The 72,089-nt window shown below is 41.5% G+C and overlaps 1 protein-coding gene across 1 annotated transcript; it reads right to left on the reverse strand.

Moving 5' to 3' along the window:
• Window positions 1–2,446: 2,446 nt before the first annotated feature.
• On the reverse strand, window positions 2,447–55,427 carry LOC124596190 (nucleoside diphosphate kinase homolog 5-like). The gene is made up of 3 exons (XM_047135235.1): window positions 55,176–55,427; window positions 21,716–22,028; window positions 2,447–2,646 (listed from the first exon to the last, which is right to left on the reverse strand). The coding sequence occupies exons 1-3, from the start codon at window positions 55,425–55,427 to the stop codon at window positions 2,447–2,449; spliced, it is 765 nt and encodes a 254-aa protein (XP_046991191.1).
• Window positions 55,428–72,089: the final 16,662 nt, after the last annotated feature.

The following is a 72,089-nucleotide window of genomic DNA, read 5'->3' on the forward strand; positions in this document are numbered from 1 at the left end:
ATCTCACCGGCTGTTTGCCCACTGCAACTCCTGGAATTGCTGTTGCATCTCTGCACCTCCATCACATCTGGCGCTGAGGCTGAATTGACTTTCAAGCTTGTTCCTGTGTCGTGTCCCCGTCGAGCTCCAGACAGCACCTCTCTCACCACCAGGTATGTCTGCCGCAGCTCTGGAAGCTGTGCTCTAGCCCCAGAAACACTGTATTCACAAGTGTTAAACTCTCCATAGTCTTTGCTGCTGTGAGTGCCGGGACTGGATTGAGTTCCACGTCATGTTTCCACGAAGTGTTTACAGTGAGTCTCCACGAACATTTTGTTTAGTTTTTCCCACAGTTAATGAGCCTCATTTATTTGCATATGAACTCAGTGTTATGAACATTATATCTTCACCAACACTTCATTTCTTATCCTTTGTAGCAGTTAATCAGAGTTTGATTGTGTGTCAGTGTTCCCGGGCCAACATCTGTACACTTGATCTGAAGCCACTCATTACTACAGACAGTTCCTGCACAGTGCTGCTGGGCACTGCTGTTCTAGCAGGCCATGTGGGAATGCACCCACATGTGCCCCACAAGCTGCTCATGATGACACACACCACTGTCTTCATGCTCACATTGATGTCATGCATCGCCGCAACCACACTTCCGCTGTCATCACAAACGCTTGAGTTTGGCAGCCTCTGACAGCTGTACAGCAAATTCAGATAACACAGTCAACAGGCTGACATTCATCCATGCATGACCCCGCACAAAAGTACCATTAGGCCAAAGCCCAGCAACAATGCTATGCTGAGAGGCATGCAGAACACAAAGAGACAGACCAGTGTGAGCTATCCACTGTTACTCAGTGGACATCTGCATCATTCTGCGATCTCACCAGCCACAGTTCACGTGGGTTGAGCATTATGCGTTCCCCACTGTTGCAGATACAAATCGGACAGCTGCCACTCATTTGCCATGTTTCTCATGGCCACAAGTTAAGTGGCATCCACAAGACAAGAGAACATTTGCATGCTCATCTAGACAAGCATCCATTGTCTCCCATCTCCATGAGTCTGGTCTGCATACTCAATCCCTGAGGAATGTATTCCCTCTATGATCAGTGATCAAGCCGTTTGCCATGCTCATGTGATTGCTGACACAGGCATTTCCAGTTTATTTATAATAACTTTTTGGGTATTATATTGGTGTGAATAAATGTGTTTTGCATAGCCATGTGTGTTCAGTTACTGTCACCATTGCCTACAGGTTGGACCTAGTGCAGGGGCTCGGCAGTAGGCTGGCCGACAGTACAACAGTTCTGAAAGCAGCAAAGAACCCCGTGTTGCTCACTTCAGTATTCTGGGAATATGCTATTGCTATAGCTCGCAAAGCCTTCTATTCCATTTAGCTGTCACAAAATTGGCATATCCTATAGGATGGGGTAGTGGGAAGGAGTGAGTGGGGGAGGGGGCAGAGAGGATTAATGACCCATCTGAAACCATGGGTGATCACTGTATACAGGAAGTGTCACTATCACACTAATTGTGGAAACTGAGTTCTGTGGGCTTTCAGGTGTCGTTAACAGTCACAAATTCTCTGAAGATGGCTGAAGTTATCACCGCAGTTATGACCATTACATCAGTGGCGGTGAGTTCTTAAAAGAGGGGAGAAATGTAGGTACACTGCTGTCTCTCAAAAAATGTGCCAGTTGCTACAGAAATTACAATGGTGGTTGTCCAGTCTTATGTGATCATTCCTCCACATTTGTCACAGCGTGCACCATGGAATGGATGTCCACAGCACAAACTATGTCTTTGTGACCAAAGGTTGAGATGAATGGCTAACCATGAATGGATTACTGCCATTTTTGTAATGTTAGTCACATGTATCCCTGTTTCAATGATTATCATGCTATCCTGTGTTTACTAATAAGATGGTCCATGCTGTGCTGTTGATCTAATCATGTATAAACTTGGCACTGTATGGTTTTCATATGTTGAATATCTCCTCAGTGAATCTGAATGTTGAAAAATACACTGCTGACATCTAACACTTTGCCACTACATGTTGACTGGTCCCCTGTACCCATTAGGTTACTTGGATCCCACCCAGAACATTCCATTACCATAAAAAGCCATATCAGTTTCTGTTAATTGCTTCTAAAGCCTCCATTATTGTCTATGAAGACTTTTCATCCAGATTTGGATTGTACTCAAGTAAAACAGCAGATTGTCTCCATAGCTCAGTGGTCAGCATGCTTTGCTGCTATAAGTTTTGACTTGTAAGTAAAACAGCACCTAACACTATGTATTGTGAACTATCTTGTGTAATTATTATTTTATTGATTACAGAACAGAGCTGATGCATTTGCTATATTGTTATCCTTCACATCACATTCACAGAAAAAAAATTTTCTTACGTCTTGTTTTAGATTGCAAGAAGATATTTATTAAATTACATTGTGGTTTAGGTTGGTAAGTTAGACAAGATTTCATTTGTTTTGGGTCTGTTGGGATTATGCGTGAGCAGCCAATCTGCAAGCCATATCACAGGATCTACAGGTTTCACTTTGCAAACAGCAGTCAATCCTTCAACCAAAGTAGGGTTTACTTTTTCTGCCAAGTAGAATGTTGGATGGTGTCCTTTCAGTGTAGATTCCAACATCACTGTAAAGAGGAAGCAACTGAAATAAGTATATGGTAAGTATGTAAACATGTGCATTAGATTAGAGATTAGATTAGATTAATACTTTTTCCATAGATCATGAATACAACACTTTGTAATGATGTGGCACATGTCAAATATTAACAACACTATTAAATTTACATCTGAGTTTTCTAAGGTTGATAAAGTCTATGTTTTTGATGATCACTTAAATGCACAGTCATACATATCAATCATCTATATGCAGACAGTAGCCTATATACCATAATCTTGTAAAAGTTGTTTGAATATAAATGCAATTTACTTTTGGTAATACTCTGTATTATTCAACTTTCTATCAGCACAATATCTTAGACCAAAATTATCAGTATTAACTGTATACTGATTGTTATGTAATATATATAATACTAACCCAGAAGTACCTAAAGTAACTTATATTACAACCACACCATACACTCAGTAGGCAGAAAACCCGTATTGTCTTTGCAGTCAATGGAAAGTAGAGTCAGTACTAAAGCATCAATAGTTGCAGAAACTTATTAAGAATTTCAGTATGTATATTACTTCTATAGGTATTAAAAACACAGAATCTAAGTTGCATATTTCCATTCACTAATAAGTTACAGAATATGTTTAGAGGAAATCAGCTTATAGCTTAATTTGCATTGTTTTATGTAATATATTTTCTGATTGAAAAGTATGGCAATGTGCTGGCCAGTTATATTATTTTATTTTAAACAATAAGCTACCTTTATTTTTATTTTACTTTATTTTATTGCTTGCAGTGATTTATACTTAACAATTTTTCAGTCTCTCTCTCTCTCTCTCTCTCTCTCTCTCTCTCTCTCTCTCTCTCTCTCTCTTTCTGATATTAAACAATGAGAAATTCTTCTCTGGAGTACTGTGAATAGTAAATAGTGATTTATACACTTATTAATCATCTTATATGGGTACAGGAGACACTACAAAAAATTAGCAGTGTAGTTTGTTTGTAGTTAATGAGATGAAGCATTATTCTACAGTTAATAATTTATATCCTCATAACAAACATTTATATTTTCATAATAGGTTGATCAGTGACATCCTGCTTAAATTTTGTTTGTCATTCATGATCTGTTCCAACAAGTAATAACACTTCTGTTTCTAGAATATTAGCAAGCTTCTTGACAAAATAGATCATGGGTGAATGGCTGGATCTCTGTGTCAATGGACACAGTATTTTGGCAAATGACCACATTGCCGTCATCAAATATGCCAAAAAATTAAATGACTAGGAACTGGCACCAGGCATGGGCCTCATACAGAATGCCAGGTAGGAGAGAGGAGATATAATTCTGGTGCCAATTCCTAGGAATTCAGTTCATCGGTGCACTTTATGATGGTAATGTGGTCATTTGCCAAAATATTGTTCCCAATGGACACGGACTTCCAGCCAATCAACCATGAACTATTTCTTAACTAATTATGCCAGGAGAAACTGAAGAAACACATCACGTACCCCTACAGGGAGAAGATGTATCACAGCATGAAAAGATTTGATAAGCTGCACCACTGGAAAAGCCATCTGCTGACTTCCTTTGGACTCATTATAAGATGCTATGAAATTTGACAAGGTAATGCATCACATCAACTTGGTGGCAGCCAGAAGAATGCAGAAATGTGCCAGTGTAGCCATGTTACAGGAGAGAGTATGCCTTGAGTATGCCTCACTCTTCAGGAAGAGGGGCAGCAGCCTTTTCAGTAGTTGCAGGGGCAACAGTCTGGATGATTGACTGATCTGGCCTTGTAACTAACCAAAACGGCCTTGCTATGCTGGTACTCCGAACGGCTGAAAGCAAGGGGAAACTACAGCCGTAATTTTTCCTGAGGGCATGCAGCTTTACTGTATGGTTAAATGATGATGGCGTCCTCTTGGGTAAAATATTCCGGAGGTAAAATAGCCCCCCATTCGGATCTCTGGGCAGGGACTACTCAGGAGGACATCGTTCTCAGGAGAAAGAAAACTGGTGTTCTACGGATCGGAGCGTGGAATGTCAGATCCCTTAATCGGGCAAGTAGGTTAGAAAATTTAAAAAGGGAAATGAATAGGTTAAAGTTAGATATAGTGGGAATTAGTGAAGTTCGGTGGCAGGAGGAACAAGACTTTTGGTCAGGCGAATACAGGATCGTAAATACAAAATCAAATAGTGGTAATGCAGGAGTAGCTTTAATAATGAATAGGAAAATAGGAGTGAGGGTAAGCTACTACAAACAGCATAGTGAACGCATTATTGTGGCCAAGATAGACACGAAGCCCACACCTACTACAGTAGTACAAGTTTATATGCCAACTAGCTCTGCAGATGACAAAGAAATTGAAGAAATGTATGATGAAATCAAAGAAATTATTCAGATAGTGAAGGGAGACGAAAATTTAATAGTGATGGGTGACTGGAATTCGGTAGTAGGAAAAGGGAGAGAAGGAAATGTAGTAGGTGAATATGGCTTGGGGCTAATAAATGAAAGAGGAAGCCGCTTGGTAGAATTTTGCACAGAGCACAACTTAATCATTTATTTATTTATTTATTTATTCTTTGCCCATGGACTCCAGCTGAAAATCCAGCTGAGAGTATTGGGTGTGTCATACAATATCCTATTAACATCAAACTTGATTTCAATATATATATAAATGAAACAAATGATTAAACAGAAATAGTCCATAATCATACAATGTTTCACATTATATGTACACACAAATAAAAAAAAAACATACAGAAATGATAATTTTTACAAGTACATTTCAGTAATGATGTATTTAAACACCATCTTAGTATTCACTCAAACTGTATATACATTTCTCTGTGAGATATAGTTTCAAATGATTTTTAAAACATTTTAGATCTGTTTCTTTTTTAACGATTTTGGGGAGTTTATTAAAAAACCTCTTGCCTGCTTCTTCTGGGGCAGTCATAGACAGTTTTAGATTTCTCTTTATCATGTAGTAATTTTCATTTCCTCTTGTACCGTGTTTGTGTACATCTTTATTTAGGAGGTGTTTATCACTTGACCTTACCACCATTATGCTTTGGTATATATACAGTGAATATACTGTCATAATATTATAGTGTACAAAAGCTTGCCTACAGGTCTGTCTTGGTGGTATTTTTGCAGTGCATCTCACTGCCCTTTTCTGAATTGTGAATATTCTTTTTAGGTAGCCAGCTTGTGCATTTCCCCATATATGAACTGAATAAGACAAATGTGGGAAGACAAGTCCATAATACATTGATCTGAGGACTTTATGATCCACAGTCTTAGCTGTTTTATGCATAGCTAACACTTGGTTCAAGAATCATGAAAGAAGGTTGTATACATGGAAGAACCCTGGAGATACTGACAGGTTTCAGATAGATTATATAATGGTAAGACAGATATTTATGAACCAGGTATTAAATTGTAAGACATTTCCAGGGGCAGACGTGGACTCTGACCACAATCTATTGCTTATGAACTGTAGATTAAAACTGAAGAAACTGCAAAAAGGTGGGAATTTAAGGAGATGGGACCTGGATAAACTGACTAAACCAGAGGTTATACAGAGTTTCAGGGAGAGCATAAGGGAACAATTGACAGGAATGTGGGAAAGAAATACAGTAGAAGAAGAATGGGTAGCTTTGAGGGATGAAGTAGAGAAGGCAGCAGAGGACCAAGTAGGTAAAAAGACAAGGGCTAGTAGAACTCCTTGGGTAACAGAAGAAATATTGAATTTAATTGATGAAAGGAGAAAATATAAAAATGCAGTAAATGAAGCAGGCAAAAAGGAATACGAACCTCTCAAAAATGAGATTGACAGGAAGTGCAAAATGGCTAAGCAGGGATGGCTAGAGGACAAATGTAAGGATGTAGAGGCTTATCTCACTAGGAGTAAGATAGATACTGCCTAGAGGAAAATTAAAGAGACCTTTGGAGAAAAGAGAACCACTTGTATGAGTATCAAGAGCTAAGATGGCAACCCAGTTCTAAGCAAAGAAGGGAAAGCAGAAAGGTGGAAGGAGTATATAGAGGGTCTAAACAAGGGCGATGAACTTGAGGACAATATCATGGAAATGGAAGAGGATGTAGATGAAGATGAAATGGGAAATATGATACTGCGTGAAGAGTTTGACAGAGCACTGAAAGTTCTGAGTCGAAACAAGGCCCTGGGAGTAGACAACTTTGCATTAGAACTATTGACGGTCTTGGGAGAGCCAGTCCTGACAAAACTCTAGCATCTGGTGAGGAAGACATATGAGACAGGCGAAATACCCTCAGACTTCAAGAAGAATATAATAATTCCAATCCCAAAGAAAGCAGGTGTTGACAGATGTGAAAATTACCGAACAATCAGTTTAATAAGCCACAGCTGCAAAATACTAATGCGAATTCTTTACAGACGAATGGAAAAACTAGTAGAAGCCAACCTTGGGGAAGATCAGTTTGGATTCTGTAGAAATATTGGAACACGTGAGGCAATACTGACCCTACGACTTATCTTAGAAGCTAGATTAAGGAAAGGCAAATCTACATTTCTAGCATTTGCAGACTTAGAGAAAGTGTTTGACAATGTTGACTGTAATACTCTCTTTCAAATTCTGAAGATGGCAGGGGTAAAATACAGGGAGTGAAAGGCTATTTACAATTTGTAGAGAAACTAGATGGCAGTTATAAGAGTCGAGGGACATGAAAGTGAAGCAGTGGTTGGGAAGGGAGTGAGACAGGGTTGTAGCCTATCCCCGATGTTATTCAATCTTTATATTGAGCAAGCAGTGAAGGAAACAAAAGAAAAATTCAGAGTAGGTATTAAAATTCATGGAGAAGAAGTAAAAACTTTGAGGTTTGCCGATGACATTGTAATTCTGTCAGAGACAGCAAAGGTACTTGGAAGAGCAGTTGAACGGAATGGATAGTGTTTTGAAAGAAGGATATAAGATGAACATCAACAAAAGCAAAATGAGGATAATGGAATGTAGTCGAATTAAATTGGGTGATGCTGAGGGAATTAGATTAGAAAATGAGACACTTAAAGTAGTAAAGGAGTTTTGCTATTTGGGGAGCAAAATAACTGATGATGGTCGAAGTAGAGAGGATAGCCAGCCGGAGTGGCCGTGCGGTTCTAGGCGCTACAGTCCGGAGCCGAGCGACCGCTACGGTCGCAGGTTCGAATCCTGCCTCGGGCATGGATGTGTGTGATGTCCTTAGGTTAGTTAGGTTTAATTAGTTCTAAGTTCTAGGCGACTGATGACCTCAGAAGTTAAGTCGCATAGTGCTCAGAGCCATTTGAACCATTTTTTAGAGAGGATATAAAATGTAGACTGGCAATGGCAAGGAAAGCATTTCTGAAGAAGAGAAATTTATTAACATCGAGTATAGATTTAAGTGTCAGAAAGTCGTTTCTGAGAGTATTTGTATGGAGTGTAGCCATGTATGGAAGTGAAACATGGACGATAAATAGTTTGGACAAGAAGAGAATAGAAGCTTTCAAAATGTGGTGCTACAGAAGAATGCTGAAGATTAGATGGGTAGATCACATAACTAATGAGGAGGTATTGAATAGGATTGGAGAGAAGACAGGTTTGTGGGACAACTTGACTAGAAGAAGGGATCGGTTGGTAGGACATGTTCTGAGGCATCAAGGGATCACCAATTTAGTATTGGAGGGCAGCGTGGAAGGTAAAAATCGTAGAGGGAGACCAAGAGATGAATACACTAAGCAGATTCAGAAGTATGTAGGTTGCAGTAGGTACTGAGAGATGAAGAAGCTTGCGCAGGATAGAGTAGCATGGAGAGCTGCATCAAACCAGTCTCAGGACTGAAGACCACAACAACAACAACAACAACAACAACATGCCTTACTCTCTGGTGCCTGGATTTGACCATTAAAGGGCCACTGAAATAACATCTACAGCTGGCCGACCAGTTCAGTTCCTGGACATGGGAATAGAGTGATGGTGTCACCTGGGACACAGAAGAATCCATATGAAGGAAGGTAACTAGACATCAAACATCAAAACCTGAGTGTGTATCAGAAAGAATACCTCTTGATGCTGCCTGAAAGGCCATCATAAGTTTCATGGCCAAGCTACTGGATAGGGGTCATGGTTTCATTCCCTGGTATACCAACATATTCCCACGCTAAGTACCTGATGTTGAAAAATGTCCACGTCATATTCCCAGCTTCATGGATATTGCTGTCTTAACAACTGTAGGGTTGGTGATTCTGACATCCTTATGAGTGTCAATGTTGTCTCTTTTCATCAGAATGCCTTTGCAAATTTGACAGAGACATACTTTTCAGACAGGTCTTGACATTGACATACTTTCTTTTCAATGGTGGTTACTACTAGCGGACAGAAGGCGTAGCTGTGGGGAGTCCACCTTCACCTTTTGTCACCAACATGTATGTGGAACACTTCAAGGAGGAAGCCCTAAGAAACCAAATGGAAGAGATCAGCGGAATGATTTTCTTAAGCATCTTAGTTTCATACAACAGAACATCAACCTATAACAGAAGCTGGAGATGTTGAAGTGTTTCTTTTTCTGGATGTCCTGGTAAAAAGAAAAGAAGAGCTGACAGCATGTTGGGCCACAGCATGTATTGTAAGAGCTGCCACCACCAGGCACAGAGAAGCAGCATTCTCAAAACACTGGTACACAGAGCTTGCACCCTCGCTGACAATGAGAGCCTCAACCCAGAACTGGAACATACGAGGAAAATGTTCCGAGAAAAGTGCTGCCCTTTATTCCATTTCATGGTGCACTATCCAGGGAGACTGGATGCATTCTTTGGAAAGTGGAAACTGTCTTCTCTACACCATATAAAACACAGGCACTATTTGATAGAAATTCAGGGTCTATTAGATCGCCTGCCAGTGAGGCCTGACTTGCACTGGCCAAACTGAGCATACTGTCAAAGATCATTGCTGAGAACACCAATGGCACATCAGGCCGCATCAGCCTAACAGGTCAGCAGCTGCAGAACATTGCCTTCCAGAATCACACTGGAGAGATTATGACCATACGAAGGTTCTGACACAGATGTCTAACTTCTGTGACTATGTAACTAAAAAATTTATTGAGATTTAAGCAAGGGAGCCACTGATTGCTACATACTTAGTAAGGTCTTGAAATCCAAAATAAGTCTGGGTAAGAAGAAGAAGAAGAAGAACAAGAAAGAGATATCCTACAATGAGCTGACCTCAGGGATAGGCAGAGCCACAGCAGAGATGCTACCAGCATGTATCCCTAGGCATGAACCCCAGATGAAATGATTTGGTGGCTGGAAGAAGGGAGGAGACATTGGACATATGCTCGTACCTGGGTGCAGACCTCATGCTGAATGCCAGGTAGGAAGGTGGAGATATAAACCCAGCATCAGCTCTTAGGCATCCAGTTGGTCAGAGCACCTGATGATGGCAATGTGGTCATTTGCTGAAATATTGTACCTGTTGGACACTGACATCCACCCATTCACTTGAGATTTATTTCATTACGAATTATTCAGGAGAAGCTGAAGAATAACAGTTAGCTTCTTATGTGGTGGACCAAGCTTCATGTTCAGAATGGCCTTATCTTTAAGTCTATTAGTTAGTTATTTGCATGTTCCAGGACTTGTAATTGCAACCCCTCACCATTATATGGAATGAGTCCCTTTTACAATTGAAGTACAGCCTCTCAGTGAAAAATATTACAGACTGCTGACCATTTGCATTAGCATTTAAATGTGTGTTATTTTTTTTTTTTTACATGCATAGATGTGATTTAAGTTTTTGTTTGAAGTTGATTTTATTATCCACTAAATTCTTAAATACTATACATCACTCGGTAGGTGGTCAAAGATTTTTTATGGCTGAATGTTTTACTTCTTTCTGTGCCAACTATGGCTCAGTGGTGTACAGTGTAAATAATTTCTCCTTCTTCTTCTCCTTTTCCTTCTCCTTCTCCTTTCTTCATTATGCCCAATTAAAGAGCACATGTGAACTTGTTACCTTGGTCTGACAGTTTCCTTTTACTCTTGTCATCCCAAAATCTCTTCATGATATCTCTTTGTTGTTTCTCGATTTCCACTGTTTTCCATGATCCTTCTCTGTGAATGTGTGATTTGCAACTAGGATTCCAAAGGCTTTACACAATCTAATGGTATCTCGTGTGGCATTCATTTCTCCCAAGTCCTACATAATTGCTTCTAATCAAGTAATTTTCACCTATTATAAAATTTATTATATTACATAGGTTTTTAGTTAATCTAGTGTTGTCCATTCGGCAGCTGCAACCATAGAACTCCACAAATCTTTTATATATTGCATCAGTGAACTTATCTACTGTTGTCTATATGTCTGTAGTTTTTCTTTTAACCCACATGCCATTTATATTAATAGAGGCCATATTTTTTCTGAGAATTTTGCACTCTTCCTTTTCAACTTCATAAAATTTTGAGTGGCCTCCTAGAGATGTAGTTTCTGAAACATATAATGCTTCATGCAATACAACTGTGTCCTAATGCTGAAGTTTCACATTATGAGACATTACTTATTTATCACAGTAATTCCATATTATGCTGTATGCTTTCTAGAATTTAATGGCTCTTTCTAAATTGGGGATTTTCTGATGTTTTAATGCAATTTGTCCATTAAATGAGTCTTCTTATGTGATATTTGAAGGCCTGTCTTTGATGGTATCTTGTGTAACTCCTCTATGGCATAATTTGTTTCAGCATTAGTCTTAGTGAAGATAACTAGGCTTGATTGTAGTACTTGCATCATCAGCATAGAGAAGTATTTCTGCTTCTTGTCTACATGATAGAAAATTATTTATATATAACAAGAACCCATTATCAATCCTAGTGGTACACCTGAAGTCATTTTTCCTCACTCTGAAGATACTATTTCATTGTGTACACTTTCTGAGTTATTTAATGCAACACTCTGCATCCTTTTAGTCAGGCAGGATGAAAACCAATGTCCATAAGGTCTCTGATACTTTAAAATATAAGTGGTGTATTATGATTCTCGCATGCATAAATTTTTCCAGTACCTCCAAGGAGGAGTTAAGTAGTGAGACTGGTTGGTAATCATTAATATCTGTCGTACTATCTTTTCTGTAAAGGGGTTATATGTTGCGTATGTGAGTGGATACTGTAGTAAACCTATAATACACGAGACCAGTCCAAGTAATGCAAATATGGCTTTATTCATGAAGCACTCAACAATAATGGAAAACAAACTTCTGTGGATCCTCAAGTAGCAAGATACAGTACACTAATGTGAACGGCACCCTGAAAGGACATACAAGAGAAGTCAGTCAGCACTGCTCTTGCACATACATGTATGAGGCACTGGCAGATGGCATGGTGAAGACCTTGCTCTGTGCATGCCTCCCGCAGGTGGCCTCCAGTGGCCGGCGCAAGCTGATACAGTCGGTGGCCAATTCAAACACACATGCACGACAAAACCACACTCAGTGCACTCATAATCAGATGCACTAATCGCAGGATGTAAAAAAATACATTGCATATATATGAAGAAGGGATTTTAGCACTTTGCCTGAGACATTTTCAACTCCATGACTCGTTTTGGTTCTGAGGGAGTTAATTGCATTCTTAATTTCTTTCTCAGAACATGAGGCGATTGTAATTGTCCTTATGTATGAGGCACTATTTTCTGCATATGTTTTATTGTTCTATTCCTTGAACTGTCCATGCCAGTTTTCTGAGCTGATTCAAGGAAGTGATTATTACATACCTGACTTCTTTCATTTATTATTTGTCTGTTTTCCTTCATTACAAAAGTCAGCACATTTCTTAACTACTTCTCTGTTTTTTATTTATTTTTTTCCTACGATCACTTTCCTTCACACTGCAACCAAGATTTTTGATCACTTATCCAGTAATATAAAATGTCTGATAGCAACGTAAAATTTGAAAACAAACTGAGAAAGTTTCTCTTTGATAATTCCCTCTCTTCCATAGAAGAGTTTGTTACAATGTAGTGTGTAAAAGTTAGTGGGCAGGAATTAATAACTTTGTCTGTCTTTTGTTTAAGGAATAAAAAATAAACACTTGTAAATGATCAGCATGTACACTCCTGGAAATGGAAAAAAGAACACATTGACACCGGTGTGTCAGACCCACCATACTTGCTCCGGACACTGCGAGAGGGCTGTACAAGCAATGATCACACGCACGGCACAGCGGACACACCAGGAACCGCGGTGTTGGCCGTCGAATGGCGCTAGCTGCGCAGCATTTGTGCACCGCCGCCGTCAGTGTCAGCCAGTTTGCCGTGACATACGGAGCTCCATCGCAGTCTTTAACACTGGTAGCATGCCGCGACAGCGTGGACGTGAACCGTATGTGCAGTTGACGGACTTTGAGCGAGGGCGTATAGTGGGCATGCCGGAGGCCGGGTGGACGTACCGCCGAATTGCTCAACACGTGGGGCGTGAGGTCTCCACAGTACATCGATGTTGTCGCCAGTGGTCGGCGGAAGGTGCACGTGCCCGTCGACCTGGGACCGGACCGCAGCGATGCACGGATCCACGCCAAGACCGTAGGATCCTACGCAGTGCCGTAGGGGACCGCACCGCCACTTCCCAGCAAATTAGGGACACTGTTGCTCCTGGGGTATCGGCAAGGACCATTCGCAACCGTCTCCATCAAGCTGGGCTACGGTCCCGCACACCGTTAGGCCGTCTTCCGCTCACGCCCCAACATCGTGCAGCCCGCCTCCAGTGGTGTCGCGACAGGCGTGAATGGAGGGACGAATGGAGACGTGTCGTCTTCAGCGATGAGAGTCGCTTCTGCCTTGGTGCCAATGATGGTCGTATGCGTGTTTGGCGCCGTGCAGGTGAGCGCCACAATCAGGACTGCATACGACAGAGGCACACAGGGCCAACACCGGGCTTCATGGTGTGGGGAGCGATCTCCTACACTGGCCGTACACCACTGGTGATCGTCGAGGGGACACTGAATAGTGCACGGTACTTCCAAACCGTCATCGAACCCATCGTTCTACCATTCCTAGACCGGCAAGGGAACTTGCTGTTCCAACAGGACAATGCACGTCCGCATGTATCCCGTGCCACCCAACGTGCTCTAGAAGGTGTAAGTCAACTACCCTGGCCAGCAAGATCTCCGGATCTGTCCCCCATTGAGCATGTTTGGGACCGGATGAAGCGTCATCTCACGCGGTCTGCACGTCCAGCACGAACGCTGGTCCAACTGAGGCGCCAGGTGGAAATGGCATGGCAAACCGTTCCACAGGACTACATCCAGCATCTCTACGATCGTCTCCATGGGAGAATAGCAGCCTGCATTGCTGCGAAAGGTGGATATACACTGTACTAGTGCCGACATTGTGCATGCTCTGTTGCCTGTGTCTATGTGCCTGTGGTTCTGTCAGTGTGATCATGTGATGTATCTGACGCCAGGACTGTGTCAATAAAGTTTCCCCTTCCTGGGACAATGAATTCACGGTGTTCTTATTTCAATTTGCAGGAGTGTAGTTACATTATTATGAAATGAGCTTTCAGCCACTACCAGAGACTGTGATCTTTATGTATGAATTGCACTTGTGTGTGTGTGTGTGTGTGTGTGTGTGTGTGTGTGTGTGTGTGTGTGTGTGTGTTTTGTCTGCTTTCAATGAATGACGGCCTTGTTGGCCGAAAACTCACTTTCTGACAGTCTTTTTGTTGTGCCTATCTGGATTTTCCATTGTTTGATCAGCATGTAGCCATATTTACAAAATAATTTGTGATGTCAGTATAAAAAGATTCATTCCACATCATTACGAATCATCATGCATAAGTTCTGTGGAACACGAAACTGACTAACTACAGTACCATATTTTTTGTAATGTGAAATAATAACAATTTCATTTTTGTTGCACATGGTACTTTGATTTCTTGTAATCAAAGGATTCTTTAATGAGTTATTAGTTCCACACTGTTTTCTTGTGAGAGCAGCTGCTAAACATTGATAGAAACCCATTTATAAATACATCAAATTCATTAATTACTCTTAACTGTTTCTTTAACATCACTTCATTGCAATCAGATAAACTGTTTAATATAGCTGGTTATGCCTCGTTGTCAGAGAGCCTGTTCCCTACTGAATATACATCCATACAATCTACATCTACATCTACATCCATACTCCACAAGACACCGAACGGTGTGTGGCGGAGGGTACCTTGAGTACCTCTATCGGTTCTCCCTTCTACTCCAGTCTCATATTGATCATGGAAAGAAAGATTGTTGGTATGCCTCTGTGTGGGCTCTAATCTCTCTGATTTTATCCTCATGGTCTCTTCGCGAGATATACGCAGGAGAGAGCAATATACTGCTTGACTCCTTGGTGAAGATATGTTCTCAAAACTCCAACAAAAGCCCGTACCAAGCTACTGAGCGTCTCTCTTGCAGAGCCTTTCACTGGAGTTTATCTATCATCTCCGTAAGGCTTTCATGATTACTAAATGATCCTGTAACAAAGAGCACTGTTCTCCGTTGGATCTTCTCTATCTCTTCTATCAACCCTATCTGGTACGGATCCCACACCAGAGAGCAATATTCAAGCAGTGGGCGAACAAGTGTACTGTAACCTACGTCCTTTGTTTTTGGACTGTATTTCCTTAGGATTCTTCCAATAAATCTCAGTCTGGCATCTATCTGCATTACCGACAATTAATTTTATATGGCCACTCCATTTTAAATAACTCCTAATACCTACTCCCATATAATTTGTGGAATTAACTGCTTCCAGTTGATGACCTGCTATATTGTAGCCAAATGATAAAAGATCTTTCTTTCTATGTATTCGCAGCACATTAAACTTGTCTACATTGAGATTCAATTGCCATTCCCTGCACTGTGCGTCAGTTCGTTGCAGATCCTCCTGCATTTCAGTACAATTTTCCATTGTTACAACCTCTTGATATACTACAGCACCATCCACAAAAAGCCTCAGTGAACTTCCGATGTTATCCACAAGGTCATTTATACAGGGTGTTACAAAAAGGTACGGCCAAACTTTCAGGAAACATTCCTCACACATAAAGAAAGAAAGTATGTTATGTGGACATGTGTCTGGAAGTGCTTACTTTCCATGTTAGAGCTCATTTTATTACTTCTCTGCAAATCACATTAATCATGGAATGGAAACGCATAGCAACAGAACGTACCAGCGTGACTTCAAACACTTTGTTACAGAAAATATTTAAAATGTCCTCCGTTAGTGAGGATACATGCATCCACCCTCCGTCGCATGGAATCCCTGATGCGCTGATGCAGCCCTGGAGAATGGCGTATTGTATCACAGCCATTCACAATACGAGCACGAAGAGTCTCTACATTTGGTACCAGGGTTGCGTAGACAAGAGCTTTCAAATGCCCCCATAAATGAAAGTCAAGAAGGTTGTGGTCAGGAGAGCGTGGAGGCCATGGAATTGGTCTGCCTCTACCAATCCATCGGTCACCGAATCTGTTGTTGAGAAGCGTACGAACACTTTGACTGAAATGTGCAGGAGCTCCATCGTGCATGAACCACATGTTGTGTCGTACTTGTAAAAGCACATGTTCTAGCAGTACAGGTAGAGTATCCCATATGAAATCATGATAACGTGCTCCATTGAGCGTAGGTGGAAGAACATGGGGCCCAATCAAGACATCACCAACAATGCCTGCCCAAACGTTCACAGAAAATCTGTGTTGATGACGTGATTGCACAATTGCGTGCAGATTCTCGTCAGCCCACACACGTTGATTGTGAAAATTTTCAGTTTGATTGCGTTAGAATGAAGTCTCATCCTTAAAGAGAACATTTGCACTGAAATGAGGATTGACACATTGTTGGATGAACCATTCGCAGGAGTGTACCCGTGGAGGCCCATCAGCTGCTGATAGTGCCTGCACATGCTGTACATGGTACGGAAACAACTGGTTCTCCTGTAGCACTCTGCATACAGTGATGTGGTCAATGTTACCTTGTACAGCAGCAACTTCTCTGATGCTGACATTAGGGTTATTGTCAACTGCACGAAGAATTGCCTCGTGCATTGCAGGTGTCCTCGTCTTTCTAGGTCTTCCCCAGTCGCGAGTCATAGCCTGGAAAGTTCTGTGCTCCCTAAGACGCCGATCAATTGCTTCGAATGTCTTCCTGTCGGGACACCTTCATTCTGGAAATCTGTCTTGATACAAACCTACCGTGCCAAGCTATTGCCCCGTGCTAATCCATACATCAAATGGGCATCTGCCAACTCCGCATTTGTAAACATTGCACTGACTGCAAAACCACGTTCGTGATAAACACTAACCTGTTGATGCTACGTACTGATGTGCTTGATGCTAGTACTGTAGAGCAATGAGTCGCATGTCAACACAAGCACCAAAGTCAACATTACCCTCCTTCAATTGGGCCAACTGGCGGAGAATCGAGGAAGTACAGTACATACTGACGAAACTAAAATGAGCTCTAACATGGAAATTAAGCGTTTCCGGACACATGTCCACATAACATCTTTTCTTTATTTGTGTGTGAGGAATGTTTCCTGAAAGTTTGGCCGTACTTTTTTGTAACACCCTGTATATATTGTGAATAGCAAAGGTCCTATGACATTCACCTGCAGCACACCTGACATCACTCTTGCTTCGGAAGACTTCTCTCCATTGAGAATAACATGCTACATTCTGTTATCTAGGAACTCTTCAATCCAATCACACAATTGGTCCGATAGTCCATATACTCTTACTTTGTTCATTGAACGACTGTGGGGAACTGTATCAAACGCCTTGCGCAAGTCAAGAAACATGGCATCTACCTGGGAACCCATGTCTATGGTCCTCTGAGTCTCATGGATGAATAGTGTGAGCTGGGTTTCACACAATGGTCTTTTTCCAAACCCATGCTGATTCCTGCAGAGTAGATTTCTAGTCTCCAGAAAAGTCATTATACTCGAACATAAGATGTGTTCCAAAATTCTACAACTGATTGACATTAGAGATATAGGTCTATAATTCTGCACATCTGTTCGACTTTCCTTCTTGAAAAAGGGGATGACCTGTGACCTTTTGCAATCTTTTGGAATGCTACACTCTTCTGGAGACCTTCGGTACACCGCTGCAAGAAGGGGGGCAAGTTCCTTCGCGTACTCTGTGTAAAATTGAACTGGTATCCCATCAGGTCCAGCGGCCTTTCCTCTTTTGAGCGATTTTAATTGTTTTTCTAACCCTCTGTCATCTATTTCAATATCTACCATTCTGTCATCTGTGCGACAATCTAGAGAAGGATCTACAGTGCAGTCTTCCTCTGTGAAACAGCTTTGGAAAAAAACAATTAGTATTTCGGCCTTGGTCTGTCATCCTCTGTTTCAGTACCATTTTGGTCACAGAATCATACTTAAAAATGGTATCATATCTATTTTGTCATCAGTAATTATTAGTTTGCATAATAATTACAACAAAATAAATTTATAAACATATATTGAGCACAGTGAAAAATGAAATGTGTTAAAGATCCATTTCTTTTTATATGCAATTCTGACAAAGCCAGTTTGTTGTGGTGACTGTTAAATATCTTTCCTTGATTTAGTTCACAAATTGCAAAACCTTCTGAAACTTTCGTACTAATTAAGGCCACAGAAGCATGGTCGTTTCTGAATGTAGGTCTACTTCTGACCAAAAAGTGATTCTGCTTTCATAATGAAATATTTTCATAAAACTTTTGCTCTGCTGTTTCACTCCCTTGGGGGGCTAAATTTCCAAAAATGCTGAAATGCATTTTTTTTTTTTTTTTTTTTTAGTTTCTGATCAAGAAACCAAATACCAATTTCCCCATTGCTAGATTCAAAATTACCTTACTTCAAAAAACCTGTCATCTCCTATTTCAACCCTTAGGGGATTAAACTGTGCTTCAGTATAAGATCAACACCCTCTCCAAATTTCAAGTTTCCATCCTTTGCAGTTTGGGCTGGGTGATGATGAGTCAATAAGTCAGTACATTTCCTTTTATGCGTAAGGATAGATAATTTATGCTTTGGTTTTCTGATGTAATGGACATCCACAAAGATCTCTTCACTGCAGGTCTAAGGTAAAAGAAATGTGTATAATCTCAACTCATCTATTACCATTCAATCAGAATATGCTAAGTTAAACACTCTAAAGTTCAAAGTAATTTTAAGATTGATCATGGTCTCACATAACATTTATTGGCTACAGCCATTTGTTGTGCTCTAATTCTTTGTGGAATAGGTGTCTTTAGTTTCAAAACTACACTCCTGGAAATGGAAAAAAGAACACATTGACACCGGTGTGTCAGACCCACCATACTTGCTCCGGACACTGCGAGAGGGCTGTACAAGCAATGATCACACGCACGGCACAGCGGACACACCAGGAACCGCGGTGTTGGCTGTCGAATGGCGCTAGCTGCGCAGCATTTGTGCACCGCTGCCGTCAGTGTCAGCCAGTTTGCCGTGGCATACGGAGCTCCATCGCAGTCTTTAACACTGGTAGCATGCCGCGACAGCGTGGACGTGAACCGTATGTGCAGTTGACGGACTTTGAACGAGGGCGTATAGTGGGCATGCGGGAGGCCGGGTGGACGTACCGCCGAATTGCTCAACACGTGGGGCGTGAGGTCTCCACAGTACATCGATGTTGTCGCCAGTGGTCGGCGGAAGGTGCACGTGCCCGTCGACCTGGGACCGGACCGCAGCGACGCACGGATGCACGCCAAGACCGTAGGGTCCTACGCAGTGCCGTAGGGGACCGCACCGCCACTTCCCAGCAAATTAGGGACACTGTTGCTCCTGGGGTATCGGCGAGGACCATTCGCAACCGTCTCCATGAAGCTGGGCTATGGTCCCGCACACCGTTAGGCCGTCTTCCGCTCACGCCCCAACATCGTGCAGCCCGCCTCCAGTGGTGTCTCGACAGGCGTGAATGGAGGGACGAATGGAGACGTGTCGTCTTCAGCGATGAGAGTCGCTTCTGCCTTGGTGCCAATGATGGTCGTATGCGTGTTTGGCGCCGTCCAGGTGAGCGCCACAATCAGGACTGCATACGACCGAGGCACACAGGGCCAACACCCGGCATCATGGTGTGGGGAGCGATCTCCTACACTGGCCGTACACCACTGGTGATCGTCGAGGGGACACTGAATAGTGCACGGTACATCCAAACCGTCATCGAACCCATCGTTCTACCATTCCTAGACTGGCAAGGGAACTTGCTGTTCCAACAGGACAATGCATGTCCGCATGTATCCCGTGCCACCCAACGTGCTCTAGAAAGTGTAAGTCAACTACCCTGGCCAGCAAGATCTCCGGATCTGTCCCCCATTGAGCATGTTTGGGACTGGATGAAGCGTCGTCTCACGCGGTCTGCACGTCCAGTACGAACGCTGGTCCAACTGAGGCGCCTGGTGGAAATGGCATGGCAAGCCGTTCCACAGGACTACATCCAGCATCTCTACGATCGTCTCCATGGGAGAATAGCAGCCTGCATTGCTGCGAAAGGTGGATATACACTGTACTAGTGCCGACATTGTGCATCTTCTGTTGCCTGTGTCTATGTGCCTGTGGTTCTGTCAGTGTGATCATGTGATGTATCTGACCCCAGGAATGTGTCAATAAAGTTTCCCCTTCCTGGGACAATGAATTCACGGTGTTCTTATTTCAATTTCCAGGAGTGTATATTGCATTAGTTTCATAACTATATTGTTATTAGGTAAACAATATGGGTTACTGTGTAATGAAATGAGTTCCTATGTAACATATTCAAATAATCTGACGATGACTTTGTAGCAAGTTGGAACCGGTAATGGTAACATTTGACAACTTAATTGTTGAAATAAGCTCAGACTTAATCCAGAGTATCTGTTGCAGATGCCATCAGAAGAGATCCATAATTTATGTACAGAATATTTTACTAGGTTTAAAAATGTCATACTAAGTGTAAGATTCTGACTTGTTAGACAAGTGTACTGCTATTGCCCATCAAGCAGTCATGATCATATTGGATAAAGATTTGTGGTCTCTGTCTTGGAACTTATAGTCTGAGTATATTGCTTCCAGCAAACATATCTGTTTGCCCTTATAAGTGATAAAAATGATGCCCCACTTATTACACTAGCACCTATGGCTGAAAAATTCTCTTTACTAACATGTTAAATTTAACAAGAAGTGGAGAATACACTTTCTTTGCCAAAAATAAAGTACACAGTAAAGTCATAATGTTCAACATATCACTGAAGATTAGCATTTGAGCAATTAAAAATTAAACTCACATTACTCAACACTGGCACATTATCTGAAATGTGCCTGGATGTAAAATAACATGGCTCAGACCCATAATTTATCAATTTATCAGTTTGTCAGAACTTGGTTGCTTTCACTTGCAAACAGAACACATATATTGCTCATTCATTTATTATCAATGAAAGTCCTACATCTGCATCTATACTCTGCAAACCACTGTGAAGTGTGTGGCAGAGGGTACTTCCCACTGTACCACTCAGAGCTTCTTCCAGTTCCTGTTGTGTACACGGTGTGGAAAGAATGAGTATTTAAATGCTTCTGTGAATGCTTTAGTTGGTCTACTCTTGTGTTTGCACTCCTTATGAGAGCAATACATTGAAAATGGTAGTATGTTCCTAGATTTCTTACTTAGTTCTGGTTATTGAAACTTTGAAAGTAGGCTTTCATGGGATGTTTCCCACCTGTCTTCAAGTGTCATACAACAAATAAATAGGAAAGCTGTTATTCATGCAAGTTTTTCCCATTGATGGCTCGATCAGTGGGTGTTTTCCACAAATAGAAAATTAATTACAAAGCAAATGTACTCTTTGACATTTTGTGGCTATAGTTTGCATAAGGTCCTTTATCATCACGGAAGTTCTCTCAGAAAAAGTAGAAAAACATGTCAATGTTAGGATTTAAGATTATTTCACTTTAATAAACTAATTCTCTGTGTAGCTCTGTACATGACTTTCTGCTTAGTAATGAGAATTTATACCGATAACTAGAAACATTTGACATTAAATAAACTTGTATCACATGGACTTACATTCAGGAAAAAAGAAGTGTAGCTCTTTCTCAGCCATTTCTTCAGAGTCACTTCCATTAAGTGCATTTCTTATTTCATCATCTGGATCTCCAAATTTTGCTCGAAGTGTTTTAGGGTACTCCACTCTGGCAACTTTAACACACTTTGGACCCATAAGAAGCTTCCAGTCTTCTATAGCATTTGTTTTTGTTAAGCAAAGAGCAATGACTGGGCCACTGGACATGTGTGCTACTAGTAGTGGGAAGTACAGATTCCCATAATGTTGAAAATACAGTTCACTCACCTGCTCTGGAGTGAGATGCACTTTCCTTTCCTACAGAAAACAAATATGGTTTTATTAGATGTTGTATCTTATAATTATTATATTACTACTTAATCAAGGAGATGAAGCAAGATGAGTACATTTCAGTGAATGTGATGGCAATTGAAGGATTTCAGATTTCAATACTTATTTCTCAAATGAATAAAATTAGTTTCTGGAGAATATAATTATGGCTAGTAATTAATTTAGCCGCAGCTGTTTGCCACATTTTTTTGGGCTTTGAGAAACTACAACAATCAAAAATTTTGAGCTTGTAGGTATCATTTCTCTTTAGTACATTGCATTCTGAAATGCTTAATATTTCCATTGATTTAGCAAAAGGAAAACCTATATCATGGAGACTGAAGAGATGAGGTACAGCCACAAATGTGAATATCATGTTTGACAGCATACTGACATGGTTTATACTCAAGAATCAAGATTTTTTTAAAATGAATCTTTGAAATGATTTTAATCATCTATAGCACAGCAAATAGCATCAGTGAAATAAACTCTGTAATCAATAAGTTGGAACTATAATTAGTAATTTAGAGCTGCTGAAGTATAACTGCAACAAAAAGTATTCAATGAAGCAAGCTCAGCAATCAGTAGTGTCTGAGCTCTTGGCAATAATCAGATGGCTACATCAAACTCACCACATTCGCCACAAAGAGTATTTAGTATTGCACGCACTACTTTTTATTCATAGCTCTACATTAATGGCTACAAAAAGGGAAATGAAATCTAGTAGCCTCACCAATCTTTAATTCTCTGATTGGTGTCACCCATTCCCAAAAAAGATGTATGGTAAATGCTCCTTGAATGGTGGCAATGAATGCTGACTGACTTCTCAATAGAGAACTGAATGCATGTTTGCACCATCCACTCTTTCAAACTTCTGCTGATGAAAGATTTGAACTGCTTATGAGGAAAATTTTGAAAACTAAGACAAAAGTCATTACCTGTGGTGATTTCAACACTGAAATGATCAACTAGGATGATCATGTTACAAGGACATTTTTTTAACATACTAAGACCTCTAAATTTACATTATACAAACTACAGGCCCATACAGAATAATGCCTGCTTGCATACATTATGGTTAATTTTTCTAGAGATATGTATGATGCCAGACTTGTTAGTGGAGCACTAGTAGACTATGATCCCTTAATTTTAACATTCTGCTGTGATCAGTTGTCTAAGTCAGACTCATCAGCCAGCATCAAGTCTAATGCTACATAGATAAAGAGGCCAGAAAGACGAATATATTAATCTATTTGTTGACAGATCAGCTGATGTTATCAGGGACTTATGTACAACACACAACCTGGGAAGAGCACTGGGGAAGAAGCGTCTGATTATTTTCATCAAAAAACTCACTGAAATATGGTACTATTGTTAACCATTAACCAAAATTAACCCTAAGCATAAACAGAAAAAGAAACAGCTCAAATGGTATACAGATGAGCTGGCTCATATATGCTCAGACTGTACAAGAGCCTGAGCTGGATGACACCTGATATAGAGCTTTTTCTATGATGTAAAAAGAACTACAAAGACAAACTGACCCCGGCCAAAAAACTTGCATATGGACATGCTCCCAATGAATGTAAAGCAGAATGGGAGATAATTAATGAAGAAAAGTCTCAAAACTATGCACAAGATGTAGTAGCACTGGACTCTGAAGAAGTAAACAATTACTTTATAATCTCTGTGAAGAAGCTGAAAGACAAAATTAAACAAAACGACACTTGTGCTTTAGATCTTCTTGGTGCTGAGTCACCTAAGGGATATGACTTCCAATAGAATGTTCTCACCCTCAAGACTATTATAAAAGCTGTGTGAAGATCCTCAAACCCCAGAAGAATGGACTGTTATTGGTTCTCCAACTATGTGACTAAAAAAATAATACATCTCATTTGTCAACCTCTCTATATCATCTTCAATATTTGTTTAGAATCTAGAGTTTTCCCTGATGCACTCGAACTTGCTAAACTGATAGAAATCTTTAAAAAGACAGATAAGCATCGCCCCAAAACTACTGACCAATTTCTATTTTCCCAATTTTCTCCAAAGTTTTTGGGATCTAATGTACAACTAGCTAAATAGCTATTTGGGAGGCATTATCTTCTCTCCAACAGACAGTTTGGATTCCAACGTGACAAAAATACCACTGCTACAGTCACTGAAGTTGTTAACCAGGTGTTAATTGCATTTGAACATGAAGATCTAGTATCATTATACTTTGTGATCTCTGCAAAGCCTTTGGCTGTATACTGTTTAACACCATACTTGCAAAATTGACATATTACGGCATACACAGCCCGTCTTTAGATGTAATCGATTTATATCTAAGCAACAGAAAGCAGTCTGTATCAGTCAAAAACAGATGCTCTTCTTTCAAGGAAGTTTGAATTGGAGTGCCACTGTTCATCACTGCACTTAACTCTCTGCCTAACTATGCAGCATGTAGAAGCAGATTCCATAATGTGTTATGCAGATGACACAACACTGCTCAGTACCCACCATGACATGACAAAACTGGATATGGCAACACAGGAAAAATTAGAACTAGCAATGAATTGGTTTTCTTCCAATGAAGTCCTGTACAGTTCTGATGAAACACAACAACTAATTATGAGTCTGTGGAAAGTAAATCAGTAAAGCTGTTAGGCTTTCACATTGACTGGAAATTAAGCTGGGAACAATGTATTAGCTATGTCTGCAAGAGAATTGCAAGAGTAAGCTATCTCATGTGGAAACTGATGGATGTAGTCACTGGTGAGTCTCTGAGGGTTGCATATTTTGGCCTATTTCAATCACACATATCCTACGGCAGAGTGCTATTGGAACATTCCAGCTATGTTAGTGAAATTCTGAAAATTAAAAAAAAAAAGGTCACCAGAATAATAAGCAGAGCTACACCTAAGAAACACTGTCATCCTCTCTTTATCATGCTCCAAATATTAACTTGTTAATTTATGCATATACACAACATTGCTTCATGTCAAAAGCAACATAAATGAGTCCATTGCCAGAGAGATGATACAGCCTTACAGTTCCAGAGGCAAACTGAATCTTGATATACTGAGACACAGACTCACAAAGACTACAGACTCACACAAAACAACAAACTTAATACTTTTTAATGAACTTCCACTACCTGCTTGGACATTGCTCTATAATATTTTCAAAGTTAAGGTGTAAAATTGGTTATTCTAACACCCATTCAACAAGAGTAAAAGATATGGATCCAAATTGTAAAAACTTCACTGTAAAAATTATTCTTAATTGTATATTTAATGTTCAAACCTATTCTGCCGTAAGTGGTGAATGGTGATTAAACTGGTTTATTGCCTGTTGGCTTTTGTCTCTTAACTTTGGCTGATGTTTATATAATGATTTTTCTAATATTTCACCACTATGAGTTGTTAGGATTGTCAAAGCTTCTCCCTCCACAACGAAGAGCAAGAATTCTGTTGGCATTTATTTATTTATTTTTATTTATTGTTTTTTTTTTTTTTTTGCATGGAGACACCAACTGGTGTCTTTTGCAAACGTCATAGCATTTTTTTACAAGTTTAGTACAATAATTTATTTTAGTTTAATATTAACATTCACTTAAAGAGTATAAACACTTGTCGATCAAGAAATGTTTCAGTTTCACTTTGAATAAGTTCCCTTTGTGGCACCTTATAGAGCTCGGTAATCTGTTGTACCATATTTGACCACTAATGCATGGACTATGGTCTGTTGTTTTTAATTTTGTTCTTTGTCTGTAATAGCAGTCTTTATTTCTTGTATTATAGGCATGCATATCAGAGCACTTTGTTCTTTGTTTTGATGTGTCACAAAAAATATAATTAATTTGTAAAGATACAGTGAGTAGACTGTGAGGTATTTATGATGAACAAAGATTTTCCTGCATGAATCTCTATACCCTAATCCATGGATAATTCTGATTGCTCTTTTCTGTAGGGTTAATATTCTGTTCATATGTATGTCAGCAGCACAACCCCATATCTCTATCCCGTAATCAATCTGTGCAAAAATGGTTCCATAATAAATTGTTTTTAATCTCTGATGTGGAACTTCTTTTGATAACTGGCTGATAAGATGTAATGAACTGCTGATTTTATTGCATAAAAATTTGATATGGTTTACCCATCTTAGATTTTCATCTAGGTGAATACCTAGAAATCTGCAGCCTTCTGAGTCCACTACTTCAATTCCACCTATGTTACTGATAGAGGTTTGGTGTGAGTTTGTAAGTTTAAATGGCAATAACTGAGATTTATTGATATTAACTTTCAAACCTTGATCTTGGAAATAAGTAGTTATTTGCTGTAGTCCCTCAGTTGCTACCAACGTTAACTCATCATTTTGTTTACCAAGAAATAACAGTGAGGTATCGTCTACTTAGGTTACCAATTGGGAGTTGAAAGGTTGCTCTATATCATTTATGTACACTAGGAAAAGGAAAGGGCCCAAAATTGAGCCCTGGGGTACACCTTGTGTGACTGTCTCATATTTGGACTGGAAATTAATGATCTGATTATTGATTTTGTATGTCAGCTTTGTACACTGCATGCGGTTAAATAAATATGTAGCCAGCAATTGCATGGATGCAGCATTTACATTGTATGACTCAAGTTTACTTAAAAGTAACTCATGGTTTACCGAGTCAAAGGCTTTAGTAAGGTCTAGAAATATGCCAGCTGTTTGCATTCCTTGATCAAGGGCACCATATGTTTTGTGAAGAAATTCTGTAATTGCTGTGATAGTACTATGATCTTTTTGGAATCCGTGTTGTGTCTCTGTTAGGAACTTATTTTTCAAGAAATAGTCACTAAATTGTGTCAGCAGCACAACTTCAACACGAGGAAAGTTAACAGGAGCAGGTCCAAAGGTCATGACCCTCTTTCTTGGATCCAAACCTCTTAATTTTACTGCTAAAACTGGGTAGCACTGCTACTGGGTCCTAGAAACTGTGTGGCCCCTAACAATTTTATCAACTGAAGACATAAAGTCTGAAAATGAGTCCGAGATCATATTATCGGCACTTTATTTTACAGATCCATCTTTATCACACAAACTTCTACACTTCACTATTACTGGTTTTGGTTGCTGCCATCTTCAGATCATAAAATATTCTGATGTAGTATGAATGTCAAACTAAACATATAGGTAAATAGTAAGTTCACTTACTATGTACCTACATGTTGAATTTGACATTGACACTATATCAGAATATTTTATGATCTGAAGATGGCAGTAGCCAAAACCAGTAATACTGAAGTGTAAAAGTTTTAGTGATCAAGACAGACCTGTAAAATAAAGCCCCTGACAATGTTACATGGATAAACCACATCTCATATGTTTCCAGTATACTACCAGTGAACTGTAGCCAACCATTTGCTTTACCTACAACTGAGCCTATGTGATCCTTCCACATCATATCTCTACACACTGTTACTCCTAAATGTGTACATGTCTTGACAAGTGGGTTAGAGAATTTAAAAAGAGAAACTGAACTACACGGTTGAAGTTAGGTACACTGTAATGGGAATTAGTGAAGTGCAGTGGCAAAAAGAACAGGAATTCAGGTCTAGTAATTAGAGAGTTCTCAAAACAAGATCAAATAAGGGAATACAGGTGTGCTACTATGCTCAGTATAGAGAATGCATAATCATAGCAAAGACAGATAAAGAGCCAACATTTACCACACTCAGGAAAGGAAGATAAGGGAAAATAATCGGATAACATGGAGTACGGGAAAGGAATTGTAGAGGACAGGGGTGAGTGGTATCTACAGTGAATGCTGGAGCTGGGCTGTGAACAGTCAGGATAGCCTGTAGTTCATCACCCCAGGCATGGTTGCAGTGGTGTGGTAACAGATGTCAGGTGGTAGTCTGATGTTCTATCATGAAAACAGTGTTTTCAAGCGATCTCTTCGCTCCATAACAAAGTACAACAAGGATGATTGTTCTGGGAGGCTGCCATGGCTCTCCAAGGTGCATTCTGGTTTCAACCTGCAAAAATTTCAGCAGTGGCCTATTGTTACAGACAGTGTGTGGTGTCTCACTCAAGCAAAGACAGTGGACACAGAAACGAGACACATCAGGACGGCAGCTGTAGCGCTCTCAGCCTGGACTGGGCAGCATCTGTGGGCTCATTCACACTGCACAGTGCACAGGGCCAGGTGGGAAGAAGGAATAAAACTTCAGCTACCAGCATGTACAGTGGCAGCTTACAGCGGTGACTTGTATCTGCACAGGTGATGGCAAACAGTGACCGTGTTTGCTCACTCAAACTGAGATGACTGTGCAGCTAGATGGTCCAGGCTTGAGCCACCAACACAGTCGACCACCAATTGTCAGAAGCTGGCCAGCAGGTGGCCAGCCATTTAGAAGGTGCCAAGTCAGCAGCATCCAGATTTATAGCACAGGCAGCAAGCCTACAGTCAGTGAAGATATAGTCTAGTTGTGGCAGCTTGTAGACTGATCTCAACTCTTAGACCATTGTGGACCTCTCCTCGTAGCTAGCAGCTGGCAATAACTGATAATGCCTATCTTAATTTGGACGAATGTATGGAAGTGTGATCTGCACCAATTTTTGAAATGGTAATGTTTCTGGTCTCTAATGTGAGATACTGGCATGCCCATTGAGCAACTGTGATATCATCGCTCCAGTTTTCTTGTCTTCTCAACAATTTCACAGTCATGTTGGTGCAGTAATGGTGTGACAGCCTCTCTTTTCAGAAGCCCTGGATGGTGACTTTTGCAATGTCATTTTACTGAATACATCTTCTTGCACAAGAACACCTACTGCCAAAATTTCTTGTGCCATCCTTTGTATGACGTATGGTTATTGAGACAGTCACAGGAGCTAGCCATTATGTCAGACAGGATTGTGACACAACACACCTCCCCTTTTTGGGATGTCCAGTCCAGTGCACCATAGATCTCTGTATCTCTGGGAAATCTTGACATCATATCTCGAGGTTTGAGATATGTGTACAATACATTTTTATTCTCTTAATCCTAGTCCAGCCTGAACCACAATATTCATTGGCTGCTTAGTGAATTATTTACTATTTTCTAATAGTAACCCAGGATGTAGGGAACTGATGCCCTGGGTGCTCAAGTGGATGGTCAGTTTTCTGTCTGAAATAGCATAGAGTTGGAGCCATAATGGTACCAGTAATTGAGACACTCATCATAATGACTTAGTGGCATCAATCGTCACGATACTGCTGTATGTGCTGGAGCATCTGTTCCACGGAAAAATATCCTTTTTGCATCGATACAGCCCCACTGAACTTCCCTCATTTTTCACACATATCCATTAGTATACTGAATCATATTCTAACTAATACAATCAACAGCTATAATAATACTCCAGATCTCCTCCTTCTTGTTAACAAATGCCCTTAACAAATCATCTTCCAACAGAAAAAAGGTCCTACTTAACTGATTTCTCATGTTTGGCATTTCTTTTTGTCTATCCAATGGCTTCTTAACTCTCTGTTTTAGTACATCTCTCGGAACGTTGTCTCTGCTATAAAAGTTCACCATAACTTTTCCCAGGAATTTCATCCCTAAAACTATGCTGACACATAAATCACTTACGATACTACAAGTAGCCACTAAGACAGTCCCACTTACTTCCCTTACTTTATTGCTAACTACAGGCTAACTCCTACTTACAATGCTATGTTTCTTTGTGACTCGCCATTCTACATCACGTGAACTAAGTCTTCATGGGTTGGTTTGCAGTTTAATTGGTTCATCTTTCACAGGGGAGACCTTTGCAGTAGTATGTCATTGGCAACAGCTTCCCTCATCTGGAACAGTGCCTCAATTGAGCTCCAACAAGCACTGACAAAGATCAGTTTCCACATGACACTTCCTCTTAACCCCAGTAAACATTACATTGCAAGTATAATCAGCTTTATGGACATTCCAATCCTCAGGAGCATGCTACTGAAAGGATTTAGCCTTGTTGGCCTGAAGACTTGTATTAAAAGCATTTTTCCTCTTCCTTCTCTTGCCCCCTCCCCCATTTGCAGGAAGTGCCACCACAACAGGTGGCAAGAATCTGATGCACTATTTATGACTAAATGTGCCTAATCCACCCTATTATCCACAACACAGTAATGTAACTAATATCATCAATAGCTTCCTGTGCATCCTTCACAGCAGCTACAAAAATTACCATCTCCTACTGCACTCTGCACAACACAGAAATAATTGGTGCATCTAGAATTACACCTGACCCCAGCTCTCCAGCAAGTACGCAACACCCATTAACCCCTAATGAGTAGATACCACTGAACCTAAATCAGTATCATCCATCTTGCTACTCACATACTCATTCATTTCAATACAGCACACATATACTTCATCTGGCACTACAGCTGATTCAGACTCTGAATTTCCGCAAGATATTCAAGCTGCTAATCCCACATCACTTTCCTTAACTTCCACAATCATACTACCTTATACACCAGTTAAACTCTTAATATTAATTTATTTCTCTAACCATTCAATCTTGCACAAACCTTCCTGGTATTCAAGAGGATATTCCTCTTTGAAAATAAAAAAAAAAATGATTTATGTTCTCTGGCATGTCTGCTTTATTGTAGTGTCCTTCCTAAGTTCATCAGAAGCTCTGTTATCAAGTTACATGGCAATCTGTGAAAAAGTGTCTTCAAACACCATCGACAGTGGGGGAAAAAAAATAGAAAACAGTCGACATTGCAGAAAATGCGGAAGCACATAATTTCAGCGATGACCCAACAGGCATTATGAAAATTTTGAACACGCTTGAGCCTGAGATCAGAGCAGCCTGATACAGTTTTTGCACAAAAGTAGACGAAAAGCATATCAAGCAAGCAGAACAGCAGATGACAAGAGACTAACAAAGAGAACGGCACAACTACCAGAAGATGAAGGAGGACCTCCTTTTGGTTCTGGAAGGATTGCCTTATGGACCAGGGATCACTTACTGGAAGTATGTTTAACTTAACTACAAAAAAATGTAACCCAAAACTTTAAATGTGTTTTCTCAAAACAGTATTTTTCAAATTGGCAGGAAATATAACTCGAGAATAGTACATACAATTTTGATCAGAATTTGATGCTAGCGTTCTAAATTGAATTCTATATCAGTGTAAGGAGCCATTCTGTGATACCTCGTATAGTCTATTTTTGGTGAACACTTTTGTCTCAGTGTTTTGGGCAAATAAAATGATATTTGAACATGTCACCATTTTGTTAGAACTTAATATTTTTCAATTATCCTAGATATGGTGATAGGAAATGTATTGAAAATGACTTATAGGAAATAATTTTGTTGCAGGTCCAAGAGGAGGGTTTCAGGAGTTCCTGCCAATGATCAATGTTCTGGGTGCAAGAAGTCCTTCCACCTGATGTAGTGATTACAGGAACTGTCCAATATGGACACAAAAATGATTTCTTAATGACAAAAATGTAAAGAATTAATCTATGTTATCAGATTTAGCATTAATTTTTATTTTACTTGAAAAAATCATGAAAAGGCCCTACTTCTCATGTGCTCAAAGAAGGTACTTTTTTTTAAATCCATCTTTTATTCTACATGTTTGAAAGTTTTAAGTGTGTAGATACATGCTTTAGGAACAGTATTTTCATTTTTCCAGTTGAGTGGTACTTAAGGTAAGTAAATAAATTAGTGAAATCAAAGTGAAGTAGAAATTAGAAAATAAATGAAAAACTTAGTTTAGTTTAGAAGAATTACACACTGGGAAAGAGCGGGCAGAGCAGCAGAGACAATGACCGTGAATTCAGCAAGTTCAAAAGAAGCCGTCGTCCTCCCCACATAAGCGGACGCTGTCGATTCAGCCGTCAGGGCATCGCCCGACTGGTTCACGTGTTTCTCAGTTTTCACATGTGAGCAAAGGCCCTCGCCTACATTCCAAGAGCCAATGACCGACGTTAAGAAGAGTCTTCGAGAAGCTTTTCAACGTGACAGAAGAGGCAATGACCGTGAAGTCGTTCACCTCCAGTAAACTGAAGTGAATAAATACGCGAGACGCAGTGGGCCCGAGAAGACGAAGAAAGAAGAGATGAGTAGCAGTAGTTTTCAGTCAGTTTCAGTCCTGAAGACCGTCATGCAAGAAGAGACTACATCATACACAGACGCACCAAGTCCGCTGCTGTAATGAAATAGCAAGCAGCAGCCTTGGTGCCAAAAGACAGAAGTTAAAAGGTATTTGAAGTCTGATTGTTACATACCCGGGTGACTCGTGAGGACGGGAAGGAGACGGCGTCACATCAGCAGTCACCTGTGAGCTGAGATGAAGATCTGACAGCCGAAGACTGGCAAGCGGGAGTCTGTTGTTCGAGTCAGGGACACCCCCGCCGCGCCGCTCCGCTGACCGATGCACAACACTAACACATACAGCCGCTTAGAGAAGAGAATCACTGGGACGCCACATCCAAGGTATCACCATCTGATGCACGACTTCGCTCGCAATAATTAAACGGGCCACCTCGCGCTGTGCGTCTCCAGTCAACTGGGCGAAGCAAGACGGCGACACAAGATACACTCTGCCGCGCGTAATCAGACGCCGCCGCTGCCGCAGCAGAAGGCTTCGCAAATGACACAGCTGCCGCTCTCCGAGCCAGAACATTGAGTAAGGAAACAGTTGTACAAATCTTCAATAAAAGTTATCTTATGTAAAAATGCTGTTTCATTCTACCTCATACCCGAGTCAAGGAAGAACCCACCTTGCCCACATGTTGTTAAGAGAGAAAAATTAATTTATTTAGTATTTTCACCCTGACATAATGCTTTAGGATTAAATGCCCATTGCAGTAATGCTCATCCTGACAATTGACTAGTAACAAAAGAGAAAACCCAGTTACATTTAGTGACAGAAGTGTTACATTTAGAGTGTCAGAACTGTTACACTCCACATAATTTCCATCCCTCTCAACTACCTTACGCCATCTTGGAACCAACACCTGTATACTCACACAGTAAAATTCTGGACCAACCTGTTGGAGCCACTGTTTGGCAGCATGCGCAAGGGAGTCATCACCTTCAAACCTTGTTCCACGAAGAGAGTCTTTCAGTTTCCCAAAGAGATGATAGTCACATGGAGCTAGGTCAGGACTGTAAGGTGGGTGTTTCAGTGTTGTCCATCCGAGTTTTGTGATCGTGTCCATGGTTTTTTGACTGACATGTGGCCGTGCATTGTTGTGCAACAGCAAAACATCCTGCTTTTGCCGATGTGGTTGAACACGACTCAGTCGAGCTTGAAGTTTCTTCAGTGTTGTCACATATGCATCAGAATATATGGTGGTTCCACTTGGCATGATGTCTACAAGCAAGAGTCCTTTGGAATCGAAAAACATCGTAGCTATAACTTTTCCAGCAGAAGGTGTGGTTTTGATTTTTTTTACTTGGGTGAATTTGCATGATGCCACTCCATTGATTGCCTCTTCGTCTCTGGTGACAAATGATGGAGCCATGTTTCATCACCTGTCACAATTTTTCCAAGAAATTCATCTCTACCATTCTCGTAGTGTTCCAAAAGTTCGCTGCATACTGTTTTTCTTGTTTCTTTGTGAGCCACTGTCAACATCCTGGGAACCTACCTGGCACAAACCTTTTTTGACGCCAACGCTTTCAGTATTCTGCAAACACTTCTTTCCCCTATCACAACGTAGCGTGACAATTCGTTCACTGTGATGCGTCTGTCAGCAGTCACCAATTCTCTCTGCACATTGTCTGGAGCGTGTGCAGTACGAGGCCTGCTGCTGCGAGGACAATCCTCAATATTGCCATGCCCGCTTTTATCACGTAACCTGCTTGTCCACCGGCTAACTGTACTGTGATCGACAGCAGCATCTCCATACACCTTTTTCAACCTCTTGTGGATGTTTCCCACTGTCTCGTTTTCACAGCACAGGAATTCTATGACAGGACGTTGCTTCTGATGAACGTCAAGTGTAGCAGCCATCTTGAAGACATGCTGTGACGGCGCCACACACGGGAACAGGTTGAACTAAGTTTGAAAACAAGCGGGAAGGATGTCTCTACACACTGTAAAGCTTTCAGACATGCGGAATAAGAACTGTATTTTTACAAAAATAGTGTGCATTTCTTTTGGAATGACCCTTGTACATATCCTTAGGTCAGCAGCTGCAACGAGTTTCTTCTAAACTGAATGTGTATTTGTGCCATATCCCGGTGGAAATTATGTGGGTCCTTCTTTTTCGGTGAAGCAATTGTGACTGGTGTTTCCAGAATGAGATTTTCACTCTGCAGGGGAGTGTGCGCTGAAATGAAACTTCCTGGCAGGTTAAAACTGTGTGCCGGACCGAGACTCGAACTCGAGACCTTTGCCTTCCCCGGGCAAGTGCTTTGTAACCGGTGTTCCTATCTTCATGCACTATAAATATGGCTCTTTCTTCAATTGGAAGAAGCTGATCCACGTAACTTTCTTTGGCAGTGAGGTGGTGCACGCACGCCCCACTGGCATAACACAGCATGCGATTTGTTAAATAACGTCGTGTCCGACCACTGGATTGGCCGGAAGGGGCCGCATTTGTTTTGTATGGCCTCCAAATTCACAAACGCTCTGACGCCATCCAATTTTGATCTTTGAGGGTTCATAAATGCGTCTCCATTACCAGCTGACCTACCCGACTTTAGAAACAGCATTGTAGCAACAATTACTCCAGACAAACTGACCGACATTTGGGAAGATCTCGCTATCGACCTGATGTATGACGAATAGTGCTCACATTGAACACTTGTAATAAAAACTGTTGGAGTTGCTCTTTCATTTGACGGGTAATTTATATTTGTAAGTTGAATGTAATAAATGCTACAAAGCCTTAAAACCTGTACATTCATTTCGAAACACCCTAAATTAGGAACTATTGTTTCTTTGAAGCCGTCCGCACACGGAGAAACTGAAAAGGATGTAATGGGCAGGCGCTCTACATTGGACAACTAGTTGTCGACCAGCTGGCAACGCAGCTCGCACACGGGGCAACTCAGAAACTGCAGTTGCCTTGTGCGAGTGTGGAGAAGAGGAAGTATTGTTTGTCAAATCTGGACATCCTTCGGTTACACCCGGCATGTCGAGCACAGAGTCAAGATCAGAGGAACATGTGGTTCTGTGTTATTATTACACACGAATAAGAAAACAAAGAAAATTCTGGATTCATCCGTACATCCAAAGAAGTACAAACTGCAGGCAGTATGTAGCAGCCAAGGAGCTTTAATAGACAAATTCGAAATTCATTTTTTTTTTTTTTACAGAACGACTAAACGGTGGTACGGTGATTTGGTGAAGAGGATTTCTTCCAAAATAATACATCGTTACTTTTATTTTGAAAACCGAAATATCTTGAACTTTATATACGCGGAAAAGCTCGTTAAATCACTCGTATGTGAATGCCACTGAACCTATATGCAACGGATTGTGGGTTTTCACTGTTCGTTCCCACTTTGACAATGTAATTTTACAGAATGACGAAGGCTGCTAGTCACGTGAAGAATAATGTCAGTATGAGTTACAATTTTTCGTACATTTGCTTCCGATGACGTACTGGACGACGCAACTCAGAACACTTAGCACCTCTGAGTCGTCGGCAACTGGTTAGCTACGACTGCAAGCAATTTACTCTGCAGTCGCGCCTTCTGCGGAACCGTATCTAACTACACAGGAAGTGATTCGCCGCCGACCTGTTACCAACTACATCGGCAACGACATGCGGAGGGCCTAACTGCAAATGAGAAGAAAATTCAAACGGAACAACCTTCCTATTTCACCTGTTCCCTTTCTTTATCTTCTGGAATAGAAAACTCGAACAATCTCAGCGCAGTGTAGCTACATCAAACAAAATGGTTTGTTTGTGCGCGCTACGTTCAGATGGTGTTCCTCATTTTCAGTTTTTAGATAAGAGAAAATAAACTTCTTTAACAAAGTCGCTAATAAATAATCTTTATTCTCAACAATCGGTTTCAGTAGCCACTGTTACCATCTTCACGTCTGGAAAACATTTATACAGTGTAACTATGTACAAGGAAGTGTAATATTCACTATCAGGTACAATAAATCAGAAATACTACAGACCACGACAGACAGGTTATTGCCTATTTCTTAAAATAGCAGTAAGAGTACTCTTTCTCACGAATTGCCAGGTACATCACACTGATGCGTCGGCAAGTCAAAAGTAAAACAACTAGATATACAGTTATTTAACACATACATCTGACTTATGCCACTCACAACAGAGCACATTAATGCGGCCAAGTCGCTGCTAGACTGACAGGCGTGATCCAGAAAAGGATAGACGTTGATAAATGGATTGACAGGTATCGCTAGTGTAACATGTATATTCTTTCTTGAAATAATTTGTTTGACTACATTACAATTTTCTAGGCAAAACGTGGACGAAAATATATCTAAACGCATGTTTACAAAATTATTGGGAATAATTAATTAAGGTAGGCTCTAAGAAACTATTCTTACCGCGTTATTTACATGACGTACCTATGTAAAAGATGAATGCATATTTGGTACAGTTACCACAAACTGATATGCAACAGATTACTTACACTGGGTTCCATAGTTTACAAAAACCACAGAAACATATAGAAAGCCATTAAAATATTTAAAATCTTACAAATTTTAAAAAAGCAGTTAAAGATAAGACATATCTTCATTTTTCTACATAATTTCCAAATACATTGAGACATGTCATGCCGCTTTATAAGCTTCAAAAAGCCTTACAGGAAAAAATCAGGGCGTTGCATACGGAAGAAGCATTGAACGGCTTGTTTGACGTCAGCATTGCTGCCAAAGCACCTTCCGCCGAGAGTCTTCTTCAAAGCAGGAAACAGATGGAAGTCACTCGGTGCGAGATCCAGACTGTAAGGCAGGTGGTGTAGGCGCTCCCAACCAAGAGTTGCAATATGGTTTTGCGTTGCCGTCGCCATGTGTGGTCTCGCATTGTCATCCAACAGCAGAACGGCAGATCTGAGGCCAGGCCGCTTTTTCGGAATTACCTCTTTCACTTTCGACAGAGTGGCACAGTACCGTGCAGCATTGATGGTTGCATCCTCCAGGAAGTCCAGCAGTAAAACTCCTTTGGCGTCCCAGAAAACGGTGAGTAGCACTTTACCTGCACACGGAATGCTTTTGAACTTCTTTTGGACTGGTGATGAAGGATGTTTCCACTCCATGGATGCAACCTTCGATTCAGGCCTGTAATGGTGGACCCACGTTTCATCCTCCATCACAATCTGAAACAGAAGGTCATTGCCAGATTCATGGTAACGCACGAGCTGTTCCGGGCTGAATGCCATGCGTTGTTCCATGTGTGGCGGGGTCAGATGGCGTGGTACCCATCGTGCTGACACCATCCTGTATCGAAGAATGTCGTGGATGACCTAGTGTGCCCGCTCAAGTCCGATTCCAAGTTCTGCCGCTACTCCATCGATGGTGATACGCCGGTTCGCTTTAATCATGTCATCCATCTTTCTGACATTTGCATTTGTAGTGGCCGTGCGCGTCCGTCCAGGTCTCGATATGTCCTGCACTTGCTGACGTCCATCACTGAGTTGCTGGCACCATCTCCACACCATTTGCCTTGACATCTCACCTCATCCATACACCTCTGTAAGGTGGCAACAGCCTTGCACCTTACATGAGTCCGTTTAACGTGACACTTTAGGTTTTGCTGGAGTAATACTCTAAATTACGGTTTAGGAAATCTATGTGGAAACGCATCGGCACGCGAGAATTCCGCGATTTTGTAATTATAAGATTTTGCGGAAAGGCAGTACGCGAGACAGAGCTCGGCTACATCCCCGCCTAGCCACCGAAGGCCACAGCCTGACGGTATGAATGGTGAACTGGGGGATTTCTGTAATCCCTTTAGAGTGGCCCCAGCGGCCGCCAACCTCTGAGGTACGCGCGGTTGCAGGTGTTCAAGTGTTTACCAAAACAGAGCAGTAGACAGCTGGACGGGCTTTCCTGTGTGTGCTCTCGCCTATGTCCCACTAATTTTATGCCTTCGAGTAACTCAAGTGGGGCAGGCCTGGAGTTCCTAATAACAAACTTTCAATGCAAGAATCTGTGTTCGCTATGACGGGGAATCTTTCCGGGAAAATCTCGAGTGGTCTCTTGGGAGAAAACTTCCAGCAAACGTGTTATTGCCCACAGCTGTGGTTCTTCCCAGCCTGTGAGGGCGGAGTTTACTTGTGAAATTTTGTAGAAATAAAAGAATTGTGGAAAAGAGTTCTATTCTATTCCCAGGCCGTACATTGGACGGCACTGGCAAACTGGGTATTTTGAGAGCTTCTAGTGATGTGATTCGCTCGGTAAAAGTTGAGGTGAGAAAACAAAGGTGAAGAGAGATCTCGCTGGACCCTCAGTAGAGGTTTTCCATTCTGGGCTCTCGTACTGAGAGGACGTTAGCCAAGTCGTCTCCCCTTTTGGTCTTTCGTTCTGAGAGGACGTTAGCCACACCAGCTCACTGCTGACAGAAACATTGTCGCAATTAGAGGAGTTTACGGACAGCAGTCTGTTGTTCGAATACTGTAGGATTGTACTTTCCGAGACGCCACACGCCTACCGCACGGCCGCGCCGTCGCCGTCGGAGACCGCCGCTACAACAGGAATATTACGGTGAGATCGCTCCCGCTTCGGCCTGTGCTAGGAGTATCGTTAAATAGGTGGATCACGTGCAATTGCTGTTTCCACAGAGGTTTCATGGTACTTCGAAGTGTAGTGGCTCTTCGTATATACACTCCTGGAAATGGAAAAAAGAACACATTGACACCGGTGTGTCAGACCCACCATACTTGCTCCGGACACTGCGAGAGGGCTGTACAAGCAATGATCACACGCACGGCACAGCGAACACACCAGGAGCCGCGGTGTTGGCCGTCGAATGGCGCTAGCTGCGCAGCATTTGTGCACCGCCGCCGTCAGTGTCAGCCAGTTTGCCGTGGCATACGGAGCTCCATCGCAGTCTTTAACACTGGTAGCATGCCGCGACAGCGTGGACGTGAACCGTATGTGCAGTTGACGGACTTTGAGCGAGGGCGTATAGTGGGCATGCGGGAGGCCGAATTGCTCAACACGTGGGGCGTGAGGTCTCCACAGTACATCGTTGTTGTCGCCAGTGGTCGGCGGAAGGTGCACGTGCCCGTCGACCTGGGACCGGACCGCAGCGACGCACGGATGCACGCCAAGACCGTAGGATCCTACGCAGTGCCGTAGGGGACCGCACCGCCACTTCCCAGCAAATTAGGGACACTGTTGCTCCTGGGGTATCGGCGAGGACCATTCGCAACCGTCTCCATGAAGCTGGGCTACGGTCCTGCACACCGTTAGGCCGTCTTCCGCTCACGCCCCAACATCGTGCAGCCCGCCTCCAGTAGTGTCGCGACAGGCGTGAATGGAGGGACGAATGGAGACGTGTCGTCTTCAGCGATGAGAGTCGCTTCTGCCTTGGTGCCAATGATGGTCGTATGCGTGTTTGGCGCCGTGCAGGTGAGCGCCACAATCAGGACTGCGTACGACCGAGGCACACAGGGCCAACACCCGGCATCATGGTGTGGGGAGCGATCTCCTACACTGGCCGTACACCACTGGTGATCGTCGAGGGGACACTGAATAGTGCACGGTACATCCAAACCGTCATCGAACCCATCGTTCTACCATTCCTAGACCGGCAAGGGAACTTGCTGTTCCAACAGGACAATGCACGTCCGCATGTATCCCGTGCCACCCAACGTGCTCTAGAAGGTGTAAGTCAACTACCCTGGCCAGCAAGATCTCCGGATCTGTCCCCCATTGAGCATGTTTGGGACTGGATGAAGCGTCGTCTCACGCGGTCTGCACGTCCAGCACGAACGCTGGTCCAACTGAGGCGCCAGGTGGAAATGGCATGGCAAGCCGTTCCACAAGACTACATCCAGCATCTCTACGATCGTCTCCATGGGAGAATAGCAGTCTACATTGCTGCGAAAGGTGGATATACACTGTACTAGTGCCGACATTGTGCATGCTCTGTTGCCTGTGTCTATGTGCCTGTGGTTCTGTCAGTGTGATCATGTGATGTATCTGACCCCAGGAATGTGTCAATAAAGTTTCCCCTTCCTGGGACAATGAATTCACGGTGTTCTTATTTCAATTTCCAGGAGTGTATGTTATAAGAGATCGCCTTTTGGACCGATTTTAACACAGTTACTGCCAATGCCAAAGATAATTTGTAAATTGTTCATTGTGTTTTATTCAGCATTGATCTGAAGGTTATAATAAAATTATTGTGATTCAGTAGAGCCTTTACTTGTTGATCCTGAATTCACCCTTTTGCTTTATTTTATTTTTAGGCATGTGTTTGATGTCATTGTACACCCTAACTGTTCGTGATCGTTCATGTTTGGAAGAAAAAATAGGTGTGATTTATCGTCAACACTACAACCGCAGATTAATTAGGGGTGACAGGGCCACATTTAAATCTAGCGTTATCCATTTTTGCGTACAGTTTCACTCCCAATTTCTCCGTAAGTTGTTCGTCAGGGGCGAACACACGCAAAAGTAGGACAAGCAACGGGTGGGGTGTTACATATGGCTGACCCATGCCTAGGATTAGTAATTTTGGGATCTGCCTGGGATGCAGTTAGGAGAAACCTCAGTTTTGTTTTTCATTGTGATCCAACTTGTCTGATCATTTTGATAGTAGAATCACGGATAAAAGTAAGTAGCATAAGTTGTGTGTTTTTTGTTGTTGTTGTGTTTTTGCTTCTATGAAGCAAGTGCGTTATTCTTTTGTTGTTTCGTTGTGTGTGCTAATGTTACTTGTACTCAGCAAATGCTGAACAGTAAGTGCACAACCGTTTGTGTTTCAATCCTATTAGCAAGTATAAGTTGGTGTCATTTCTGCTCACTGCTCACACTCAGTTTCGCATTTTGTTTTGTGATTGGTATTTTGTTCCTTTTTATTGTTGAGGCAAAAAATATACGTTGTTGTTGAGTGTACGACTAACATTAAATTGCACGTTGAAAAGGAACTAAAAAATGTTGTAATTTAATGTCAAAGATACAAGAAGAAAATTTGTTCGACTGTCATACCAGAGGAATACTCTTAAAAACTTTTTTATCATTAAGAGACAAAGGACTAATTTCGAGATTCTTTTATTACTTCTAGTATTAACTACCTTTTTGTTCTGATGTGCTGACGTAAAGACGTACTGTATAGTTTCGTGTCTATGTGTGTGTTAAATGAAGGTGTTAAATGATGAAAAATGTGTTTTATAATTTCTGTCAAGATCAAGCCTAAATCCCATACCAATGGAGTACAAATTATTCTGTTAATTCGAGAAGGTGAATTTCAGATGGAGGCGACGATCTTTACGTCGGCGCTGCTCGACAATAGAGGCACGTGATTGTGCTCACTACTTTCCTTGGGTGGCCGCTAAGATTAATTTCGACGTGTTTTTGCCGAGACATTCAGAACCTGCAATCTTCCATTTCGTATAAAAATAGGAGTCCGATTGAAAAAGAAATATTCCTAAATTTAAATAATTGCAATTCTTTTACCCAGACCACGGGGAATGATAGAAAGTACGTGCCTCTACCCTGATTGTACGTTCGCAATCTCCGAGTGTGTTACGACGTAATTATTTTACACAAAAAAATTTAAGATAGATATTTCTCATCAGATCGCAACCACTCGTACGCGAATGTACGTACCCACTGAATGTGTCTAGTCAGTCGTGCGCATTGTTCTAAAGCTTTTCTGTTAATATTCTGTGGACTGCATCTCCGCAATTAATTTTTGTTTATGCCGCAAATCGCACTTCACGCGAAGTATTTATTACGCAAGTTTCAGGCTCCATTTAATGTCAGAAAATTCCGAAGTACGGCTGACCAAGCAAACCGCTACAATAATTTCATATCTCTACAACTACAATAACAAAAAAACGATAACAAAAACAAAAACAATAACAGAGAGAGAGGGTACGTTACAACATGTTGACGAGAGCGAAAGGCAGGGCCACAGCAGAGCAGATTCTCGTCTGTAATAGTGATAAAATGGATGACAGTCGCGAGGGTACTGCAAGCGAAAGTGACGAGCGTGAATTGCAGATGCCGGATGGTGATGATAAGAATAGGTTCAGCCCAGTGGGTAGTAAGATCTACGAGACGACAGCGACACTGAGGAACCGAGGCACATGGAGGCTGATGTTGTAATCCATAATTATGGAGGATACAGCCCACGGAGTCATAGTGCCGCTGAAACGTATTATTTCCGACCCCAGTCGAGAGGTTCAGCCCGGAGCGACCCGACTGGTGCACGGAAACATTACGTTTCTAGACACAGAAAAGTTAACAGGAACATGGGAAACGGTGCTCAATGTAGATCGCAGGAGACAGAAATTCAAAATGGACCAGGCCTAGAGAACATTATAGAAATTTTGAAAGGAATGCAGACAGAAATTAAAAAAGACAACACAGCGCTTCACGCCGATCTCAGTACAAAAATATCCAACGTCGAAATGGCGAGCGCGAAAGTGATGGGTGAAATGTAAAATGAGGTAAAGAACCTAGGTGCAAAATTAAAAAAAGGAGGTAGCTATAATCAACATCATGTACCGGCAACACTTACACAGTTGTGGACGGCTATAGAGACAGCATCGCTCAGGACTTTCACTGACTTGCTGACTCCATGCCACGTCGAGTTGCTACACTAAGCCGGGCTGCAAATCGTCTCCAAGTAGGCGAACGTAACCATTTCCAGCCAACAACCTGTTCAATTTGATCAGAAGACTCAGTCCATTCCAAATAAACACAGTCCACATCATTATGGAGACGCCACCACTTTATACAGTGTCTTGTTGTCAATTTCGATCCATGGGTTCGTGGCTCTGCGCCACACTCGAATCATACCGTTAGCTATTACCAACTGAAATTGTGACACATCTGACTAGGTCACAGTTTTCCAGTCGTCTAGTGTACAGCCGATATGGCTATGGCTCTGAGCACTATGGGACTTAACGTCTGAGGTCATCAGTCCCCTAGAACTTAGAACTACTTAAACCTAACGAACCTAAGGACATCACACACATCCATGCCCGAGGCAGGATTCGAACCTTTGACCGGAGCGGTCGCGCAGTTCCAGATTGTAGCGCCTAGAACCGCTCGGCCACTCCGGCCCAGCCGATATGGTCACGAGCCCAGGAAAGGCACTGCAGGCAATGTGCTGGTAGCAAAGACACTCGTATAGGTCATCTGATTCCATAGCATATTAACGCCAAATTTCGCCACACTGTCCTAACAGTTAATTAATCGTACGTCCCACATCAATTTCTGTGGTTATTTCATGCAGTGTCGCTTTTCTGTAAACACTGACAACTCTACGCAAAGGCAACTGCTGTCGGCCTTAAGTGAAGGCCATCGCCCACTGCGTTGTCTGTGGTGATGCCTGAAATTTGGTATTCTCAGATAACTCTTACCACTGTGGATCTCGCGATATTGAATTCATTCCCGTCGTGTAGCCATAATCACGTCGGAAACTTTTCACATGAATCACCTGAGTACAAATGACAGCCAGGCCAACGCACTGCTCTTTTATATTTGTGTACGCGATACTACTGCCATCTGTATATGTGCATATTGCCAACCATGACTTTTGTCATCTTAGTGTAAGTACTCCTGAGACTCGTGTTCCCCGTTTCGCCTACGAGAAGAAGTCTTTTCCCGTGGCTATGAGTGTGAACAAACGCTGATGTAATTGTGGCATATATACAGTAGTGTCATTTCGTACAAGCAGCATCATAAAGGAACGGTTGCTATCATACAGAGGTTTATCTCTAACATGTTTTGTATGGCAAAAATGCGCTTAGTTCACACAGCTGCTGCCTGCACAACTTGTTCATCTCCAACACTGGATTTCTTGCTGCTGCTTTGCTGCCGTTTGGTAGGATCTCAGAGGTCGGCGAGCGGGCTCAGTGGCGTTTCCGAGCCCTCTGTAAGTGGCGCAGGTACCGTGGGGCTCATGACCGAACAGTTTTGCACCGTGTTGTTACCGGCCAGAGCCTCCCCCACGGCTTCCTCTGACACTGCAGCAGGAGATGTACTGTCATTGCTGCTCGTTTCAGTTGGAGAATTTTAAGCTGTGCACTTAAGCCGCGTTCACACTAGGCCTAGGAACAGCGGCCATATTGGCACGTGACGTCACAAACTGTTGGCCATCTTATCTTCAGTCGGCAGTCCTGTTGGCGTGTATGTTGTGTTGAAAGCGTGTGTCACGTGAAAGTGATATTTATATATTTCATACAGTATTCGCCTACAGTTCTTCGAAGTATGGGATACAAGTGCTGCATTTCCTTTTGCCAGGGAAATTATAAATCCCAAAAAGGCAGTAAAGTGCACATGTTTCGATTTCACAAATGTGTGAAGTTGAGAAACCACTGGATAGCAGCTATTCCCAGACAGGACTTCGCGTCTACGCATCATTCAAGGGTAAGTAAATGACAAAAAATTTGTAGCGTGTTATTTGTTTCCATTGCGCCACATTTGCCAATTATTTTTAAAAGCAGTTATGTATCATGTTCCAGTATCATTTGTTTCTTAATTCTGAACCATTGCTGCTAGGTTAATACGAAGCTGGCTGTGAAATATCTCTCATATTTGCAACTATTGTCACACAGAATGCGGCCTACTTATATTAATTAGTGTGACTCGAAAATGTTTAGTATTCCTTATCAGTCCTACCATTGAGTTTCCAGTACTTTATTTTGGAAGAGCTACAGAATGATTTTGTTCAGTTTTACAAATACAGCTGTTCGGAAATAATTTCAATTTGAGTAAACTACCTTAGAAAATTGGTTTAATGAATTCTGTGTTCGACAGATTAAGCAGTATAGAAAGCAGAATGTCAAGGTAAGTGCATTATGATTAAATTAACAGCACTCTGTGACACGAATTTCAATCAAGGATATAGGAGAAAAAATCTTTTCGTGCTTAAGGTTCTAAAGTTCTGGAGAAACAGGGAAATGAAATATTTTTTCAGGCTTTTTGATTCATTAAACATTATATCAGGAGGTGTCCCATTTCGTCGAATGATGAGTTTCGTGTGAGGTCAGCAAATTTTGAAGTGGAGAGGAAAATTTACGAAAATAACCAGGGAAACAAATTCTTAAATTCTGTAGGAGCTCCAGCTGCTTTATTTAAAACCGGAAACGTCTACTTGTTGTTGCATATTGCCGATTTTTTACTGCAAGAAAGTGTAGCTCCTGAGGTAAAAGATAGAATTTAAAACTATAGTTTGTATTCAAGACTAGAAACGCGTATTTAAGGCAAATCGTCCAAATAATTTTGCATCTTGAAATAACATAGGGAAGTTTTCTTCAGTTACTTTACGCAATGATATAAATACTTTCATATACTTTCATTACAAAGACATGTAGAAGAGGAAAACATGAGAATCCCTATGTGGTCTCAGCTCTAAAACCCGTAAAGTTCGTATAGCCGCATAGTGCTTAACTGCAGTGTTCCGATGCAGACCTGGCCATCAGTATGTGACGTCACAAGTGTGCACGCAGGCCTGTCGTCTGGGTGGTGTTGAATTACGTCGCTGAGCAGCGCAGAATAGCGCACCATGGAGCAGAGTGTTCCTAAGCCCGCAGAAATGTTCCAGTGCGTACATGCGCGTCAGTGAAATGGAAAAGGAGATATGTTGTTCAAACTGAGCGGTGCAACGAATGAACTGTTTCTTTTGATGTATCGACACCGCATGGAACTTGGTCGTTGTTGCACAGAGAAGCTCTGGTTTCCAGCCTGACCACATCCGCAGAAATCGATCGCGACATATTTGGAAATGAACAGTCAAATATTCATATAAGGCGAAAATATAAATGCTGTGGCCTTGGGTTCCTGCCTAACAACACTCTCCGAAATCGCAACATACCGGGAAATGAACAGCTAAATATTTGTGAGCAGCAAGAATTGTCATTACTGGTCGTCGTTTAACTTGGAGCGTTTTAATCTTTCGTGTTTCTATCAGACAAAAGATAAGAAAAAGGAAATTTAAACATACCCATGTACTAAGTGCTAAAGGCCTAGATAAAATGTGAAGGGATGTTCTTATTACAAAACGGTCGAAAAAGACAGGCTAATGCCAGCCACTTTCGCACTGTTGAATTTTCGACCAGAGCCTCCCTCACCACTGTGGCTTCCTTTGACGGTCCCACTTTTTGTAGAGAGGCCTGAAAATGGCATATTTTAACCTGCCTGGGAAAATACCTTGAGTTAGTGATGCATTATATGTATATGAGAGTCAGAACATCAGCTGTAATTGCTCCACATTGTTTTAATATCTCATTAGAGATGTCATCTACTCCAACAGAACATTTGTTTTTCGAAGATTTAATAATTTTACTTATTTCACAAGAGGTTGTTAGGTGAAACTTAATCTGACTAAAATTTTTCAAAACTGACTCTTCCATGTACTGCCTGGTTTTTTCTTATTAACTATTCTCACCAATTTTTTCTCCTACACTTAAGAAATATCTGTTAAGTACATTAGCTACTTGTTTACTGTTGGTTAGGATGGTCTCATTCTCTTTAATAGTAATACTACCTACCCCAGTGGTTACTTTTCCTGTCTCCCTTCTATCAACATTCCATACTGATCTGATTTTATTGCCGGAGTTGTTAATTTCTTCTCTAACATACATATTTCTTGATTTCTTTACAACTTTTCTCAATGTTTTACAATTATTTTTCTTAGCGTAAAAGTACTTCTGAATCTTTACTAGTTCTTGCTGTCTCATACAATTTTCTTTTTCTTTCTGAAGGCACTTCAATACCTTTAGTGATCCAAGGTTTCTTTGAAAAGTATGTGGTGTTACATTTAGTAATTTTCTTTCCGAAACAATCTTCAAAAAGGGATATAAATATCTCAAGAAATATGTTGCATTTATCACTAGCATTTGGCTCATTATATAATCTCCCCAATTAACATTTCTTTAACTTTCTCTGAAGTGCTTTGTAGATATCGAGTTGAGCAACCTCACACTATTACTTAATGGTTTCTGAACTGTACACCCTGTTAGGTTTTGTAAGTTAATCAGTTGTGCATCATGGTCTGACAATCCATTTACCACAGGGAAATCATGTGTTTGTTTTACATCCTCTTTCTGTGCAAATACATTATCTATTAGAGTGCTGCTGTCTTGACCTATACATGTAGGGAAATTGACCACTTATTCTAAGTTATATGTTGTTAATAACACTTCTAGTTCACTTTTTTGCCCGCATCTCGTGGTCGTGCGGTAGCGTTCTCGCTTCCCACGCCCGGGTTCCCGGGTTCGATTCCCGGCGGGGTCAGGGATTTTCTCTGCCTCGTGATGGCTGGGTGTTGTGTGCTGTCCTTAGGTTAGTTAGGTTTAAGTAGTTCTAAGTTCTAGGGGACTGATGACCATAGATGTTAAGTCCCATAGTGCTCAGAGCCATTTGAACCAGTTCACTTTTCCTATTAGAATTACTTAGAAAGTTTACATTGAAATCACCAAAGATTAATAACTTCTTCTTTGTGTCTGACAGACAGCATAATAGGGGGTCAAACTTCTTTATGAACAGCTTCCAGTCTCCTAATGTAGACTTGTGCACTGTTGCTAATATCTAGCTGGAGTTCACATACACGAACCTCAATGTGCTGATCAACACAAAATTTGCTTACTTCTACAGTTTTGTATTTATACCCTTGTTTTACAAAAATGACAACTCCTCCTTTGTCCATCCTAGATCTACAGGTGTAAGATGCTAAATTGTACCCATTTATACTGACACTATCCATCCTCACAGTTACAAGGTGTTCAGACAGACAGAGTATATCAGTCTTATTCTTACATTTGAGATCACCTGCTGACCGTTGTGGCCGAGTGGTTCTAGGCGCTTCAGTCTGGAACTGTGCTACGGTCGCAGGTTCGAATCCTGCCTTGGGCATGGATGTGTGTGATGTCCTTAGGTTAGTTAGGCTTAAGTTGTTCTACGTCTAGGGAACTGATGACCTCAGACGTAAAGTCCCATAGTGATTAGAGCCATTTGAACCATTTGAGATCATCTAAACACACTAACAGCTCATCTACTTTAATTTTTATTCCCCTGATATTCTGATGAAGTAAACTGATACTGCCCTTAGCTTTGCCCCTATTTACTGTACACGAAGTTTCTTTTATTCCATTTATCTTGATTGTTGTTTGTCTGGACTTTGGCTTTAACCTAAAAAACCTGTATTTCTGGACCCATTAACCACAGAGATCACTCCTTGTGTGACTGTGGCCCTCCATCCAGTTTCTGCTAATAGAGAAGCCAACTTAGTTTTCCCCTTCCTATTCCGGTGCAGGCCATGTGTAGTGTATCCCCACCTACCAATAGCATTAACTGAAACAACACTTACGTGAGATTTTGCCGGTGTCTGGAGCATCCTGTTCAGCTCAGTGTTAACATGCCTTACAGCAGTGGTTACCCAGGGCTGATCATGGAGCTGAAAGACCTCCACAAACCTCATATTTGTGTGCCCAGTTTCTGCTCCTATTTTATCCAGGTCACTCCTAATATTGTATCTTGGATTCCTAGCCAGGCTGTTTTCTGCTCCCCCAACTATAATTACCTGATCTTCCCTCTCAAAGTCCCTGCATAGCTGACCTAAGTTTTCTGTCATATGGCTAAGGCTAGCACTTGGTTGTACAAAACTTGTGACCTGGTACCCTGCTTCTAATTTCTCCTGAAGCTGCTGGCCCACACCCCTCCCATGATTGCTGCCTATAAACAGAATTCTTCTTTTCCTATTCTGGTTGATCCGACCTGTCTTTTTTCTATAAGCTAATATTCTGCTTCAACCTACTTTCAACTACATCTGGATATTTTCCCATTCCTCTACAACGGCCTGAATGATGCCCTGTAAAGTCTCTTGGTGGGACAGGAAGATTGCAGACCGCTAGTTTTAGCATGGTCTGTGCGTTTTCAGAGCTTTTGGAATCTGGATAACATGGAGGTCATTCCGTTTGACTGATTCTACGGTCCACTAGGAAGATGTTCACAAGATAGTAACGATGTGGGCGTGCATTCTCGTCCATCAGCGTGAATCCCGCTCCAATATGCACACCAAATAAAACCACTGTGTGTGTAAAGATGTCCTCATACTTCACACGCACAATACACACTACACACACATCCTCCTGTGTATTGGCACAAGGGGTGTCCTGTGGTCATATATGATTCCACCCCAAAACATGATTGAATCGCCTTGTTAGGAGTGGCGTCCGCAGCGCGTTCTCGCTTCCCGCGCCCGGGTTCCCGGGTTCGATTCCCGGCGGGGTCAGGGATTTTCTCTGCCTCGTGATGACTGGGTGTTGTGTACTGTCCTTAGGTTAGTTAGGTTTAAGTGGTTCTAAATTCTAGGGGACTGATGACCATAGCTGTTAAGTCCCATAGTGCTCAGGGCCATTGTTAGGAGTGGCGGTCTACGGTACAGTTAGGGTATAAACGTTGACCTCATTGCTTCCACACACGAATATCAGTGTTGCCAGGAAGGAGACTGATACAGGTTACAAGAGAGTCGTGTCCCATTGTTGACTATTCCACAAAGGGTGGCTTGCACCCGCGCGACTCGAGACTCCGGACCCGATTGAAAGGAGAAGCTTTGAGTAGTTTTCTGACTTGCAATCATTGCTCATAAAGACTGTTCGTATCGTTTGTCTTGACACCTGCAGCCCTGTAGCTATTTGGAATTGCCTCTGCAGACGTGTCACATTGTGCTAAGTGTGTCTACTCGCTGTTATACACAGATATTAGTCCTACACAACTATTCTCTTTTCTTCCGCGCCCACTACTATGATCTACTGATCTTGCCGCTAGAAACTTGTTCAAGTTTCTAGACACATTCACTGCGACGTCCGCCTGTCTCATTCGCTGCCGCATTGGAGTGACTCTACGGAGTAATTTATTGTTGCCCGAACCACCCTGGAGCAACACAGCTCTGATAATGGCATACAGCCCAAGCACTTCAATGTTTACTGGTGACGGCTGCCACAGACTGAAGATACTGCCCCCTCACGGTAGAAACATGGACTGTTTGCTCTAGAATTACATTACAAACCGACCAATGTACTCATATCATAACGTATTTCTGGATTACAACATTCAATACTAGTGTTTCGGCAATACGCAGCATCTATTTTGACCGCTGCATATGACAGAAGGCCTTTAGTCGATTTTTGCTGACTGAGGGCTATAGCACACTGTTTGAGATACAGTGCTTCAAAACCTTTGATAGAATACTAACGAAGTGAAACGGAAAACAAATCTCATATACATCCAGCACTGGTTTAAGGCCCAAGCGATACAGCTGCTACTTGAGGCGTCAATGGCTCCACATTATGTTTCTGTACCTGACCTATTACACAGTAACGGTCGCTTATGGCACCAAGCTGAGAAGAGCATCAAGGGCGCCAAAGTAATCGATTTATACAAAGAAGGCCAGAGTGAACAGCCACTGGTTTGATTCGCCGAGGGGAGAATTTAGGAAACGTTTAAAAACCTTAAGTGGCATACGCATTCTATCCCATGAAAGTCTACTTAAAAAGTTTCAAGAACGAACTCTGTGTGAGGAATCTAGAACATACCGAAGCGCTCCGCGTATCTCTTTCGTAGGGATCGCGAAGACAAGATTAGACTTATAGCAACTCGCTCAGAGTCATTTAAGCAACGTTCAGCGCGGGCGTCACATGTGACTGGAGTGGGGAGAAGTCCTAATAAGTGAGACAATAGGATGTAAGCTCATCAGACAAAAAACTAGTCATCCCAGTGCGCACGCACAGATGAATAATACAGTAGAGTCTCGATTATCCGACCTAAACCGACAGCGGCTAGGTCGGATAGGCGGGAAGGTCGGATAACACGGAAGATAATAAAAATTAAACTAAATTAGGCCAAAAGAGTTAAACATTTAATACAATACAAATCAAATTAGACTGAATAGATATTTACTGTGTGAAGAAGTTAGTAATTGTGTTTTGTTTGCCGTTTTTTTGCCGCTAAATCACGTAGTCTCTTAAGAAGTAAAACCTCGGTAGACGACGTTTCCTCCAGTCGCTCTACATATTTTAAAGCAGTTTTTAAGGCCTTGTGTCCTTCGATGTGAGAAATCTTGGGTGCACTTTCGTCCACTACATCCGCTTCTTCGTCTTCTTCTTTTTCGTTTACCATGTTGACTATTTCTTCATCTGCCACTTCAGATTCATCTTGGACAATCCATTCATTTATGTCATCTTCTGTGGCGTCAGCACATCCCGGAACTTCTCGTAACAATGAAAGCAGGGTAGTATTTTCTGGTTCGGTCTGCTGCTGTAGATTTTCACCATCTGGAGAATTTCCTTGATTTTCCTGTAGCAAAATTTGCCAGGATTTTGCAATTGCATTTGCTCCAACATTCTCCCAAGATTGGGCCACGTCATAAGCTACGTCTTTCAAATTAACACGGCGCAACTGCTCTAGCATGTCGTCTCCCTTGTCCATAGCTTAATTAAAGAGGAAAGCAAGTTTCTGCGGTAGTTTCTCTTCAGCGTCTCTAAGGTCCCTTGGTCTACAGGCTGACACAAGGATGTGACATTTGGAGGCAAAAACGTGGCCTTTATATTTTGATCTTGAAGTTCATCTTCATTAGGATGACAAGTGGCATTATCTAGAAGCAACAGTGCTTTGTGGGGCAAGTTGTTGGCTTTCAAAAACTTTTCAGCTTGTGGCACGAACTCGTTAAAAAACCATTCTTTTAAAATGTCTGAGCTTATCCAAGCATTTTTTCGGTTGTAATATTTCACCTGTAAAGCTTTTTAAGATACATTTTTAAATGCTCTCGGTTTTTTTGGATTACCTATAATAGACAGTTTCATTTTCAAATTTGCTGTGGCGTTACTGCATGCAAGAATTGTCACTCTTTCTTTGCTACGTTGGTAGCCTGGCGCTGCCTTTTCGACCTTTGACGCTAATGTTTTTTTCCGGTAACATATTGTAATTGAGACCAGTCTCGTCGCAGTTAAAAATTTGATCGCCTGTTAAGTTTTCCTTGTCCAATACCTTGTGAAGTTTATCCCTAAACAACTGAACAGCCTCAAAATTTGCTGAAAGCTTTCCACCAGAGACATTAAGTTGCCGAATTCCGTATCTTTTCTTCAATCTATCGAGCCAGCCTACACTAGCTGTGAAATCAGGTTCACCACCGTTTAGTTCTTTACGAAACTTTAAGACTTTTTCCTGCAAAATAGGTTCCGACATCGGTACACCTTTATATCTGTGTTGAGTAAACCATAGGAACAAAGCTTCACTTACTTTTTCATTATCACATTTTTTCGTGGTTTTCCGATCTTCCAAAACAGCCGAGGTTGCTCGCTGAGAACACCACTTCTCAATTTCATTGCGGTTCCTTTTCCAGTCTCCAACTGTTGTTTTCCCGACGTTATAATCTTGCGCTACTTTTAATAAAGTTTCACCATTGTCTACTCTTTTTAAAGCTTTAAGTTTTTCTTCCATTGAAACGACCACCTTTTTCCATTTTGAAGCCATCACCACAAATTTTTACAATAAACAAAGTGCAACACGTCCACTCCACTACAGATCTAAGTTAGCACTGAGGAGTGAGGAGTAGCAGACAGCGGCAATGAACAGAGTATCAACAAACAACACGTTAGTCACTGACCTGTCGTCGGCTGGCTCACGGCCGGCGCGGTGAAAGGGACGGATAACCGAAAATCGTATAATCGAGACTCTACTGCAGTACCGTTGTTGCTGAGATTGCAGGGTAGGCAATTTCCGTAACTGGTAGTATGTACCAAAACAAGCAAAAAATGTCCAGTAAACAAGGACTCTGAAATGCATACTTGAGGAGCTGGCTTAGCTACTGTGGAACAACACATCTCCTCTATTAAAACAAGGTCGGATAACCGAAGATCGGATAATCGAGACTTTACTGCAGATGGCGCAGCGAGCGAGTCACGTGTTCAACCGTGCACGCACTGCATCTACAAGAGCAAGCAGTAGCGATCATTGAGAAATTTATGTTTCAAGTGGACACTGTACGTAACACTAGTAAATGTGAGGACGTGACGGAGTGGCAAAAAGGGGCTATCTTAATTTAACCGTGCCCGTGGCCATACGGTGTGTCAATTTGCAGCACTTGTTGGTGTTTTGCGGTGAACTGTTCAACGTGTCTACAAGCAGTGGGGTAACACACGTGGCCTCAAAACACGACGTCAGAATTGTGGTCAGAAAAGGTTCTGATTGAGAGGGACAGGAGACATGTTTCACGGCTTGTGAATCGGGCGCTGATGACCGCGCAGTTGAGCGCCCCATAAACCAAACATCATCATCACGGCTTGTGAATCAAAGTCGCTTTCAAACCCAACAGAAATTACTGCAGATATTGAACGAGGGTCCATCCCAACCTGTTAGTGAGAGAACATTGCGACAGGAACTGCATGCAATGAACGTTTTGAGTCGGCCATCTCGCAAGAGGCCATTGCTAACACAGGCACATAAAGACAACAACAGCCAACGTCATTGTGTTGGGAGAGTATGTCACCTGTTTTTGGAACAGCCCACTACTCCATCAAATCTCGACTGACCTGCAAAATCACCTGACTTGAACCCAATAGGAACTCTGTCGGACTTGTTGGAATAGCAGATAAAACGCCGACGTCACCATCCCTGCAATGTGGTGGAATTGCACGATCAAATCCTCAGCGAGTGGATTAACCTGGATGCAACGTGCCTGCACAATCTCGTGGACTTCATAACCAAATCCAGGCTGTTATGAAGTCCAGGGTGACAATTACTGAACTATATGAAATAAAATCGTCATAACTTCTGAACAGTTTGCGTTAGGACCTTCAAAGTAACCGCGCGGGGTACCCGTATGGTTTGAGGCACCTTGCCACGGTCCTCGTGGCTACCCCCGTCGGAGGTTCGAGTCCTTCCTCGGGCATGGGTGTGTGTGTTGTCCTTAGCGTAAGTTAGTTTAAGTCAGATTAAATAGTGTGTAAGCCTAGGGACCGATGACCTCAGCAGTTTGGTCGGTCCCACAGTAATTTACCACCACCACGTTCAAACTGCACGGTTGGCCGTGGGGCATGATGGGAATTAGTGTGGTTTGGTTTAGCGACGAAGACCGCTTTCGTTTGGATGGGTTCTTCAGTAAGAAAACTGGCACATTTGCGGGACTGAGAATCCGCATTTCGTGATTGAGAAGTTTCTTCACCCTCAACGGATGCTGTGTGGTGTGCAGTGTCCGGTCATGGAATAATCGGTGCGATATTCCTTGACGGCACAGTGACTACCGAACGGTACGTGACGGTTTTAGATGATGATTTCATCCTCTTTATCCAAAGTGACCCTGATTTCGACAAGATATGGTTCTTGCAAGACGGAGCTCGACCCCATCGAAGCAGGGGAGTTATGTCCTGGAGAAACACTTTACGGACTTCATTCTGGCTCTGGGGTACCCAGAGGCCACTGGCATGGGCCTAGATTGGCCGCCATATTCTCTGGATCTGAAAACGTGCGACTCCTCTTTTGTGGGGCTATATTTAAGGCGTGTAGCAATAACCTCAAAAGCATTGCAGGTCATCGACAGCATCGACGTTCCTATTCTTGAGCGGGTCATGCAGAATTTCGCTATTCGTCTGCGCCACATCGTCGCCAATGATGAGAGGCATATCGAACATGTCATAACCTAAATTCTGATATGTATAGTTTACATGTTGAATAAAGTGTGTGCACGCCGTAGTTTGTAACTAATTTACGTTTTCTTTTCTTATAGTTCAATAACTGTCACGCTGTAAATGATGTTTGTAGTGATTTCTCTAAGGGTGACTAAGATATTGTCTGGTGAGCTTACCTCCTACCATGCACTTCACAGTAGTTTGTAAAGTAGAGATGCAGACTTATAATTGTTAGAATTTTTGTCGGTGCTCTCTTGATTATTGTGATATCTTGTACATCTTTATTCACATTTTAAAAATATATATTTTCTCAAACATCTTTAGATTTTTTGAACTTATTCACTACTATCCACAACTTACCTGCATTATGTGGAATCCAGCTTCCAAAATCAGCTTCTTAATCGTCTGTATGTGCTTCACTGCCTCTGGCTTTACCAGTGCCAGCGTCCTCTCTAGGCATGGCTGCTCATCTTCTAGTTCAATTTCTATTCTGCACGGCGGTTTGGCTGAACGTTTCGTTTCTACCTCTTTGGGTACAATTTCACTGCTGAGGTTAGGCTCACCCAACAAGTCACAAAAATTTCCAATAATTTCTTCCTCTCTTTCATCCATCTTTCTGTTAAACACTTGCCTGTAGAGTTGAAAACACTAATCTGAAAACATCTGGAGATATCACGAAGGATAAACATTTTTACGCAAAATTTATAAAGTGGGTAGTAAAGCCGATCCAAGCATGTATTTGAGTAACATTGCGTACAGCTTCTTTGTGCCCTTAGCAGTGTAGTTTAAATGATAACTGGATGATTGCTCTACACATGTACAAGATATGTCTGAAAAGTTCGGTTAATTATACCATGAAAAAGTTTACAAATGTGAGTTAGTCACAAAGGTTTTACTTCTCCATATCGCGTCTCGACGATTACATTGTCATTACCAGGTGAAAGACATCATTCAGAGCTGTTTTTAGCGACAAACATCGGCTATTTCTTGCAGCAGCATTTAAAGTACCGGTACCACTGGGTTAAACTGCAGTTAGCATTTTTAATAAATTACTGACTTATATAAATGGACGAAGCAAATGGCGAGTCCACATTCTACTGAAATTAATCGCCGATGCTTACTATTAAAAACAGTGTGTAGAAAATGTACTTACCTTCCACCTGATGATGATGATTTAGGGATCGCGGTTAGCGCTGAAACAACCGGTATTCGATTATATCGGTTTATTCCCACGCCAGATTAACTTGACTGTCAACACCGCGCAAAGTAATCAGTTTCTGAAATAACCAATTTTCTTTTTTTATTATTGTAATTCACGTGGAAATCGAACAAAGACTGAAAAATTTTGACTCTCTCGGTTTCAAGATACGAGGGTTGGAACTTAAATAGTGGCAACTATTTATTCACAACCGATAAAAAGAGTTACATATTTGCACCTGTTACTGTCCTTGTGTAGAACCCGCTGCCAGTGATGCGGAAGGCGTAGTATACCGTTGGCAGAGCTTGTTCTGTTGATGGTGCGAATTGAGCGGTCTACTGCCTGTTGAATCTCTGGAACAGTTCTGAAGCGAATGCCACGAAGTGGTCCTTCATCTTCGAAATCAAATCAAAGTCACAAGGACTTAAGCCCGGGGAGTATGTTGTATGGTAGAGTATTTCCCAGTCCCATCGACCGAACAGAGCAGCCACAGCTTGCGCTGTATGCACGCGCCCTTTGTCGTGCAAAATGATGGGTAGGCTGCGCAGAAAGTGTAGCCCCTTCTTCCGCAAAGCTGGTCGCAGGTGATGCTCCAAAAACCAACAGTAATGCTGTGCACTGAGGATCTGCCGTGGAGGAACGTAATGCGTTGGAATAACAACATCACAGTCGTACACCAGAATCATCATAACTTTAGACAGCACCATTCACATCATCAACAAAACAGGTTCTGCTAAAGGTATACTATGCCTTCCACATCACTGGCAACGGGTTCTACACAACGCTGGTGACTACTTTGAAGGACAGTAACATGTGCAAACATGTAACTCTTTTGTATCGGTTGTGAAGAAATAGTTGCCACTATTTAAGTTCCAAACCTCGTACATAGAGCCAAAACATTAAATTGTAAATAGGCAAATAAAAGAAGACTTAGACCGTCCACCGTTCGCTGCTTTTCTCGAAAAGTGATAAGCGTTCCGTCGTCGTGTGATTCGGGCCTCCCATCGGGTAGACCGTTCGCCGGGTGCAAGTCTTTCGATTTGACGCCACTTCGGCGACTTGCGCGTCGATGGGGATGAAAAGATGATGATTAGGACAACACAACCCACAGTCCCTGAGAGGAGAAAATCTCCGACCCAGTCGGGAATCGAACCCGGGCTGTTAGGATTGATATTCTGTGGCGCTGACCACTTTTCTTTTAATCTAATTTTTTTCTATATTGATCGGTGAATTTGTTCGTGGCGGACGTCCGATGACACTCGTTTACGTTGTTCGTTGATCCGTTCACTCAGTTTTCTTTATTACAGAGGGTATCTAAACCCTCTGACCGAACACGCTGAGCTACCGTGCCGGCACCACTCAGCTATCGGGGGCGGACAGTGATAAGCCTTGAATACGACAAATAAATCGCCAGTATTCTCCTGGTGATCTAATTTTTTGAAACTCTGCTCAAATATCGAGTTGTAAACGGGATTATACTACAATTTGGGCATTACAAATAGTTAGTGCTAAAAGGTGAAAACTGAGGTTGAAAAACTCCTTTCTTTCCGCGTTAATTTGTCCGTTATTAAGGACTATGTGCAAAGAACGGCATATCAGCTACTCTTACTTTCTATTTTTATTGTGTGCTACCAGTGAACTGTTGTTAAGTCTTTAATTTTAACTGTTACCATAATTTTCTTCCTCTTTTAAAATTTCATAGAAGTGAGAAACAAACCTTTAAGCTTTTAAAGCAAATAAGGTACTGTACTTCATTGCCACCCCACTTCGTAAAAATATTTCCAGTCTAGGGATGGTGCCATTCTGCAGCACAACGGATGTCCGACGACGAAAAAAAAAAAAAAAAAAAAAAAAAGACCACTCCGTCTTCAGGCCACAAGTGGCCCATCGGGACCATCCGACCGCCGTGTCATTCTCCGCTGAGGATGCGGATAGGAGGGGCGTGTGGTCAGCACACCGCTCTCCCGGTCGTTATGATGGTTTTCTTTGACCGGAGCCGCCGCTATTCGTTCGAGTAGCTCCTCAATTCACGAGGCTGAGAGCACCCCGAAGACAGGTGGGGACAAGTCTTGCATACCGCACGTAGACGCGTATCATAAGTCATGGCACACGCTAACAGCGACATTATTGTCTCAGCAATGCTGTTCCATTTCTTATGCCACGAGTTTCTTGCTGTTTCCGTCGGAATTATTATTAAAGCAGCAATGATCATTAAAATTTCTCCTTTTTTTTTAAAAAAAAAGTTTATTTAAAAAGGAAAAATTTTAGCACTGCGGTTGTCAGTAAAACATTAAAAAAACGCCTGTTATAACAGAGACCAGGCAAATACCAAAAACTAGAGCTTAGTCAGATCTAAAATACCGGTTTCGTTTTTAACCTGTCGGTTTGTCACATCCCTAAGCCGATGGTGTAACAGTTGAAACACCTGACAGATGAAGTAAAAACTTTGACTGACTCAAAACTATACGTCTTTTTTCATTTTAATTAACAGTCGCAGTCTACAACATGATCAATAATGAATGGAATTGTAGAATGATATCATAATACAATTAAAAGAGGAGGTATCCGTACAACAAAATATCTTTCTTCGCTTTACATCATTTCATTTGTGACCATACTCATCTGTCTGAGTGCATAAAGCGGCAAAAAACATCAGTCAAGATTTCTTTTGGAATAGATATCACACGAGGACAGCCGCGCACTGCGATTATGATGGTTACCTGTTCTACTGGTAGCGTCTTATTCTCTGTGATATTAATTTGCAGGAAACGTGGATCTTGCTCGCATATACATCTCAATGAAGTCTCCAGTAGCTTTTTCACGTGTTACCTCCTGATCGCCAGTCAATGTATGAAAAAGAAATAGTAAAAAAATCTTCCACATACGCAAATCTTTGCAGTTTGTTCTGGTACCCAGTTCCTCTTATATCACTATCACAGTAACTAATGTTGAGGCAGCATCTGTCGCTCTTCGCCCATGTTCTCATTCTTTGTGCATGTCGACGTCGTCTCAGACACGAGGCATCATCAAGTGTTTCCTCAAAGTGTCTGAACTACTTGTAAATGCTTTTCCTTGTCACATATTCTGTTCTTTCACTTGTACTAAAAGCACATGGTCCACCGCCTTTCATTTTTTTCCCGTGTGTAACAAAACTTGTATATGCGTTGTCCCTCCATCTAATACATGCACAGAGTTTTAGGAAACAAGTATCGAAGAGCCTGACAGTGTTAAATTATTGGTATTGACAGTTAGTAATAAATTAATTTGGAAAGAAGATACAGTAGAAATACTGAAACGTCTAAACAAATCTTTGTATGCAGTGTATACGTTGTCGGACATATGTGGCCTAAAAAAACTGTCGCACTTTCCTCACTTTGATTATCATAACCTACGTTTCCAGCATTTGTAGACTTAGAGAAAGCTTTTGACAATGTTAACTGGAATACTCTCTTTCAAATTCTAAAGGTGGCAGGGGTAAAATACAGGGAGCGAAAGGCTATTTACAATTTGTACAGAAACCAGGTGGCAGTTATGAGTGAAAGGGAAGCCGTGGTTGGGAAGGGAGTGAGACAGGGTTGTAGACTCTCCCCGATGTTACTCAATCTGTATATTGAGCAAGCAGTAAAGGAAACAAAAGGAATATTTGAGTAGGTATTAAAATCCATGGAGAAGAAATAAAAACTTTGAGGTTCTCCGATGACATTGTAATTCTGTCAGAGACAGCAAAGGACTTGGGAGAGCAGTTGAACGGAATGAACAGTGTCTTGAAAGGAGGTTATAAGATGAACATCAACAAAAGCAAAACGAGGATAATGGAATGTAGTCGAATTAAGTCGGGTGATGCTGAGGGAATTAGATTAGGAAATGAGACACTTAAAGTAGTAAAGGAGCTTTGCTGTTTGGGGAGCAAAATAACTGATGATGGTCGAAGTAGAGAGGATATAAAATGTAGACTGGCAATGGCAAGGAAAGCGTTTCTGAAGAAGCGAAATTTGTTAACATCGAGTATAGATTTAAGTGTCAGGAAGTCGTTTCTAAAAGTATTTGTATGGAGTGTAGCCATGTATGGAAGTGAAACATGGACGATAAATAGTTTGGACAAGAAGAGAATAGAAGCTTTCGAAATGTGGTGCTACAGAAGAATGCTGAATATTAACTGGGTATATCACATAAGTAATGAGGAGATATTGAATAGAATTGGGGAGAAGAGGAGTTTGTGACACAACTTGACTAGAAGAAGGGATCGGTTGGTAGGACATATTCTGAGGCATAAAGGGATCACCAATTTAGTATTGGACGGCAGCATGGAGGGTAAAAATCGTAGAGGGAGACCAAGAGATGAATACACTAAGCAGATTCAGAAGGATGTAGGTTGCAGTAGGTACTGGGAGATGGAGAAGCTTGTACTGGATAGAGTAGCGCGGAGAGCTGCATCAAACCAGTCTCAGGACTAAAGACCACAACAATAACAACATCGTACAAGGTCATGTTTTGGGATGACTTACCGAATCATCGAACCAATTTACGTTTTCCGGGTCGCAAAGTGTGTGCTGCGAATTATTTTCGGTTTGAATTCAAGAATGTGTTGCAGAAGCCTGCTCAAAGAACTGTGTGCCTGTAGGTTGACTGCTGCTCCACAGTACACTTATTCCTTAACGTAATTTGTCATAAGTAATAAGTCTTTCTTGCAAACCAACACCTCAGTTCATTGAATAAATGCAAGGAGGAAGAAGAATCTTTATTAACGTTAGTCATACACACATATGCGACAGGATGTTAACCCCAAGATAAAGAAGTCTTTGTAGATACTGAAAAGTTTATAGATTATGTGCCGTCTCTTCCACACGTAAACAGTTTCCGTTATACAAAGCAGTTCAGAAAAAAAGGAGATCAGACACTGAATTTTATTGTGTAGCGTTATGTTTCAAAACCCAGAAGCAGTTTCGCCATCGTTTTCTAATGGTCTCACATCAGTGCTGTACGTAACCCCGAGTAGTTTTTTGCTGACAGCGTTAGTTCGCTGTTTACAAAACGTGACGCTTATTTTCGTATGTGTTCCATAATATGTTGAGGCGGAAGGCATCGCTGCATTACGCCACCAGCGATTTTTTCCGCAGGAAGAAAAAGCTTATCTGAGATACTTCTATTATAGAGAAGAATGTCGCGGCAAAAGAAGCTATTCGTTGGATGGTTGTTTTAGGAAACTAAAATTTTACCCACTTATAAAACTACTATAACCTTTCTTTCTGGAATCTCCTTCAGTAGTAGACACAGGTTCGGGGATTAAACTAGTCACACCCTCTGTGAACAACAGATGAATACTCCGAATTGTATTCACGTACGTGTTCGTTGGCAATTAATGTTTATTATGTCTTTCACTGAGCTGGAAATCTACTCATACCTCAACATGTTATTACCACATGACACAGTTGTTCATTGAACATGGATAATACAATAATTGAGCGTAACAAATAATCGGCAACATGTACATTACGACTGTGGCTCACTATGCTACGCTGCTGACCCGTCTGGTAGCACAATCTTCATTTCGTATTTAAATTCGTTGGTTTAGCCAAGTCAGAACCAAATTGACCTATCACAACCTACAATATATCTCAGTCGACGGTACACATAATTCTGCCACCACAGCAAGAATTTAGGAGAAGGGAGGGTCGAGTATCGGAAGCCACACTCGAATGCGAATTATTTACGTAGAACACAAAAATAGCCCTTTACAAAATTACGGAAAGTGGGCAGCTGACTGGACCTACTATTAAATACTTCACGCGGACACGTGATGACCGACTACGAAGTAGGAGCACTACGCATTGTGTATTTTCCGGAAGCAGGAACTATTACGACGAAAAATCATAAGGTTACTGGTCGAATAGCTACCCCATAAAGCGCCTGCCATCAGATGGTTACAAAGAGCAAGAAACGAGGATGAGTCGAAGTATGAAACAAGTTATAGCAAGATGAAGCTACGAAGAAAATAATTCAAAATGGGAAGGCATGGAGCTTCACAAGTGACAAACGACCTACAAATCAGTCAGATAATCAGCAGATAATGAAAGTGATCCGTAGAAATAGTTCCTTAAGTGGGAAATCAATTAATAAATGTCTTTCATTATTTGTCTCGTTATCTTTTTGCACTGTTTGATGTAGTTGAGATGCGACACTCTTTTACCAGAGCTATCACGGAAAGCTGCAGAATTTTTGTCTTAGAATATCCATAGCTTGATACAAAACATGTAGCTTTTGTAGTGATGTATTTGTACTACCTCTAACAATAATTTTATGAATTAACATATTGTTAGTCGAAACCATCACCAGACGTACCTTTCGATCCTGGTTAGACACAATGACAATTAACATGCATTTAACTGACCTGAAATAGAAGTTTCATCGGTACACTGAATTCTCATACGTACTTGAAGTCAGTGTAGTCATTATTCAGCCGTATCGGTTGGCATTTGTTAGTCAAAGATTCAACGAATGTTAACAGATCCGATGTTACAGAATGTTGCCCTTGTTTTTGGATTTTCAGCTGTTTCAAAGTGGACAAAACAACTTCCTGTAGATTTACGGGGAATAATAAGCTATTATTCGCTAGTGAACACATAATACAATCAAAATATTGTTTAGTAATGAATATATCTCGTTTCAGTCCTATGTGATGAACGGATCGATTTAAAAGCCTCTTTTATGTGCTAAGAGAGAAAAAGACTGCTGTCACAGACAACTTAGCTTTGTCGCGTTTTCATTTTGCTATATTGTCTTCAATGTCAATTGCTGGAGCTACTAAGCTTCCGGAAAACGGTTCCTCATTAATTCATTAATGTTTACCGCTTCGCTATGCGTGCGCATATCCCTTTGAGCAAATACTCTGCAACTACAACGACTCTTTCAAGCAGACAGTTGTGTGACGACTGGCAACAAACATTTTCTGTCGAGCTCCGCTTAAATTTTGACTATAGTATGTATTGGAAGCCAGCTTCCCAGCATCTTACGAGGCGAACGCCTAGCATCCAAGCGATGATTGGACTCGTATTCCAACAATCCAAATTTAGTTCTTGTGTGATTTTCCTAAACTAATTCTTTTTTCAAAATGTCGAGGTTATGTAACTTCCCCCATCCTAGTCTAATCTGAGCAAAGGCCTAGTATTTTAATGACATCGATGTTGACATGATGTTGAATTCCAAGCCTAATTCCTTCCTACGAATGCCTTGCATGATGTTCTAGACGGACGCTGGACTACATAGGTGGCTACCCAAGGTGCTTCAAACTGAATTTAATTTCAACGACAAACAGCGAATCAGGCCTGATTTAGAAATCGCCTTTTCAAGTTTTTATTTATGATATTAACTGTTTCTCCCATTACCTATCGTTCCACTTGAACGGTCGCCGACTGAAACAGGTCTGATATTTAGTCAGCCGTCTAGCCAACAGAGACAAGTGAATTTTGGAAATGAGTCGAAGCTACCTTGAGTGTAATGCAAATTAATTGCACAACGAAAATGGATCGGAAAAGGTGAGCATAATATTGCTGAAATATACCATCAAAGTCACTTGTGACTGTAGTTAGAGACATGTGACACTTGGAACGTTCTAAAAGCGGCAGTGGTGTTTGACAACGTTACGCATGACAAGCAATTGGAAATAGGCCTATTTTTCATTTTTATCTACGAAGTAACGGCCGAAATCTCTTTGAAAATCACTTTGAAATCTGGACAAGGGAATAAAAAAAAAGTTACCCTAACACGTTAGATTCCCATTGGGAGCTATGTACACTGCCTGACAAAAAAAGTAGAGTACCCAGAGGGGAGGAGGATACGGAATGAACTTCACGGGTTGAGAGGGTATGTGATGTTACTGCACAGATTACGAAATGGAGCCAAGCTTACAAAGAACTTGGCAGTATTAACCAACTTTTCAGGCCTGGATTCGTTTGGGAAGAGTGTCATAAGGCCGTTGTATCCTCATCTGAAGCTAGGTGGCCCCAACTGTCTAGCTGATCGTTGATATCCTGGATACTGACAATGGGACAGAGTTGAGTCCAATCCGGTACCACGAATGTTTTATCCGGGAAGGTCTGGTGATCTTGCTGGTCACGGTAATATCTCAAATGTCACGCAGTCAGTTCATAGACATACACCATGTGGGCAAAAGTATCCGGACACTCCCAGAAACATACGCTTTTCGTATTAGGTGCATTGTGCTGCTACCTACTGCCGGGTACTCCATATCAGCGACCTCGGTAGTCATTAGACATCGTGAGAGAGCAGAATGGGGCGCTCCGTGGAACTCACGGACTTCGAATGTGATCAGGTGATTGGGTGTCACCTGTGTCATACGTTTGTAAGCGAGATTCCCACACTCGTAAACATCCCTAGGTCCACTGTTTCCGATGTGGTAGTGAAGTGGAAACGTGAAGGGACACGTACAGCACAAAAGCGTACAGGCCGACCTCGTCTGTTGACTGACAGAGACCGCCGACAGTTGAAGAAGTTTATAATGTCTAACAGGCAGACATCTATCCAGATCATCACCCAGCAATTCCACACTGCATCAGGACCCGCTGCAAGTACTATGACAGTTAGGCGGGAGCTGAGAAAACTTGGATTTCATGGTCGAGCGGCTGCTCATAAGCCACACATCACGCCGGTAAATGCCAAACAACGCCTCGTTTGGTGTAAGTAGCGTAAACATTGGACGATTGAACAGTGGAAAAACGTTGTGTGGAGTGACGAATCACGTTACACAATGTGACGATCCGATGGGAGGGTGTGAGTATGGTGAATGTCCGGTGAAGTCATCTGCCAGCGTGTGTAGTGCCAACAGTGAAATTCGGAGGCGGTAGTGTTATGATGTGGTTGTGTTTTTCATGGAGGGGGTTTGCACCCCTTGTTGTTTTGTGTGGCACTATCACGGCACAGGCCTACATTGATGTTTTAAGCACGTATTTGCTTCCCACTGTTGAAGAGCAATTCGGGCATGGCGATTGCATCTTTCAACACGATCGAGCAGCTGTTCATAATGCACGGCCTGTGGCGGACTGGTTACACAACAATAACATCTCTGTAATGGACTAGCCTGCACAGCATCCTGACCTGAATCCTATGAAACAGCTTTGGGATGTTTAGGAACGCCGACTTCGTGCCAGGCCTCACCGACCGACATCGATATCTCTCCTCAATGCAGCACTCCTAGAAGAATGGGCTGCAATTCCCCAAGAAACCTTTCAGCCCCTGATTGAACGTATGCCTGCGAGAGTGGAAGCTGTCATCAAGGCTATCGGTAGGCCAACACCAAATTGAATTCCAGCGTTACCGATGGATGGCGCCACGAACTTGTAAGTCATTTTCAGGCAGGTGTCCGGATGCTTTTGATCCCATAGAGTATGTGGTCAGCATTGTCCTGTTGAAAAATGGCACCAAGATACTGTCGCACAAGACGTAACAAATAAGAACGCACGATGTCCGTGACGTACCACATAGTTCCCTGAATCACTACCAGCTGTGACCCAAAGTCATACCTAATGGGTCCCCATATCAAGATGCCAGGAGAAACAACGCTGTGTCTCTCCAAAACATTAGAAGAATGGGAAACCTTCCAGAATCGCAGATATAAGTGCCGACGACGGACGTCTGGGGTAGTGCAGAAACACGCGACGCTGTTCATCAGCAGTTCATGCTTCTCAGTCACGGCACCATTCCAAAGGCAGCGGTTTGTGTTTTGGTGGAGCCTATATGTGAGACGACAATTCCCTCGTGGGGCTGCTGCTAGGCATTGAGCAATGGTACGGGTGACAGAGGGAGTCTGTTACTTTTACCCGTATGGTATGTGCAATTGTGAAAGGGTTGGGATGTACTTGGTTCAGTCGAATGGAATGGCCGCGCGGTTTGTGGCGTTATGTCACGGATTGCGCGGCCCCTCCCGCCGGAGGTTCGAGTCCTCCCTCGGGCATGGGTGTGTGTGTTGCTCTTAGCATAAGTTAGTTTAAGTTGTGTGTAAGTCTAGGGACGGATGACCTAAGCAGTTTGGTCCCTTAGGAATTCACACACATTTGAACGTTTTTGTGCTTGGTTCCCTTGTGGTTGGCAAAATGTGGTCTACTGGAACCCTGAAGACGAGTATGTCTGCCGTCACATTCCCAAGCTGTCCAACATTTGGCCATTGCTACATCCGAATGCCCCTCTAATCTGGATATTGCACGTTCGCCCGGACGGCTAAATGGAGATCCAGAATGAGACACCTTCCAAACTCTTGTCAGTCGCTATTAACGCTGTCTCACATGAGTCTGTGACGTCTCTATATCTTTCATAATGACAACTCAACGTCTGACATTGTTCACGTCCCTCATATACACCACCAGGCCTGGTAACAACACTAAAGACGAATAACACTAACACTCTCAGTGACAGTTCCGTCTGTCACAGAAAATTACACTAAAGCCCAGCCTCGATAATTCAAGCTCCGGTATTTCGAGATTCCGTGTAATTCGAACTTTTATTAAGAAAAATTAAAATTTTACGTAAAACTAGAGTAAAAACCCGTCCTCATACGTTGTCTGCATGCATGTTTTAAGCACTTTCGAATGTGTTTTATTTTGAACTTTTTTTCAATTTCCATGCACAGCACAGATGAAACTGTCCGACTTTGCGTTTTCGTTCATAATGCACAGAAATAACCTACGCCTCACACTGTTAATGCATTTCTGTTACAAATGGACAGATACCATTAGGTTTTGACGAGTGCTCTTGCTCTCTCTTTGTCGACCCTTCACTTACAATCAGTTGTACAGTGCATACCATCCATGTTGTTACCCCTATTGTTGTGTCTGCTCAGCAATAGTAGTCATTAAAATACAGTACACCTTAGTAACAATACAGTATATATTTTCGTGGGCTTACTGCAAAAACCTGTTAACTCCAATTTTTGACATTTTCGAGTTATGTACACAGACGGTATCAGAAAACGAATATCTTTCGTCTGGAGAAACCAGTTAAGAGCATATATCACTCTAAACAGTTAGAGAGATATACCAAGATTCCACTAAGTACATAAGTGATTGTTTTGTACAGCAAAAATCATTCAGGTGCACTTGAATGATTTTTCCAGTACATTTCAATATGCTTGATGAAATAATTTGAACAACGAGAATCCTTCAAGTTCACTTAATGGATTTCAACAGAAAAAGAAACCACAACTTACTGGATTTAAATTTTATAAGTCGACTGATGCTAGCTTGTATTTTTTACATTAGCTTCGTTTATCAGACTGTGGTAAATCTGTGTATCTTATTTCCAACAGCCAACAACAATGCGCGTGATTCCACACAGGCTGTAATAATATCATTATACTACAGTACGTGAACAATGCAAGAACAGCCTTATTGTCGATTATTTCAGTTTGCTTGAATAAGAGCCTATTGTCGCAGTAGCTGCTGTTAGTTCAGTGAGTGCGGTAGCATTTTGCTGTTTGCCTGGAGTGTGTTTAGTTCTAAAATGTATTCAGAAAGTGCCCCGACTGTATCATTGACCAAGAAAACGTTACTCACAGCAGATGGCATTGGAGGTAAGCACCAGAATAATACAATACTGTAAACATGAACTGAACTGTTACAGTATACTGATATTTTAAAATTAATAAATTAATTTTATTTCATATTTTTACTTTAAGGTAATGAATGTGTATCTCCAAGTGTGTCAACTGGAAGCAGAGTTCATGATGCACGCAGAGTATTCAATGAAGTCCTCATAGAGTCAATTGGGGAAGATAAACCGAAGCAGAACCGTATCAGGTGAGTTCACAGGGGAATGACTCAAGTGAAAGTGTCAATCAAAGTGTAGAGGCGGTTGATTTTGACTCAGATTGCTCCATCAAGGATCCTAACTACGAACCAGATTCGAGTGATACAGATAGTACGGATCTCCTGAGCAAAGAAATCAATGCTGTAAAGAAAATTACTAGTGGGTAACGATCAAAATGGAAGAAAAGTGATCCCAAAAATTGGAAGAAGAATGTAATTAAGAAGTGTAAAATTGAAAACAAAAAGTCAAAGCCAGTTAACTGTTTCTCTGATATAATTAGGTACTCTATTTGTAGAAGCTTCTGGGACTCTGATTATACAAGGCAAAAGGATTTTATTCATTGTAACACACTGAGTTTAACTCCAGCACGGAGACGAAGTATTGCTTAGCCACTGAAAATACGTAAAGATTCTAAGGTATACTACCTGAACAGAGACAATAGAAAAGTCAGAGTATGTAAAGAAATTCTTTATTAAGACTCATTGTATTTCGGCTGATGTAATAGGCACTGCATATAAGGGAAAAGGCGAGAGTGGACTGTTCCTAGGAAGTGATAAGAGAGGTGAAGGAATTCCTCATAATAAAACTAAACCTACTGAAGTGCAGAAAGTTAAAGACCACATAGTAAAGTTTCCTACAACGGAATCTCACTACTCAAGGAAATCCACAAAACGACTGTATTTAGACTCCAAACTAAGTATATCCAAAATGTATAGTCTATACAGAGAAGAATGTAAGGATTCCGAACCAGTCAGTGAAATAATTTATAGAAGAATATTTTGTCAGGACTATAATCCGGCCTTCTATAAGCCAAAAAAAGATCAGTGTCAAAAATATGTGAGTTATCAGAAATCAAAAAGTAATGAAAGCAAGAAAGCTTTACAAGCAGAGTGTAATGAGCATATTGCAAGGAAAAATGAATGCAACTAACCAAAAGCCGCCGATAAAGAAAGATGTAAGGTAGAAAAGACATTTATGTGTTCCACGTTTGATTTGCAATCTGTCTTGCATATACCTGCAAGTGACGTCAGTCCGATGTACCACAGCCCGAAAATCTGTACATACAATGTAACTGTCTACGAACTATCTGAGCCAAATGATGCATTCTGCTACGATTGGACTGCGCTAAACAGAAAGAGAGGTAGTTCCGAAACTGGTTCCTGCATCACGAAGTATATTAAACAGGTTCGACCAGGTATAAAGCACATTTCGTTTTTCTCTGACACCCGCGGCCGTCAAAATAGGAATCAAAACGCAGCTGCATTGTTTCTGTACTTGGTTCAGATAGCAAATTTAGACATTATTGAGCACAAATTTCTCGTATCTGGCCACACCTTCATGGGAGTAGATAGCATGCACAGCGCAACTGAATGTGCGAAAAAATATGTACCTGTTTATACTATTCAGGATTGGCTTAATATACTCGGACTTGCAGGATCCAAAAGAGTTCGAAACAAAAAAAGTTCTCCTTATGCAGTACATGAAATGAAAAACGTAGAATTCAAGGATTTATTTAAACTTTCAGCATCTATAATTAAAAACAGAAGTACTGACATTCACGGAAATAAAGTTAACTGGCTAAAAGTGAAATGTTTTCGCTAGCAGAAAACCAGTCCAGGAGTGATCGAATACAGATACGACCACACAACGGATTATAAAGAAATACATATGTTTGGAAAAGGACGTTCTTTAAATATGGCAAATATTCACTTAGAAGATCTTTATCCCAACATTCTGCCAGTAAGCAAAAAGAAAAAGAACTGCCTGATATAGTTATGCAAAAATGGTGTCATTCCTGAAGAATTTCACTTTTGGTATAAATCTCTTCCTACATCAGCTGCAGCCATTGACACAGTTCCTGAGCCAGGTGTAGAAGACAGCGACAGCAGCGAAGCAGATGTATAGAGTGGAGAAGAAAAGAACCTTCCACAGCGTTTTTCAATTGTTAAGTGATATTATAAAGTGACTCATTATTGTGATTCAAATTATTCAGTAATGTGTTTTTTGTGTAACTTCGCTCAAGTTGATAAATAATTACTATGTTGACTACAAAACCAATTATGTGATGCAATATTTGTATTTCATGGTAATTAATAAAAGTTATAAAGCATTAACAAGCTATTTATGCATTAACCTTTACTAGATATCACCATTAGTTAGTTATTGCATTGCAACAATTCATTTTTGAGTTAATTATTTATGGCTCACTAAGGAATATAAAAATCCATTTTTCTTGGAACCAGCTAAAACGGAGTTAGTGGGTTTTTGCAGCAAGCCCACGTTTTACCACTGACCACTGTTGCATGTACTGTAGTTGATGGTGTAAGAACATGTGCACTGTAGTGAGCCCACCTGTATCACGTTAATTTTAAAGTGTTGTATGTATCTACATCTACATCCATACTCCGCAAGCCACCTGACGGTGTGTGGCGGAGGGTACCCTGAGTACCTCTATTGGTTCTCCCTTCTATTCCAGTCTCGTATTGTTCGTGGAAAGAAGGATTGTCGGTATGCCTCTGTGTGGGCTCTAATCTCTCTGATTTTATCCTCATGGCCTCTTCGCGAGATATACGTACGAGGGAGCAATATACTGCTTGACTCTTCGGTGAAGGTATTTTCTCGAAACTTTAACAAAAGCCCGTACCGAGCTACTGAGCGTCTCTCCTGCAGAATCTTCCACTGGAGTTTATCTATCATCTCCGTAACGCTTTCGCGGTTACTAAATGATCCTGTAACGAAGCACGCTGCTCTCCGTTGGATCTTCTCTATCTCTTTTATCAACCCTATCTGGTACGGATCCCACACTGTTGAGCAGTATGTACTGTGTATCGTACGCATGTAACTATGTGTTACTTACTTATTGCTGTAATTCATATATTACAATGAGTGGTGGGGGTAGGAGAAAATTGTGCCGTTGAATGTGAAACTGGAGGCTTTGAAAAGACTAGACAAAGGAGAAACATTTATAAAAACTTGCTGCTGAGTATTGAGTCGGTGAAGTGACAGTTGTATGACTCTGAGCACTATGGGACTCAACTTCTGAGGTCATCAGTCCCCTAGAACTTAGAATTACTTAAACCTAACTAACCTAGGGACATTACACACATCCATGCCCGAGGCAGGATTCGAACCTGCGACCGTAGCGGTCTCGCGGCTCCAGACTGTAGCGCCTAGAACCGCACTGCGACTCTGGCCGGCGAAGTGACAGTTGTAGAGTGGCGTAGAAACAGAGACAAAATTGAGAAGTTTTCTTCAAACAAGTGTTCTATTTCGTCATTTGAAAGGAAGTCAATGAGGAAATCTGAGTGTGAAAAAATCGAGTGAAGCTTTGTTTGTTTGGTTTTCTCAACAAAAACAGAAAGGAAATCCAACTTCAGGGTCTATTCTGCAAGAAAAAGCTGTATGTTTTTAGAAATGTGTTAAAGGAAGCCGAGGACGATTTTACTGCAAGTTCAGGATGATTGAATAGCTTGGAGGTTATAAAAATGCAACAAACTGACTTTGTTTCATTTGAAGCAATGGACTGCGTTGTTGATATCAAGCCTTCTATCTGCAAGGATGAATCGGGAAATATTGGCCATCAATTCGCCGGATACGCTATGAGAAAAATTGGCCATTTGTAATGCTGGTGAAGATTACTTTTAATCCTGATCTTGATTTCCTGAAGATAAACTTCCAAAGAAAAACGAAGGGAAGGCAACCAACCTTTCAACTAGATAGTCTTTACATTTTTCACAAATTATATGAGTCACTTAAATATGATGGCAGATCAACAAATGTGAGAAGAGTTGGCAGAGGTATAGGGCAAGGACCTAGACGTGGGCGACACAGTTGTCACAGATCTCCAGGTGAGGTTCGTACTATAGTGCAATGGACACAGATAATGATTAAAGTATTAAAAATTGCTTCATAATGTAGGCTGTTATCCTAAGAGTTTGTCATTTGATTTTTGGACAAAGTAATAACCTACTGAATCCATAAAACAATATGTGGTTGACCTATACCACTTTTTTCCTCAGTAATCTCATGCGCTTATACATAAATTACTAATTTTTCTTATATTATTCCTGCATTATGTCATTTTGCTTCGTAATATTTTGACACCACACCAAACAAGGCATCGTTGACATTGATAATGAATGTATATTCTCCAAGACTGGAGTGTGAATTTTTTATTGCATGTCAAAGTAGATATGCATTTTACCATGAATGATGTTTTACCATGAATTATGCTAATATCACTTGTACCATCTTTTTTTCTG

The sequence above is a fragment of the Schistocerca americana genome, chromosome 1 (assembly GCF_021461395.2).
Source record: "Schistocerca americana isolate TAMUIC-IGC-003095 chromosome 1, iqSchAmer2.1, whole genome shotgun sequence".
In the NCBI taxonomy this organism is placed as follows: Eukaryota; Metazoa; Arthropoda; class Insecta; order Orthoptera; family Acrididae; genus Schistocerca; species Schistocerca americana.

What these genes read in the sequence shown, in the direction of transcription:
- LOC124596190 (XM_047135235.1), bottom strand. Translation starts at nt 55,427, where the DNA reads ATGGATGAAAGAGAGGAAGAAATTATTGGAAATTTTTGTGACTTGTTG. An exon ending in CTGGATTCCACATAATGCAG is followed by an intron (nt 22,029 to 55,175) that starts GTAAGTTGTGGA and finishes TGTTTTCTGTAG; the next exon opens with GAAAGGAAAGTGCATCTCAC. An exon ending in ACACTTCTTTTTTCCTGAAT is followed by an intron (nt 2,647 to 21,715) that starts GTAAGTCCATGT and finishes TCCTCTTTACAG; the next exon opens with TGATGTTGGAATCTACACTG.